The 70,782-nt window shown below is 39.6% G+C and overlaps 2 protein-coding genes across 4 annotated transcripts; both read right to left on the bottom strand.

Annotated features, from left to right (window-relative positions):
• TMEM161B (transmembrane protein 161B) lies at window positions 10,668-60,200 on the bottom strand. Its single transcript, XM_021380144.1, has 12 exons — window positions 60,046-60,200; window positions 52,809-52,912; window positions 48,976-49,056; window positions 45,216-45,313; window positions 43,625-43,781; window positions 34,804-34,955; window positions 34,209-34,269; window positions 32,344-32,484; window positions 28,281-28,394; window positions 26,441-26,615; window positions 24,280-24,376; window positions 10,668-23,435 (listed from the first exon to the last, which is right to left on the bottom strand). Exons 1-12 carry the CDS (start codon window positions 60,046-60,048, stop codon window positions 23,158-23,160), a joined length of 1,461 nt encoding a protein of 486 aa, XP_021235819.1. The 5' UTR covers window positions 60,049-60,200; the 3' UTR covers window positions 10,668-23,157.
• LOC110389539 lies at window positions 60,531-64,566 on the bottom strand. 3 transcript variants are annotated; one of them, XM_021380145.1, is made up of 3 exons: window positions 64,086-64,566; window positions 62,054-63,643; window positions 60,531-61,876 (listed from the first exon to the last, which is right to left on the bottom strand). In XM_021380145.1, the coding sequence occupies exon 3, from the start codon at window positions 61,794-61,796 to the stop codon at window positions 60,753-60,755; it is 1,044 nt and encodes a 347-aa protein (XP_021235820.1). In that variant the 5' UTR covers window positions 61,797-61,876; window positions 62,054-63,643; window positions 64,086-64,566; the 3' UTR covers window positions 60,531-60,752. The 3 variants fall into 3 exon arrangements, with proteins under 3 accessions (XP_021235820.1, XP_021235821.1, XP_021235822.1); XM_021380146.1 differs by having other exon boundaries at window positions 60,531-62,375; window positions 62,965-63,643; XM_021380147.1 differs by having other exon boundaries at window positions 62,965-63,643.

Raw genomic sequence — 70,782 nt, 5'->3', positions numbered from 1 at the left:
ACCTCTTCTGAGCCACCCAGCAATGGCAAAAAAAAAAAAAAAAAAAAAAAAAAAAAAAAAAAAAAAAAAGCAAAAGAAATCTGAAAATGAAAAATCTGCTTCTGAAGCTGAGGATGGGGAGCAAACCTCTGTCGTTTCCCATAGGCCCTGACTTCAGCAATCACAGAATAAAGAGTACTGAGGAAAGTGGTGACGTATATGAAATATGCCTCTGTGGATCTCACTGTTATTTCCCTGTACTTGGAGAAATACTCTTTTTTGATACCAGAACTGGAACCAGCTTGGAAATTACCTGGGCCCCCACACTCATCCTGCTGGATCAGGATGCAACCAGAGTTTGTTCATTTAAAAGACAGTACAAAGGGGCATATTTTTAACAGCTACTGAAGTTGTTTTAGTGCTGGAAAGATCAACATGTCGACATTGATATCCACATACTTGAGCTTATATTAGAGACAAAAATTATATTTTTTTAAGTTATTCCATTGGGATGCCTGTTCAACAATGCAAACCAGAGATGTATTTAAATAAATTAGTCAAACATTGAAATTAAAAGCCAGCCTACTTCTTTGGCAGCTACCCTTTTCAAATGGCACAGAGAACTTTACAAAAGCTGACAGAGCCTCTGCACTTAATTCCCAATGGCAATGATATTTCTACAGCTCAGCCAGCAGTCAGGTACTGCTGAGTCAACCTACTTCTGGGACTTTCTTTGCCTGTTAATGCTGCACATAAGCCTTGAGATGTCATTATTTTGTTGCTGTGGCAATGCAGAAAAAAAAAAAAAAAAAAGGCTTGCAGGCTTGCTGCAGCTTAGAAGTAAAGGCTTAAAAATCCTTGGCATCATATTTACTTTCTTTAAACCCAAACCTGAAATGCCAGTTCACCCTTTCATGCTGTGATACTGTTTATCCCTCATTCAGGTACTCCCTCTGTTATTTGAGGACTCAAGGACACCGAATTTCATAAAACTTTGAAATCTAATTCTATTTATTTATTTTCTATTTCTGCAGGGCTGTCAAGCTTGCCATACTAAGGCTTACACCATCACAGATTCTTAAAACCGTGAAAGATCTGCTGTGTACGTACTATACAGAAATGTTCTACCATTGCTGTCAGTTTGTCTCATGCTCCTCAGAGAAGTGGTAAGTGTACAAAGTCCAGAGGGAATGTCTCCAAATGGACCTTGTGGCCTTTCAAAAGCATTAACATGGGGGAATGTTATTGCCCAGTGGAAATACATGGGCAAAGTGGGAAAAAATAAGTGAAGAAAACTGCAAGTGAAAGGAAATATTTGGCACACAGGAGATAACGAATACAAACCAAGCATGAATAAGTTTAGAAGATAAATTTGAAAATAATCACAGACATTGTCTTCTCAAAGGGCTGTCCTATGAGAGTTGTGAAGGGAACAAGAAAAAGCCTAGCTGACCTGGTAGTTGAGGTATTCATGGAATCACCTCACCTTACATGTGGTTCAATTCCAGGGCAACGACCTTAGCAATTCAACTGGTATTCTCCACTCCCATCCTTCTGTTTTTCCCTGAGGATAATTGTACACTGCTGACTTGAAAATAGAATGTCCAGTGCTAAATAATGCCAAAGTTCTGACAAAAAGAAAAAATCCAGAATCAAGAGAATCGCTGTAATAATCATGCACCAAAAACATTCCCATCAGCCCAAGGAAATAACTTCATGCAGTCATTTCTGTTTGAGAAAAAGGCAGTGTATCCCTAACCTAAATCCATCAAAATGCAGTGAGATGAGATACTTTGAGATATCTAACCCAATTCAGCAAATTTTCCTAGCACCAAGTATGCCTGAACCTCTTCTGGTAGGTGTTGATATCTTTTTTAAAAAGCCAGTGACATCATCTCCACAATTCCTACAGTAAGTACACATTATGTGAAAATTACATTATTGTTAAAATGACCTATTATCTCTCTCAACCCATGACATGACCTTTTAAAAACGATAGCTCACTTAGAAATTGAAGATAATTTCTTCTCTCTGATAGTTTCTCACTCAGAATCTTTTTTCCCTTAATTTCTCCAAGCTTAATGATAAATTTTGCATAAAAGTTGCAAAAAATGTCAGAGTAAGCACACTTTTCAAAAGCACTGAAAGATAGCTCAACTCTCACTTTCTCCTTTGAGCTCAAGACTGGTTTTTATGCAATGCTCAAAAAAAGCTTGGTAAGATATGGTCATCTCTGTGTTCATGTAGCCATTGAAAGTGGAGTCTCTACTCAAACATGCATATTTCACTGCTATAAAGCTGGGCAAGGTTGGGCTCCATCAGAAGAGGGGTGGCTAGCAGGGGGAGGAAGGTGATTGTCCCTCTCTACTCTGCCCTCATGAGTGCATCCAGGTCTGGGGCCCCCAGCACAAGAAGGACAGAGAACTGCTGAAGAGGGTCCAGAGGAGGGCCACAAAGATGATCAGAGGGCTGGAACACCTCCCCTATAAAGACAGGCTGAGGGAGCTGGGCTTGTTCGGCCTGGAGAATAGAAGGCTCAGGTGGGGTGACCTCATTGCAGCCTTCCAGTGCCTGAAGGGAGCCTCCAAACAGGAGGGGAGTCAACTCTTTACAAGGGTAGATAATGTCCGGACAAGGGGAAATGGTTTTAAGTTGAAGGAGGGAAGATTTAGGTTGGATATCAGGGGGAAGTTCTTTACTATGAGAGCGGTGAGGTGCTGGAGCAGGCTGCCCAGAGAGGCTGTGGATGCCCCGTCCCTGGAGGTGTTCAAGGCCAGGTTGGATGGGGCTCTGGGCAGCCTGGTGTAGTATTAGATGTGGAGGTTGGCAGCCCTGCCTGCGGCAGAGGGGTTGGACTTGATGATCCTTGGGGTCCCTTCCAACCCAAGCCATTCTATGATGATTCTATGATGGTGATTCTAAGGTTGGTGAAACCAAGGTGGAATAACCTGGTCACTGTTCTCTGCTTCCTTGAGAAAAAAACTTGCCAATTGCTTTCAAAGGAAATCCTTATCTGACTCCAGAGAGAGTAAGCAGAGTCAGTTTGGGCATGACTTGCTACCTCACTGAAACATGCTCATTTTTTTAAGCATTTCAGGGATTTGGGCTGAATTTTCGTGAAAAGGCCCTTTTTATTGCTCCCTTTTGACATTCTACATGGTCCACATACACTTCAGTGTATTGCAGTATGGCAGTAGGGAAGTCAAACAGGAAGGGAGGCAACCCACCTGTGGTGTGCGGAGCAGAGCCCACGGGTTCTGTAGAGCAGGTGAAAGGTGATACTTACTTCAGTTGCCTGCTCTTTCATTCTTTTCCATGAGGTTTTGTTTTGTTTGCTATAGTTAATGTTAAATATTGCTACTATTTATTATCATTTTTACTAGAACCTAACAACCATATGGGGGAAAATCTTTTAAAGTCTGTTCTATAAAGAAGAAGACAACAGAAAACAACAAAACCACAGTAATTTTTTTATTCTTTTTTTGAATACTTATTCATTGTTTAAATTAAACTTGTCTTCTTCTATTATTTCATTAATTGTGTCTTTGAATGAAATTTAGAAAAGTATTAATATATTAGTTACTTTTGCCATTAAAATATGTTCCTTTACCAACCTCAAAGAAATTCAGAGAAAGTCTGATAAAATGTCTACCTTTCTTCAACTCTGCACAAATCACACATGCAGTTAGGAAATATACATTCCCACAGAGAAAACAGACCTGAGAATGTAGCCACAAAGGAAGGCTTCTCCAATGGCGATGTCCCAAACCTCTGCTGCAGGTCTGTAGGATACTGTTGAACCAAAATGACATGGACAGCGAGGATATCTCCTACCACAAATCAAGTAAAACATGGAGATGATTGCTGAAAGTCCTCTGGCAATTCGGGATGATTTCAGGAAAATTCCAACAATAAGAATGGGTTCATCTGGCCCAAAATCCACCTTGCTCACTGTCCCTAGCAGCCCAAGGTGAGTGGCAATGCAGCTTCTCTCATTGCATGCCCTACAAATTATTTCACTAGGAAACTAATTTTATTAAAACAAAATTACAATTATTGAGGACCAAATCCTTTCTATTTCATTTCCAGATGCTTTGCCATCCTTAGTTGTGCCATATTGAGAACATTTATCCATAAAGTGCTCTTTTTTAGTTATTACTATTTACAATGATAAACAAACTTCTGTTTCCCAAATCCACACCTTCATAAAAGCCAACAAGTTCAAAGCCCTCCCACAGGCTATTCAGGAGGAAAAAAAAAAAAAAAAGAAATTCTGTAGGATGCTCTTGTTCAGTTACTGAATATATACTATTATCTTTTTTTTTTTTTTTTTTTTCCCCAAAGGACTCTTCTCTTTTATGCAGCAGCGTTTACTAATGGTAAACCACTATAAGCTGGCTTATGTACTCTTCTATTTATTTTATTTCTGAAGTAGTTGTTTTGTTCAGGGCTCACATAGAGCTTAAGGATCTAATTTCTCAAAAAGAGTGCAATAGGCTGAAATTATACAATTTAGAACATCCTCCAAACTTCCACTGTAGTAAGTCAGACCTTGTTTGAAATGATTTGGCTAAAAATGTGATTACAGGCACAGAAATATAAGGGTATTAATTATCAGCTTCATCAAAAACACTTTAGTCTGATGAAAAGCATCTTCAGTTTATTAATTGAGCAGACTTAAATTACGTTTAATTAAAGTTATTTCTATTAAGCCTAGTTAATTATGCTTAACGTAAAGCATGTGAGCAATCCCATTACCTTCACCTGTGCATAGTCTGCAGGAGCTTACTGGCATAAGGGCGGCACTGCTGCATGTCCAGCTACCTAGTTTGTTCGTTGGCTAGTTAATTAATTAGTTAGCAAGTTGGTTAATTTGTTAGCTTACCCACCAGTGTGCAGTCTTTAAAACCAGGCTGGACAGAAGTCACTCACACTTTATGTCTTCAAGACTCTTCTTCCTTAAAATTTCTTTGATCACCAGGCAGGGAGACATGTATCATAGCACATCCTGAGCTAGAAGGGGCTGTAACGACCATCGAGTCCAACTCCTGGCTCCACACAGGAACACTAGAAATCCCAACTCTATATGCAAGTGCTGTCCAAATGTGCCTTGAACTCCATCAGCTCCGGGCAATGATCAATGCCCTGGGCAGCTGTTCCATGCCCACTGCCCTCTTGGTACAGAACCTTTCCCTAACTCAGCTCAGCGCTGCCCTCCGCTCCCTGTGAGGAGCTGCAGCCACCATGAGGCCTCCCATCAGCTCCTCTGCTCTGTGCTGAGCACAGCCAGGTGCCTCAGCTGCTCCTCACATGTCTTTCCCTTCACCATCTTTGTAGCTCTGAATGTACATCACCAGAGCATTGCTACCACCAAGCACGTGAGTGTCGCTGAGTAGCTCAGTCCGGAATTAAGCATTCTGTCAGTCGCATCCTGCTGCTGGGGCCACCACTCAGCAGCTTCCAAAAGAGATTTCTTCTGTAGGAAGAAAACTGGCAACAGACTCACTTGGACAAAATGGAGGGAGATATGGGAGAAGACAGCAGGTCTCTACACTAGGGATGAATACATCCTCTGGCTGCACCTGTTCTCTTTCACTTACATGTACAGCCCTACATGTGTGGGAGGGGGTGGCAATCCCAGAGAAGGGGCAATAACAAGCCACAGCCTATCTGGGTAAGGCAGTCAGACACCAGTGACCACAGCAGGCACAAGTCTTGGTGGAGACATTACTGAGAAGAAAGACACTTCCCAAATGATAATGATTCTGCTAATTTCTGAGATAGAAAGTTACAGCTAGAAAGTAGTAGGGGATACGTGTTGTGATGTGGAGCCACCCAGAACAACCTAAAGGAGGCAGACAGTGAAAAATAGTTTTGACACAAGAGAGGAATAGAGAGACCTGATAGCAGCCTTTCAGTATCTAAAGAGAGGCTATAAGAAGGAAGGGGACCGACTCTTTAGCAGGGTCTGTTGTGACAGAACAAGGGAAAATGGTTCCAAACTAAAAGAGGAGAGATTTAGACTGGATTTAAGGAAGAAGTTTTTGCTGTAAGAGTGGTGACGCACTGGAACACCTTGCCCAGAGAGGTGATGAATGCCCCATCCTTGGAGACACTCAAGGCCAGAACGGATGGGGCTGAGAGCAACCTGATCTAGCTGTAGGTGTCCCTGTTCATTGCAGGGGAGTTGGCCCATACGTGTCCCTTCCAACTCAAATGATTATCTTATGCTATGAAGAACGACAGAAGGAAGGCCCAGGAGGCGCAATACATACAGCCCATAAGCTCTTGTTTGTTGGAGCAGCCCTAAAGAAGAGGGCTGGCACTGGCTTGTTGCAAGGCAGCCTCTGAGTCAGCCTGGAACAGCCAGAGCAGGACTCTTTGCCATTCATTCTAGACAAGAAGATCTCATTGACTTCAAGTCACTTTTCTCTCCTCTTTTCTTCAGGTCCTGCAGCCCCCCCCCAGCGGGATCACATAGATGCCAAGTGCTGAGAATGCAGCCAGGAAAGAAGTGAAAAAGAGTACACATCCCCAGAGAGACAAATAGGAAACTCCTTTGCACTGGGATTCAGACTAGCTGTCCTCAGTCAGAAGACAAAATGCAATTTATGCCCAATCACAACCAAGCAGACACTGGATTTCAGAGGTCAAAAGCAGTATGTGAGAGGTACTTCACAGGTCATTCCAAGTGTAGTACTGAAAAAAGATCAAGCTTTTCAGAAAGCATAGTGTAAATTTGTACTGAAGAGGAAATGCAGTATTGGTGGAATATGTGATTATTCCTCATTATTTTAAGGTAGAACCTCTATATCGTAAAATGACCGCTTTCCTGCCCTCCTGCCTGACTGGGATGAGTAATTGCAATTGCCAACCATATTAAACTTATGCTGCTGTGCAAAATAAGAAGGAAAGAAATAACAACTAGGGAAAGCTGTGATTTATATTCAAAATAACCAAATCATGCCATCATATAAGGAGACAGTTTAGAATGCCTAAGATCACTTTGAATAACAAACTAATTTCATGTCTATAAGAGTTAGTAAGAAAGTGACAACTTAACAGAGACTTTTTTTTGTAAGTACGCTAGGATGCTTTTTTTCCAACAGCAAACCTCTTTTCTGATGTTAGTTTTGCAAACTGTACAGTCTATAAGCATGCGATGATGCAGTGCACCCTCCTTCCACAGCAAAGTGGGCTCCCTTAATGCCGTACCCGTGCTGTGACAGTGCTGCAAGGATCCCTCCCCATACATTCAGGGCTACGCAAGCACCTCCTGATAAGCAGAGATATTGGCGCAAGCATAGCATCACACAGGCGGCAGCATCAACACACGGAGAGGGGGGGGGGAAACATCAGGGAAGATCACAGGGAATCTTATGTGTTGTGCATACAGTGCTGCTGAAAGCCCCACAGAACTCATGGCAGTGCTGCTCAAGTCGCTAACAAATTGAAGCACTTCACAAAATGTGTAGTTCTGCAACAATTTTGACTCTCTGTGAAATGGTCATGCTCCAAACGATAAAGTCTTTCTTAACCACTGCAGATGAATAAAAGGAGCATCATCAAAATGACAGCAATCAACTCCTTCAGGCTCAGGTATGAGATTGTTCTGTATTTTTCTCTTGTCCATTGTGTTATTCACCAGGAGCAAAAAATAAGTAATAAGAAGAAGGTCACAAGGACCCAAGGGTAAATAAAATTATTCTTCTACATTCCTTTACAATCAGAATTCAGAAGACTGTTTGAATTAAAATAACTTCACAGTTTCCTTTTGCAAGGCTGACTAAGATATTATATTTAACTATCCAAACCCTGAACACAAATAAATCCCAGAAGGGCTCAACGGTCTCCAGAGATCTCTCCCACAACAGTGAAAGTGTTTGCTGGTTAGAAGGGGGGGGGAAGACACACACTTTGAAGCATGCTGTGTTGGGTACTGAAAGTAACATAGAAAGTGTGTTAAATTTAGTATTTTTACAATAACTCATACCACACAGCAGAGAGCAGTATTGAATTGTCTAGGTCAGATGTTTATAACCATCAGTTGTGTGAGTAATGGGCGTCTCAATTTAGCTGTTAAACCAAAAGAATATCAGTGAATAGGGGGGAAAACTCATTCTAACTCAAGAGAATTTGAAAATAATTTCAACTTAAATTAAAAAAAAAATTACAAAAATCCAAAACAATAATTTAAAAAAGAATGGGAATTAGATAATTCAAATTCTGCAGTGAAAAAGAAGGAAAAGATAAAAAAAAAAAAGCACCATTTTTTTCCACAAATACTAGTGTAACTGACAAATATTTTTGTCCCTTTAACAGTGTGCTATTTTGGCTTTTCCTTGGATCAGAACACATTTCCTCTCATGCTGCTCACTGCTGCAGCTAGCAGGTATGTGCACTTCTGTGTATGCTGCTATTGCAAGAAAATCCTTTTGCCCTTGTCCATGACCTGAAGAGAGATGACCCTTTGAAGCTGGTTATAGCACAGCAGCATGATGTGGGATATAAGCACCCTTACGCTTAAAAGACACAAAACAACAGAGATGTCTGCAAGGAGAAGAACCAAATTCTGAACAGGATTACTATTGCAGCAGTGCCATGCTCATCAGTGCGGGATGTGCTCACTCTTGGTTTGCAGCATGAGCTTAAAGCCGGTATTTTACTCATTTGGGGACTGTATTTTGTATCAAATGACACAATAAATATATCACTCAATCAAAAAGGCTTCAATTAAAGTATCTTTACTTTTTAAAATTAACCAAAATCCATTCCTTTTCATTCAGGAGGAACTAAAAAAGCATTGATGCTCACGAATTTCCCATGTCTATAGTGCATAGAACTTACATTGGTATTTATCACTGAAATACAGGTGAAAAGGAGGATGGTGTCAGGGCAAGCTATGAGTACTAACTCACTCAAAGGACAAGAAAAGCCATGGGAAGGAGCAAGACCAGAACAGGAATCCTGCAAGGGCTTGCCTAAGAGAAAAACAAAGGCACAACTGAGCAAGTATTTGTCAGGCGTTCCCTTTCCGCCTTAGCAGCCCACGTGCCAGCAGCAGCTATCTGTCAGCATTCAGCTTACACCCTTCCCTTGCATTTGATTTCCCACTGGAGGGCACAGTCTGAAGAGATGCTGTAGGATCTCAAGTAACTTTAACACAGATTTTAAAGGAGTTGGAATGTTTGTACTGAAGTATTCCGCTGCCTTGGTTTATTTGTGCTTGCTCTCACATGACACCAGGGAACTTCCCCTAAATCAGGCATGCCATGGAACAGTGGGGGAAACTACTAGGGGAGAAAGTCTATGAAAAGCCACATGGAGGACAGGGTGGTAAGTCCTGCATGGCTGGGCACGGGAAACATGCTGCCCCAATTCAAGCGACAGAGCAAGCCTTGCTTGTGTTCCCAGCAGTTTTTTGGTAAATATAACTTATGTTCTGCCAGTATGTGGGTAGCCAGACTGTTGGGGTTAAATCTCTCAGTGGGTGCCTGTGTTGTAGCCTTGTTCTAAAGCCTCATTTCACAGAACCACAGAATGGCTGAAGTTGGCAGAGACCTCTGGATCCACACAGTCCCTCCCCTGCTCCAGCAGGGACACCCAGAGCAAGCAGGGTGCCCATACCCACGTCCAGGTGGCTTCTGGAGATCTCCAAGGGGGTGAACCCACAGCCTCTGGGTCCCTGTGCCAGCGCTCCATCATCCGCACAGCACAGAAATGCTGCCCCATGGTCAGGCGGATCCCCCTGTTTTCCAGGTTGTGCCCAGTGTCTCTTGTCCTGGCATTGGGCACCACTGAAGAAAACCTGGATCCATCCTTTGTGCACCCTTCATTCCGGGATTTATGGACACTGATGAGATCTCAAGCCTCAGCCCAGCTCTCAGCCTCTCCTCAAGAAGAGCTGCTCCAGGGCCTGCAGCATCTTGGTCATCCAGTGTTGGACTCTCTCCAGTACATCCAAGCTTCCCTTCCACTGAGAAGCCCAGAACAGGACACAGGACTCCAGGTGTAGCCTCACCAGTGCTGAGCAGAGGGCAAGTACCCCCTGCCTTGCCCTGCAGGCAGTACTTTATGTAATGGCAGACCAGATACTGTCAACATCCTTAGCAGCAAGGGCAAATGCTGGCTCATGTTCAACTTACCGTGTCCATCAACATCCCAAGGCCTGCCCTGCAGAGCTGCTCCCAGGGGGCTGCCCCCAGCAGCCCTGGTGCCTGGGGTTGCTCCTCTGCAGGGGCAAGACTCCACACTTGGCCTTTTTAATTGGATGAGATTGCATTTTCCTCCATCCTTCCTTGCTTTCTGCTGTAGGGGATTACTTCACTACTTAACACTACTGTGTTAAGAAGCACATTCATTCCTTCATCTCTCATCTTGGAGATGAAATGGTGAAAATACATGCATACATACAGGCAAGCATATTACACTGGCCATCTAGGAAACTCCTCAGAGGCAAGAGGCCACCTACAGACACAGAATTAAAGCAGAGTATGAATACTTCTAATTTTTCATTATTTTTCCAGAGGACACCCTTTCTTATCATGTGGTGCTGCCATATGGCCTTTTTATTTGGATACAGAATGTCAAAACCATCAGTAAATAAAGATGTTTGGTCTCTACCAGTTGCACTGTCTTCTGCAACAGAACATGCTTTGAAACACACAAGCACTGGCAGACAAAATCTCTTTCAATGTTTTGACAATTTTATTTTTTATTAAGTATACAAAATGTTTTTATGTGAAAGGCTTACTGCAGTCATTTTCTCAGACATAATACTCCTCTCACAGCAAAGAGCTTGCAAAAAAAAAAAAATACACTTTTACGCAGTTCAATCGAAAGTGGAAGTAAAAACAGAACTAGAGAGCAAATAAAATTTGAAGAAAGATTATTTTATATAAGCAGTACATGGCTGGTCAGTTCAAATCTTTTTTTCTCAGTCTTTTTGGAGGGATCTTAACATAACCTAATGTTTTAAAGAGCAGAAACGCTACTAAGTCAGTTAAGCAAACATGTGGCTTTCAGGACGGCTGTTCTGACCTGCGCTGTCAGGACAACGTAGGAGACTTTGGGCATATTGGTTCCTACTCAGCCTTCCACAAAAGGCTGCTTCCTTCCCTGGCACAGGTCTGCAATGCAGAGAAAAATACCTACAGCGCTTTCTGTTGTCAACAAGTTCGGAGCACACAGATTATTATTACTATTAATCAAAACCTCATTAAAAAAATATATCACACTGAAGGCAACTATTGGCCCTGCAATAGGATGACTTCTTTCAGAACAGTTTTGTTTTGTGTCAATAAAATCAGGAGTGCTGGGGGCTGCAGACTGCAGGGTTTTACAGAAGGCAGCAGCGTGACTTCACACGTTCTGTGCAGGGGCAGCCTGGGACGAAAGCAGAGCTAAGGACATCCAAGGGACGAGGGAAGTCAGAAGGAGAGATGAATAGCTGTCTGCTGCTTCAATGGGAAATTAAGCGAGCTGCCAGGCTGTGCCTTAACCTTTCTGTTTACTAAGGCCTGTGAGGAAATGTGGCATGAAATTTTCTAAGCAAACCAGAATAGATGGATTAAGAGTACAAAGCAGGTACACACCAGTGCGAAAGAGCATTTTGCTGTTAAGGCAGGAGTATGGAGCAGTATGGTGTCTATATGTAAAAAACATAGCTGTATACATATACAAATACATATGCACTGGTCATATATATATATGTATGTGTGTGCATGTTCCTATAAGGACAAAATGCTTCAGCAATCTCATTACTGTTAGTATATTTGAACAGAAAACACAACCTACATCTAATGGACCCAAGTTACTGTTACTCTGAATTTAAGGTAACTAACAGACTGGGAGAAAGGGTCTGAAATTAGAAGTAGTAACCACTAAATAAATGAGCCAAAGTGCCAAGTACACTCGAGGAGAAAAGAGAAATACATAAATACAAAACCAGGAAATACTTGTCTTGCAACAGTTCAGGAGAAAAACATCTCGGAACTATCCAGTACCAAATGGCAGCTGGTATTGAGAAGGTTTTTTTCCGGAAAAGCCTGTATCATAAATGTGGAACCTTGGAACGAAAAGTTCAAGCAAAGGCTCCCAGTGCTGTAAGAGAAGCATTCTGCTCTACTCTTGGCATGCAGGGAGATTCAGCACCTTTTAGAAAAAGAATCCCCAAGATAGTTTTCTACTCAAAGACATTCATTATTCTACTAGAAAGACCGCGTGTAATATACACATGGCAACATGTAGTCCAGATTACAGATGTGGTGAAGAAATGCATATCCCCTCTCAGCCGTGTGGCATCCAGCTATAGCAATGCCAATGCAAAAGCCCCCAAATCCCAATCTTTAGTGGAAAACTAACACAGTCATCTGTCCTCTGGTTCCTTTACCTTCCATTGATAACCCCTACATGACGAGCAATAACTTGCTTACCTAAAGCAGCTTATAGAGAGGATGTCTGAAGAAACCCCGTGGAGAACTGACCACTTCAGGTTGTGATGTAATTAGTGACTGTTACAACTGCATTGTTTACTGCTCTAATTTACCTAGCACCAGGCTCCAGTTTCTAGTTCCTGTCCTGTCTTGGCTCTAAAAAGAAAGAGCCCTCCCCCATGCAGCTTTTATTCTGCCTTCAAGTATTTTACCCTCTGAATTCTCTTGACACTGCAGAGGGTTCTCACTTTTCCCACTGATCATTTTTCTTGTCCTGAAGTCCTCAGCAGCATTTGTAGGCTTTTCACAGGCAGAACAAAATACTCATTTTCTCTTGTATCCTTCTGACTGAGCTGATAGCAGGAAGATGGTAAGGGTATAACAGTACAGGCTTAGATGAGGAAGAGAAATGGGTTTCAGGACCAAAACTCGCAGTTAACTCCTTCTACCAACATAACCCAAATGAATGGGAAGCAACAGGGCCCCTGTACTCCTAAAAAAGCAGCTACACCCATCTCCAACCAACAACCTGTTTTCTTCTAATTTATGAAAAACGGAGGACTAGCATGCTACACATCCATAAAAACATAAATCACACTAGTTCTGCACTCACTGAAAAAGTGTGCTCAAGTTTGACAGGTGGGAAGAAATGCTAGGCATGGGTTACTTATCTATCCAGAGTCACCGAAAGAAGTCTGTGAGATTCATAATTCAGAAAGAAGGATGTTTTGTTTTCCTTTCAACTTTCAAGAGCAACAGAATTGACCTGTGGCCCCATATGCCATCAACAAAGTAGCCTTGCTCCCAGACCCATTAAGGCTGCACCACCGGGAAAGCAAAATGCTGATCCTCAGCAAACGGTGTTCCAGAGACATCTTCGAGCACTCAGGTCTTACAAGCAGCAAGAAATATTGCAGAGCTCACCCACTTCCAGAGCTAGGATGATGCACTACTTCCTACTTACATGAAATAGCCCATACATGAGGTTTGGGAGAGGAAGGGGCCCTTTCATTCCCTAGGAAGGTGAGTCGGTAACACCACAGAAACACCGTTTTGGCCACCATTCTTCCAGGTAGCTCCAGTTGTTGGAGCTCTTCAAGCATCACCCTTTGCTTGTGCAGAACATTCCTCCACAAAGGCCGTCTCCCTGCCTCTGCCGAGTTCCTGTTGCAGTTCTCCAGACAACAGTCTGACAATAATTGTAACTTCTTTGCAAATTCTTCATAATCTGACTCAGAGCAGAAGCATCCTCCCTCACTGCTTCCCTAGTCCTGCCCAAAGCAGGTGCCACCAGACAGGAACTATGTGCTTGCTGTCCTGTCTGGAGCATGCTTCCACACAATACTGCTAATACTGCTAAAAGTAAGTTTTAGGAAGCTGGGCAGTCCCTCAGATGTTCCACTGAGCAGTGGACAATGCATTGTTTGCGTTTTACAGCAGAAGACAGCTCTGCTTGCCTTCCTCACTGAAGTCCTTCTGGATGAGTTGGGCTTTGGGCAATGTGAACCTTGTGGGTTCAGAATCAGGGCTTCATTAAACTCTTGAAAGCACAGGTTCACTTCTGCTGCAGGAACACGCTGCAGAGAGTCCTACAGCAGCCTTCTGCTGCAGAGCAGGCAAGCAGCTGGAAGAGTAGAGCAGACACCACTCTTGTTCTCTTCAAGGATAGATGGCTGGATCTTCCAGACAGCTGCTTGATTGTCTGAGCTGCACGGCACTAGAGAACTTATCCTGGTCATGGTGCACACACAGGTAAGACGCTGTGGAGTTAACAGCCTAAATTACCCATTTTGGCTCCAGCTGAAGACATTCTGAAGGTTAAACACAACTAACTTCATAAGGCGCAGACACCTAGCCTAGAGTAAACCTTGAGGACCACCTACACTGCATTGGTGCTCACTGATTAACTTCAAGCAGCATATGAGAATCAATGGATTATGTGAATGGGAATTACAGTCCATAAAAACCTTTAAGTGTTTATACATGCCAGACAAAACATCCATTCTACTGCAGTTTTAGGGACTGAAACTGATGCTTCAGGCTGTATGGAGAAACCAAATGGCTAAGAGTGCTGTTCTTAGTTTCTGCAAATCAAACCAAACCAAGCATACACACAAATCCCACCACAGCTCATTACCTTCCTCCTAGCCATGATCTTATCTCACGCTGCTCTCTGCAATGTCGTGATCTTTTCCAGGAGGAGGTCTTATAGCTCAGATACCTTGTGTATTTTTAAATGCATACTCCCCACTTCCAATCCAATTCCAATTTTTCCAATTGCCATCTTTTTCAAAGCTTCTGGTAATATATATATATGACAATATATATATATATATATTACAGAACTGCAAATAATACATATAGCTTTGGGAAGCTTTCACGGTCAGTCTGTGCAATGCATTTTGATGCTTGCAGAGTATAACAAAATGTCCTTGCTCAAAAACTGTCCTTGGGACTGTGGGGCATTTCTCTGTAGCAACACTTTCTATTATAATTGAAGTGCTTTTTTTTGGTACAGCTTTGCTTGTAGATTACAGGAGATTGCTTTCTCAAGGATGTTTTGCTGAAAAACTACTTGAGCAGCTTGGCATCATTCATTTAACGTGTAGCAATGTGTGCATGAATGGAACAAAAATTCATGCATAATCAATATTCCAAAAATATTTTTAAAAACCCAGAAAGGTTACAAAACATCACTTCAAACCTACTGCTTCTTGATGCTATTATGATGACACAATTAGAAAAGACCATAGTGTTTGTAGCAAATCTAAGTGGTTCTTGACGGGTAAATAGCTATTTGCATGATTAAGACAGTCTGCATTTTTGATGGTGGGTGTGGATGGGGGAAAATTATTCTGCTGCATCCCGAGCAGTGAGGAGGGAAACAATATACTCAAGTATTTCTAAATAAGATAATTTAGGCTAGTATAGAAACAGAGAAGTTTGGCTACCATATGTTTCTTGGCAAGTCTAGAGATACTGTACATTTAAAGAAGTGGGATGTATTATACAAAATAGGAAAAAACCCACGCTGATAGACAATAAACATTTATTGATCTTTGGCTTTAGAAATTGTCCTATTTTGGATATGGGAAATACTATATAAAATAATGTAAGCTTTTTTAAGCCTAGAGTACGTATTGAAAAACAATTTATCCTTCTACAGTGCACAAATGCAAAAACATGCAGAGTACATGTAGGGATACTAAATATTGCATTAGCATAACTGTAGTAGACATTAAATGTCTCACATGGATCAGTGCTTTACAAAGGCAAGTTGATGGGGCACTCAATACACAGCAGATATCACAGTTGTTTTTTTTTTTATTTGCTGTGGTATTACCACTAGTACCTAACAAACACAAATTTAACTTTAATAACGTGTGCATTATAAAAACAAATATAAATTATAGCGTTTCACCAGAATTACTAGAGGAATAATAAAGCATAATCTTGCTTCAACTCACGGCATTTATTGATGTTAAGGGTTTTATGTTTCTAGATGACAAACCAACTTTTACTATTTTTACAAATAAAATGCTGCCTGGTATATGCTAACACTTACAAACAAGACAAAACCAGCTTCTTAATGCTCTACAGTAAAATAACAAGCAACAATCTCTTACACACAGTGTAAGGAAATGTTCAGCGTGCTAACTGGAGCAAGTGTTCCCCAACAGTGTACTACATACAGCGCAGGTTACTAAAGCCACTTCTCAGAGCTAAAAGCTCAAAATGGTTTTATAAGGCTTCCTTGGAGGAAGGCTTCCTTTGGTAAATTTAAACCTATAACAACACTTCAGCCTACAAGCACTTTACATTTAGAGACAACTAACTCAAGGGCAGGCTTCTCAGTTTTTCCTCCCCACCTCCCCAGTCAGACCAGATGATTACCACTGTCAGTGCTCACCATTTTCAGAGGCAAGGAAGTAGCTGACAACTAGGGGTGAGTTCGCTATTCAATTACCCAAAAAGCATTCTAAAAATTGGCCCATATAACTGGAGACTTTTCTTTGCTCAGTCCCAGACAGTCATATTACAATCCAGCTCTTTTTATAGCCCAAATCCATACAGGTGTGGTGAACTTCAGCGCAGTCTTTCTAATCTCAAGCAGAGCTACTTACCCTGGTCAAAACTAGCTGCAGAAGTAGGGCATAAGCAGTATCAAGGCTGCTGCTAGAAAACTTTGCTAAAGTCAACTGTTTCCAAGTTGTGCCAGTTCTTTCCTTGAATCACAAAAAAGGAAGAAAACCAAATGCATATATGGTAGTGGGGTGTCACATTACCGATCAGGTACTAGGCAAAGGTGTTAAAATATCACTAAAGTAATAAAAATGGAAAAGATTTCTTCAAAATCTTATTTGCCTCCAGTGTATAATAACCTGTAAATACACAGACATTCCATATACCAAAAGCTGTATGGAAAGAATTTTTTTTATCATATCCCCTTTTTAGGACTAGCAGTCCATGCATTTTCTTTCCAAACACTGACCTGTTATTTAGCAAAATGACCACAAAGGTACACGCAAGAAGTTTAATACATGTCTTCTACAGACCACCCATGTTTAGGCACTTTAGTCTACGGTGCACAAAAAGAATACGACATTTCTGTAGATTGTTTATTATTTGCAGTAATTGCACCTAAGCATTATCCCCACTGACTTAAAAAAAGAATATAAAGTGCCAACAATCCCCCAAATACAACATCTCCTCAGCTTTTCCAACTTGCATTGCACTCTCCTATGTCCTGATGAACTCCAAAAGCACAGAGTAAATGAGAATTTGTTTTTAAAACAGCAGGCGATGCAACACTGGTCAGGAGAGGTCTATATAATGCAACATCCATTTGATAACACCTTCACTATGAAGCATACTAATTGTAATACTATGCAATGCTCCAACTATAAAATCATAGTTCAGAAGTAATTTAGCAGTAATAGGAAACTAAAATTTACATTAAAAATGTAAGTCTTTTCCATTTGGCAAATACTGAAACTGTGGATGGTGAGTCCCTCTATTCTCAGATTTGTTCAGTATCATACAGTGTTACGTGCTTTTCTCTTAAAAAGACAGAAAAAGAATCTTTAAGACAGAACAGCATCACAATTTATGCATGAACCCAGCAAGAGACATTGAAATTAGATATTTACAACTTGGAGGGTGTTTCCTGTGTAATTTGTAACAAGTCTACCTTATAGGAATTTTTAGGCTTAAATTGTTTAATGGTATGCTTACATTAGTATTTAGTCACATAAATGGAACAGTTGTAACATTACACGAAGTGCCCTAGCATTGCTTATACAGACTGTTTCCCCACGTGGATTATTCCTAGGAAACTATATGTACTAACAACACATAAGAAAGATAACAATGGGACAAGAGAATGATTGAAGACATCAAAAACAAAAAACTCTCTGTTGGCACATAATGACATAGGTATGAAATGCAGTTTCAAAGTAAAATTTTTTGTGTATTTTTTCTGGTTTTTAATCTAAAATATAATAAATATCCATTCTTGAAAATTAGGGCATAGAAGGGAAGCAAAGTTCCCTTCGTGAACAGATAGAGAGGAAAAGAGAGAAAAAGTTGACTTTACGAAGATATTTTAAGCCAAGCATTAAAAAAATACTTAGCGCATCATTAAAATAAAAACGACTAAGGAGCCCGTAGAAAGCTACTTCTACAATCTACTTTTTTGTTTGCCTGTGCTTTTGTGTCTGCTTGTTTTAATAGCAGAGTCATAAGGATAAGATGCTGTTGAATACTGCAAATCTGAACTTCCTCCTTTAGTCTTGATTGATGTTTCGATGGCAAGTGAAAAAAGTTTGATATTTACAGGTGGCTTACACAAATCAATATAAAACTGCATACTTGCTAGCACTCCACTCTGGAAATCAAGTTTTAAAAAATGTCGAGTGTAGAAGTATTTGACTTCTAGTTGCAGGCACTGATATTAATAAAAAATTAAAATATGGTTGATGGTAACAGGATTAAAAATAATTTCCATTAAAAATGCCACTAAAATCAAAGTTATAAAAATACATATACACTGGCATGAAGTGCCCAGTGTAGCATTACTCTCCTGGCAGTACACAGTGAGAGACTTGAAAAAGTTAATAAGTGCAGCATATACAGATTTCAGTAAAAGCAGCCTTGGAATAACATCTTGGCCTCATGATCTCTCTCACACAGAGCAGAAAACCTTTCAGACTAGCATTGGGAATAAAGGTTAGATATACCATCAATTCAGGACACGCACTGCCAGCGCCATAAAGCACAGCAGTCCTTTCTGAATAAAAAGCTGCACAAAAATCACTCCACAGTACAGACAGCATGCCCTGCATCAGCTTGCTTAATTGGATCAGGCATTTGGTATGTGTTGCCTAGATGCTCTTTAGAACAACTACCAGACTACTCTTAACTTATCATCTAGGGTTTAGGACTTGGAATGCAGATGCTGAAAGTAACAGTCTTACTCATAATGGTAAGCATTTACCTCCAGTATACAATTTATGATACAAGGGACCTGCTACTGACTTCCTCTATTAGAATTTGCTTAGCTTCAATACAAAGTCTTCTCCAAGCCAATGCCCTATTTCGTGTGGCCTTGTTTTCATTCAAGATTGCCCATTTGCATTGTGAACTTAATTCTTCAATCAGAATATCCTAGTTACTTGTTAGGGACAACATTAACTATAGGGTGAATTTCCATGGCACAGATTGTGCCATATGCCAAAACAATGTGTAACATGTCAAAACTACTCAAAATCTTGCTGGAAAAAAAAACCAAAAACAAGACAATGTCCATAACAATCCATTAAGAATAAAAACACACAAGACATTTTACCTTGTAAAGCCTTCAAAAAGACTTATATGTTTTCACACTAGATACTTTTTAATTTTCTATTCAATCCAAGACCTCTATTAGAATTTAGCTGTACTTCAATACAGCATAATAAAAATAATTTTAATTGCTCCTTTGAAGTTAGTTGAAAACTCCGTACTAACTACCTATCTATACATTAAAGTTATGCTACCTACTTGCATAGCTGATGTATCTTGATGGCATTTTTTGTGGTGAGTATGAGTTTACAATTCAGGTAAGTACACATCTCTATTCACTTGTCTTCTAGTATTTGTGATTAGCAGAAGTTGAAGAAAAATTGCCATAGAAATAAGCTTTCTAAAGCATATCCTTCTGTACAAGGATCTTCTTTTGTACTGATTTAATACTTATTTCTCATGTTTGCTTCTCATGCAAGAGAAGACAGGAAGAGAAAAAAACTGCCACAGTTCTTTCAACACCTGGAAAATCCTAGCGCCTCAAAGTATCACAGAAGGACAAGCGCTGCCTGAGAATACTGCCTGCAAAGTGGAAGAGCAGGCTTGTTACAGTCACACCTCCTTTTCCTATTCAACTTCTCTAGCCCAAATGTTACATTTGGACTTTACTGAATCTTGCTGGAAGACTTGGATTTAGTACTATCCTAACTTTGTCTACAGGGACAATCGCAACAGAAAAACAGTTTTTAAGCTACTAGTAAGTCTGTTCCTATTTCAGCTGGACTTTGGCGTTATTAAAGCTATTTAAAGGAACTAATCCTGCAATGATCAATTAATTTAAACCCATAACAGAACAAAAATCAGAATACAAATATTAACTAATGTAGCCAGGTCTGTTCTTTGTAGGTAATGTAAGGAAAATGCTGTGGACAGAAGAAAAAAAAAAGTCAGACCAACAAGTCACATTACCAGAGTGATAAAGGTAGGTCTGAACTTCAAAGGCATCTTTCCTTCTAAACTCTCAAAAATGTAGTAGATAGTGAAGAAAAAAGCAAGAATCCTGAAGAAAAACTACTAGCCATTCAGTCTTCTTTTACCTCTTTTTCCATTTCTGTAAGCTGCTTTTTCCCCAATAAATCTCTATGGGGATGGTGGTGTAGGGGGGAAGCATTTGCCAGCTGCGGTTTTAAAAGAACTTCCTGAACACTTGAGCAGATACTACCTAGTTTACATAATATACATGGAAATCAGGACTATCAAGGCTGCTATTTTATTTTAAAAGTCACTTTTGAGCATATCAGGTAGTTATAAAATGCGTTGCTCCCAACTACAGCAATATACTTCCTCCCATTTCACTGTCACCTAAAAGTTCAAAGATGTTTATTGCTATGTTATAATTTTTAGTAAGCCTCATGTAAGGATTAAATGAAACCAAAGAAAACTGCCTCCTAATCAGATCAAACTGATGACCAGAGGGTCATCCTTCCCATTCCGTGGAACAACAAAACAGCAACATCCAGAAGTACTGATCTTAATGCTAGCATCATCCAGTGCATACTCCACTGTGAACAGTGTGAAATCTGAAACATAAGACAGTGTGATTCCTCAGCAAAAGCTATGTGAAGCTGAGCTACACACAATCCTTTGCCCAATTCAGTATTAAATACAGTTCATTTCTACCTATGAGCTTTCAAGAATATGCATCTACACCAAAGGAAACTGTTACTTAGCATTATTTTGAAGTCTTCTCCGGTATCTGTAAGTTTATTCCTATCCTTCAATTCCAACAATCTCATACAGTGAGTTTTTTGGGTCAAGTTCATAATCAGAATCAATTTGCACTTCATTGTTTTAGTATTTTCGTGACTGAAACATTAAAGTTGGATAGCTACCTACGACTTTAAAGCTTGCATTATTCTTATACTAATGAAATAGCTTGAACTAACAGAAACTGGATCCAGTATTACTGGACCTGTTATAATTTCTCATTCTATTCATCTGAAATACATATCCTAAGAATATTTCAAGACCTGAACCTATGAAGTAAAATAGGCCAATTTACACAGATGAGTCTTTGTCCTTGTTAGTCATGAAAAGCTGGTGTGAAAAAAGAAAGCTTGCAGCACCAGTAGCACTGAAATATTACACTGCATTGAAACCAGTCAAATCATGCAAGGTGTTCTCAAGACATCCCAAACACATGCAGTAGGTACTAGCTGGTGAACATAGATCTTTTCCTAGTATTAGCAAATGCTTAAAAGGTATTTGACACAGAAAGACAGTTTATCACCACTGTAAATTCTGAATTTTCTGCATTCACTGACAGTTTGCTTTCCCACACGGTAAGTTTGCAACACATTTAATATTTGTTAAGCTCTTTCATTTATAAATGCTTATTATATGCTAAAGTTGTACACAAAGTCAAGAGAAAAAAAAAAGACCAGTAACATAAAAACAGCCAGTATTAGTCAAAAAAGCACTGAACTCTGCACAGTGTATTATTAACTTTTTTAAAAAAAAAAAAGAAAGCTACTGCATATGAATCGTCACTCCTGTTATCCCATTACACAAAACATCCAAAACTTCATCATTCACTGTTTCACAATGGCTTGATATGTAGGCTCTGTCCCTCCAGTTAAGCAAAACTTGTGAAGTTAAAGCTTGCTCCTCCTTACAATAACTGTTTTACTACACAGAAAATTTATTCCTGAAGCCAAGAGATACTAGTTGTTACTGCGTGGCCAAGTTAACACAAATTAGATTAGACTGGTTAAAGGAAATGATCTGACAGAGCAGAAATTTCAAGACTAAGAGATGAAGCAGATCTCTTCTTGCAGAACAGCATAAGTTCTTTAGTATAGCTAAGTACCTTTTAGAGGCACCAAAAACAAATAGCCCTTTCAACTGAACTTTCAAAAAAATTTAATTTTCACTTCAAATGGGATCTTGAAATTACTAGATACACATATATCCCTCTCCCATGGCCCTGTAATATACATTCAGTAATTTAAAATAAAGATTCCATATTTTATAACTTCATATATATTATATATTTTATATATAATATATATATGTACATCACAGATACATACACTCTCAGTCAGCAGGATTAAACTGTATTGTTTTGAAATGTTTGATTGGCATCACTAGTCTATTATTTTGTGAATTCAATGGAATTTATCTATTATCTAAAAGGAAAAATTTTAAAAGATCCGAATGGAATCTGTGGATCAGTATTAGCACCAATACAGATGGCCATTACTTCAAAATGACTTAGGGACTGAAATTATATATATATATATATATATATATATTTTATAACTCCCCTTTCACTGTGCAAGCATTCCTGCATAATATTTAGGCAGCAATACCTGCCAGGTCCATACATTTATCTTATGTTAAATTGAAATTTTATACAACTTTCCTTACTGTAATATACAGCATTGCTTTTGTCCTGTTGGACTATTTCATTTTTCATGGTGAAAAGTGATCAAAAACTATCCAACAGAACTTTTTTTAATCCCCTTTTTCTGTCCATTGTATGGCTCAGTTTCAGTATTTTACTTAACAGGTAGCCACCATCAGCATGACCAGAACCTACTCACACAGTTCAGTTACTGACTGCTGATTCTCCAAGTGTTGAAGGTGACTTCCCCTTTATGGAAACCAAGATACTCTGCAGTTGTAACATTTCAACATGTGCACCAATGCCTGCCACATGATAATATCAGTCTCACCTCTATAATTGAATTAGTTACCTACTACTTGGGTAACAAAACTAACAAACCCAGTTGTGATTTTAAACATTTTAAGAATATTCACCCTGAGAACACAGAGGAAGAGTTTAAAAAATGTGATATGTTTTCTCTTCATAAATATCTTTCTTCTTTTTTCCTTCACCTCCTCTTGGGTACCTGGGTTTGTATCTAGAATTTGACTTCATACTAATCAGTTGATCTGTTCATGCCACAGTCAGGTACTGGTGATAGAAAAGCCCAAAAAGGCTTGTAGAAAAGAGGCAAGCAGCAACCCACCAGGTAAGGAACGACAGGAGTCCCCGAAACAGGAGAGGAGTGAAAATATTCTTTAGGCTTCCCAAAGCCATTGTTATTTGTACTACGGTTACTTTCATCTTTTCATCAGCAGGTAGAGATTCAGAATAAGCTGAATTGGGAAGCAAACTGTTTTCTACTGGAGTGTTGGAATTCAGTTCTGGGTAGATGCCCCAAGAATAATTACCTGTTGAAATAAAGAAGTAACAGATTTTTGTAGAATTAAGTTCTCTTCACTCTATACACTGCATTTTTTTATATTTTTTAAACACACACACACAAATATTTCTAACTTAGTAAATACTACCTATTTTCAACCACATGGCTTCCTGATCATACTAGTAAGCTATTAGGGTAGGATTCATCCTACTTTTTGACATCCTAACATCTACACATGAAACAGTTGCCTTGGGAGACTTATCAGTACTTGGTATGATTAATCTCACTAAATATAGATATCTGCTTCAGGATGGGATGAATCACAACCTAATGAAGCCTCTCTCTGATGACAAAATGCTGACATTTTGCAAAAAGAATGCCATGACTGCATGGCAGGCTGTGAAAGACATTCCTCATTAGGAAGAGAAAAAACAGTGATGTTAAGTCTCCTGTATATGAAATTAGCCTTCTATCTCAATCTATTTTCAAAAACCCACTGAAAATTGAAGAACTGGGGAAAAAAAAAAACAATAACCCTTTAACAGATAAAGATTATATCAACAGTGTTTTATACAGCTCACTTATAATACTTGAAAAACACGAATACTTAAATGGAAATAAAAAGCTTCATTTGTTGTATTACACAATTTCACAGAAATAAAGCAAACAAATTAGCATATCACTGACAGATGTCAAACACAGCAAGAGTAGAAGATGGCTTACAAGCTATATATAATTATGTTTTAAATGGGAGGAAACAACAACATATTTCTGTATTACAAGTACTCATAAATTCTAATTCTCTACAGCAAGTTGAAAACGTAAAAGTCTTGTACAGAACGGAATGTGTTTGTCCGTCAAATTTTGCCTACCTAGTGTTTTCAAAAGCAGAGTTGTGTGAAGGAGCATTACCAATGGTGCAACATATTGCAGTGCAATTACGCAAAGGTAATAGAATACTCGAGCCACCTGGGAAAATAGAAGAAAGTCATTGATGAGTTCAGAGCAAACGTTCATGAACAAGCAATTGATTAAAAACAACACACATGCACAAATGCAATTTTGAAAGTTTTCTAACACGTTTCAGTGTATGACCCACTGTCTTCAAAATAACTAATGAAGAAAAACCCTAGCTGATAAACTTATCTAGGCACTTAAAATTCTGAGAGGAAGCAGTGAATGGAAATAATTAAGAGCATCTGTTCTGTTACAAAAAACTGAAACAATTTTGCTTATGAACATTGCATATTATTGTTCAAAGATTCCTATTTCAATACACCAACAAAAAAATAATTTTGATTGTAAGTCCCCAGTTATTTACAAAGTAAATTCCACTACACAAAATAGTCAAAATCCCAAGCTTCAGCAAAAGTAAACAAAAATTTCATTAAAAAGCAGCACGTCAATGTAAAATATCAGTTTTAAAAACAATGACAAGAGGATTTTTCATTAGCAGATAATCAATAACAAAGCATTTAAAAGGTCTTTATTTCATATATACATTATTACTTTCTGAAACCTACTCAGATTTATCACTCTCTCCCCCCCAGTCTGTTCCATCTTTCTCAAGATTTTTACATTATGTATTTTATATAAGCTTTTGACCTAAAAGACAATATCAGATAAAGAGAGGAAAAAGTCATAAAATCAATAGAAAGCAAACAATGAATTAAAGCTAACCGGATTTTAGAAAAGAACAGACTACAGGGTGGTGAAAAGATGAAGGTAGACATGACATTTTTTGGAAATACCCTTAAACATCTCAAAGGGCTTTGAGATGAGCAAGCATCAAAAATTAACATGAGAAGCAAGTGTAGTGAAACACTCAAAGATAAAGTATAGAAAATATTGTAAGACAAATGATGAAATAAGATAAAAATAGTGACTGAGAAAGTGATAGTTATTGCTACAAGACAGATAGGAAAGATTTTACTGCCAAGAGTTCCAGAAGAAGAGAAAGCTAATGAGGTAATCAAGTAAGACAGAACTGTACTTAGTGGCCATGGGTTTCTTAAAGAGAAGACATGTAGGTACTGGATAAACAGACTTAGGAAATAGAAGACATTTTTGTTTTAGAGATAGGATGAAAGCCTTCAAAACTAAAATTATACATTCACAACAATCTTCTGTCATAACCAATTGTTGCTACCTGCATTTCCTAACATTTACTCTGAAGCCAAATGCTAGTCATTATAACTAAAAATGTGAAATAACTACAACACAGTCCTCTAGTAACAGTAAGATACCCGGTGGCAACAATGACAGGATTGTTAGTGATAGTGACAATTCTAAGAGAGGAGTCCTCGTCCTATGTCAAATTTCAACATTCCTCCCAGAATACACCCCAGATCAGCAAGATCATCAGCCAGCACTATCATGCAACACTAGAAATATAAGTTTAATTTGCAGGTAAAATGCAACAGTGTTCTACAGCAAGCTTACAAATTTCTATCTTCTCAGTTTATTATTTTTCATCCAAAAAAAAAAATCCAATCTTTCCTATCATTTTTGACAGTAACAAGATGGGTAATTTTGTTGCTAGGCTGGTGCATTTCAGAGTGGTCTTATAGAACTAAATATATCTTATCCCAAAATGTAACTAACCTATCTTAAATTTTGCCTCAATTTATAAATCACATTTCTGATTAGGTAACTGTACTTTGCCCTACTTTCTAAACTCAAATTCTCCCCACTCCTCCCACACTACAACAGTGAATTGCCACAGACCCTATGCACTCCACAGCTTATATCCAGGCAACAGAAACAAGAGAAGCACATTGTCTGCCATGGTGTTTTTAAAGTACACAAAGGGATGTCTTCCAACAACGAATGAACTGGTAAAGTATTTGCATAATATGCTTGACATCTCTGCATATTTTGGTTTACAGAATTTCTCAGTAAGTGCTATTTCTGTAGAAGGAAGCTTCATTCAGATTTCAGCCCTGGTGCCACAGAAGACACAACAAACTGGAAAAAAAGCAGACTAAAAAGAGCAAGCACTCCAAGTGTGTAACCTTAGTCCCACTTACTTACCATTTTTTGTAAATCTACTGTGCTTATTCTGCCAGCTTCCTTTTTCATCTGATCCACACTTTTCTGTGCTAAATTCAGATAGGCCTGCAAATGACTGCGCATCATTGCCAATCGCAAAGCACACAACAGGATTATAATCCACAACCTCATAGTGTCAAATGTATCTTCTGACATTCTGTAGATTAAAAAATAAAAAGTAATGCTTTTTTCTAAAGGTCAACTACAGATTGCATCTTCTATAAAGAAATCTTCAGGCATATGGTCAGAAATACTTAATGCACAATCCACAGTTACAAAGTTAATGTGCAAATATTCATTTCCCTCCATTTCTCCTTGTACTATTACTTTTTAGCAGCCCTAATGCAGCATTAAATTCCAATTAGTATCTGTGTGTAAACAATAACAGCTCTTGAATGACTAAATTTGAGTAATGTACCCAGAACATCAAAAACTTTCAGGTAACTCCAGGTTTTGAGATACACACAGTTCTAGATAGCAAATGTGAACCTCAGATGCCTTAGACTCCTTGTTACAGCACGACCGACTCTTATTTTAAGATAAACTCAAAAGTAAAATGGAAGCAAAAAAAAAATCTGTACTTCCAAATTTTATGTAACAGCTTAATGGTTACAAAATTGTCTTGAAAGCATTTTTCAGATCTACCAGGGCTGCTCTGAAATTAATGTCTCCTATTTTACTACACTGACTCATAATGTCACAGGCAGATATTGGTGGTGTGGCAGTAGAGGCTGAACCTCCCCACCAATTCTCCATTACATTTTGTTGCCATGAGACAGACAGCAGCAGAAGGGCAGTCTGACTAAAAGGCACCTGACACAGAAGTGCATATGAAGCAAAGGTTTGTCACTGAATTCCTCCATGCAGAATTAAACTGACCCACTGACATTAATTGACACTTGCTGCATGTTTATGGAGATGAAACAGTGGAGGCAGCACAGTGAGATAGCAGGTAGTGTGCTCCAGCAGTGGCGACAGCGATGTGAAAGACTAGCCATGTTCCAGTCATGCAGATTTTTATGAGCACGGCATGCAGGCTCTTGTTCATCAGCAGTGAAAATGTATAACTGATGGTTGTAACTATGCTGAAAAAGAGTGTTTTGAAGCTGAGTATTTGCTCTGTTAAACAGTGTTATTGTTATCTTTTTATTTGTTGTAGTTTCCATGGAAATAAATAGGAGGCATTACTTTCAGAGTGACCTACCTATGAAGCGATAAAACTGACGGCCAAACATAACAGTTATAAACCTATTCAATTACTATTATTTTGAATTTCCTAGACTAAAAGCAATAATAACAACCATCTATGCTACTGAAAACAGTATTGTATAAGATAGCGTCACTACTGAAAATTCTTCCATTTTTATGCTTCTAAGTATTTTATCTATTAATGAAGCAAAATTAATAGTGAAGCTAGGCACTACATCTATGCACAGATTTTAAAACAATTCTCATAGTACTAAGAGCCTTAGGGCAGTTCTCATATCTGTGCATCTCATTTGTCTTCAATGCAACCACTGATTTCTTAAACCAATATGTGAGCTGTAAGGTTTTCAAAAGTGGGGTGGTACTCCAGACCTACAAAAAGCAATTCATTAGTCTGCCAAAGAGATGCCAGAACATAGTGGCTCTTCTGGAACCACCACCTCAGTGTTGTGATTCACTGTCCCTCTGAGACAAGTGAGCTCTAAAAGGCATACTTCTTATGACAGAGGCTATAAAATTTTTAGTCTTTCACATCACTAAACTTTCAAAGGGCACTACTTAAACTGACAGGTATACACTCAATAAACCCAGAAAGAATTTTTAAAGGGAATCTTACAAAGGTATGCTCTCCTTGCCCAAAGGTGGGTTCATAATGTAGTCTTTAGTGATTGGTTTTACCCATAGAAGAACCATAAATAAAGGTGCCAAGAAGTTTATGTGTAGCAGTGTTCTGAAAGAAGAAAAAAGGGAGGGGGAGGGAAGTTGTTAAATGCAAACAATTACCACACTGTTGAAATTGGCAATGCAGATTCAAAAAGATAAGTCCAAGTTTTAATACAGTTGAGATGAAGGTAAATAATGAGACTGCTTCTCTATTTTTAAAACTATGACTGACATTTAAACAAAACAGTAATATTGCATACTGTGAAACCATACTGAGTGTGGTTTTAAAAGTGCTCTTTGAAATAATTCTTTTTCCAGTTATTTTAACAATCTAATCAAAGGAATTACATGCATTATATCACACCATAGAAAAGACAGTTGTTAAAAATTTCCATAATGTAGCATAACACCAAACTGCAGTAGCTTTTACAGTTTTAATCTAGGCAGTCATTATCTTAGATGGACATGTCATTATTTTAAGATTTTTTTGTTTTATGAAAAAGGTACTCAGATTAATTTCCATTATCTATACAAATCAGGGGAAACAGTTCTTAGAGGTCAGTTTAATGAAGACTTTTCTTAAAAACTTAGATTAAGTGAAACTTGGTACTTACTAATTAAAGATACTAACAAAAAAAATAGAACAGCTACATTGTTTAAAAAGCACAGTACAAAACTACACTGTCTACATGGTTAATTTAAAAGGAACTCTGTGTATAAAACAGTAGATTTAAAAAAGGAAATATTTTTCTGAAGTTTTCCCTGAAATTAACATCTTTTTTTGTTCCTCCCTTGGAATAGTCTGAAGCCCATATCCCAATCAGTTTACAGTTCTCAAATAAAATGAGAACAGTTGGCGCTTCATTCTGTAATCTGATATTTTTCACTAGTACAACGCTTCTCTAACAGAATTGGCTTGTCTATAGTGCCATCAACAAAGACAGTTCTTCCAAACTATTAAAAAAAAATGAGGTAATCAAAAGTTATTCTGAAATATTCTGAAATAGACTTGATGATCTCTAGAGGTCCCTTCCAACCCCTACAATTCTGTGATTCTGTGAAATACTGATTTCAAACAATCAAGCTTGCTAAACTCATTCTAAACTCAGTAAAACGTCTGAATGTTTCAGAAGATGTTATAGTATCATTTAAAGCATTGGTTTCAGACGAAGAAATAATCACTGTAAGTTATCCAGTATTGCCAGGGAGCACAACAGCACCAAAGAGCAGTCCAGATCATCTCAGTAACTTGTGAAAACGTTTCACCTGAGCTTCTAGTTAAAGACATCCTACTGAGTTAATGGACTGGAATGTACCAAATGGCGGCAAGATTCCCCTTCTGTTTATTTGAGTAGAAGGAAAAAGGCTGAAGGATTCTTGTAGCAGATTCTGGAAAATGAGTGACTGTGTAGGAAAATGGTACAAATTAAGACAACTCCAAAATACATGCAAGGAAGGACATTGCTCACAATTAAAATCAAACTAACAAAATTAAAAGTGACATTATTTTTCTTTTATTTCCCTCTAAATTTTTTTCCCTATATAAACCACACTATTCAAGTGGTAGTTGCTCTACTCACGAGCGATGTCACTGTTTTCTGTAAGTGTCCCATTTTATAACTATAGTTTGTCTCCTCCGGTCTCTTTTACAAAGTATAACCTTATATTTGCCTGCAAAGAAAGGCATTGTTTTCCCAAACCAAAATTAGAGAGCTCTGCATCAGTCATAGTCATTCTCATTTACTACTCCCTTTAGTCACTGCCAAGAAACTGCAAACAGTAAGGAATGATTTGCTCACTGACAAGAATACATCACAAAGGGCAAATACTGATCTCTTTAGGCCCACTTAAAACTATCAGCGATGACTCTGTTTTTAAGTTCATTACCTGCTTACACTGATGACTGATCAAGATTTAATCCATTCAACAGTATGAGATTTTTGTTTGTTTTATATTTTTTGGCTTGAATAGCCAAAATATTAGTAGACTTATGAAAAAATTTGCTTGGTGCTGCATGTTATCTTCAACAATCACATCTAATATCCTGTAAACACCAAGTTTGGCAAGATTTTTCACAGCCTCATACCAGTGATTATCAACTGACATTTTTGATCTAATTAATCAAGTCCTCTTTCAGAAATTTTATATTACTGCAGAGAATCTCACATCCACAGATCAAGGAATATGCTTGAAAATTATAACATAGTTTTAGAAAAGGCACAAGAATTTTTAAAATATTTATACACTAAAATGAAAAAATGAGCACTTTATTTGCTTGAAAATAACAGATTAAGAGTTAGCCACAACCTACATATAGACAGAAAATCAACAGCGGATAAAACAGGCGCCAAGAGCCTGCAGCTCTAACTGCATGCATTCAACTACAAAGAGCTCAAATCTAATACAAAGTACTTAGTTATAAATTTACAAAGAGTGAAGGACTCAATTTAAACACAGACTAATTTTTAAGTTGAGCACTTTTCAGAAAAAAAACATTTCAGTTTATGCCTAAATAATTATTATTTCCAAAAACATAATCATAGAATGGTTTGGGTTGGAAAGGACCTTTAAGACCATTGAGTTCCAACCCCCCTGCTATAGACAAGGACACCTCCCTCTAGACCAGGTTGCTCAAAGCCCCATCCAGCCTGGCCTTGAATGCCTCCAGGGAGGGGGCATCCACAACCTCACTGGGCAACCTGTTCTAGTGTCTCACAACCCTCACAGTAAAGAACTTCCTCCTTCTATCTAGTCTAAATCTACCCTCTTCCAATTTAAAACCACTTCCCCTCATCCTGTCGCTACAAGCCCTGATAAAAAGTCCCTCCCCAGCTTTCCTGTAGGCCCCCTTTAGGTACTGGAAGGCCGCTATAAGGTCTCCTCAGAGCCTTCTCTTCTACAGGCTGAAGAGCCCCAGCTCTCTCAGCCTACCCTTGTAGGAGAGGTGCTCCAGCCCTCTGATCATCTTCATGGCCCTCCTCTGGACCTGCTCCAACAGCTCCATGTCCTTCTTGTACTGGGGGCTCCAGAACTCGACACAGTGGGATCTCACCAGAGCAGATAAGAAGGGCACAGTCACCTCCCTTGACCTGCTGGTCACATCATGTTTCTCTCAGCAAAGTGGCCAGACTGAAAAAATCACAATGGCCCATGCTGTAACATCTACGTATTAGATATCAAAGGTCAAGACCTACGAAAGGCATTTGGTGCTCTTCACTCAACAAGAGAATGTTGAAAAGAAACAGTTAAATCTTAACAAAACATTTTACTGCTCAAGAGCAGCTGCAAAATAAAATATTCCTTTAAACTCGTATTAACACCTGACATTTTTTAAATATTCTGGGTCATCGTAATGTAAGAAGCACAGAAATACTGGGAAATGACATATTATTACATGCTATTCTAATTCCTAAATCTTATTAATAAAAGTTCTCATTGAATTTTAGATTCACTTGAATAGATTCACTTTTTAGATTTCACATTTTTTCCATTTTACTGCCTTTCTGAGGCTATTTCTTCCTTCCATTTTTTTTTGTTTAGTTGTATTTTTTGTGTTGACTTTTTTTATTGTTGTTGCTGCTGTTTGTGTTTCCCTCTGGATCTTGCCCTAAATTTGTCAGCAACAGGATGATGCTCACCTATTGGGCTGCTGAGGAAAATAAAAAAGTCTATGGCTGCATATCTTCTTCTAGTTAACTGAACTTCCCAAGAAACATGACTGGGGAAAGAAAGCATTATATAGAAACATTCCTTGTGAAGCTCTCACAGGAGGAAACGAAAGGGAAGAAATGCTCCTATAACTGGGACTCTAGTCACAAGGCAAAGAATGAAAGACTGTCAGAGCATAGGTTGACCAGAAAAAGGCAGGTGGCAAGTCTGCTTGAGATACAAAAAGCAGGCAGCAGCAGAAGTCTTAGTCACTACCTTCATGTTCGAATAGTTCATTTTGTTTATTTCCACACATCAAAGATTTAAGACTGAGTAGCATATACCTATGTGCATATATTTTCTCTTACTGTGTTATTTTTTCTGTTGCTAAATTCAGAGCATCCAGATGCATTTGAGCCAGTCGCAAGCCAGGGAATGTCAAAAAAGCACCAATAAGTGAACACAAAACAGCCAGGAACAATTTGAAGGTTAGTTTAGACACAGGACCCCTAAAAGAAAAGAAAGGAAATAAGCATTTTCTTGAGGAGGAAGTGAATGGGCAGGGTATCAGTGATTACTTTCAATTCAACAGTATCTAATATTTAATCAAAAAGCAAAAAAAATTGTACAGTTTTACTCTGGAATACCAGCATCATTACAACCCATCCAGGAACCAAAACAAAAAAAAGTCACCTGTTTGTTTAATAAAATGAACAGAAAACCTTCCTATTAAAAAAACTTCTAACTAAAATCTTCCTATAAGACGTTAAATTTGTTAGTACAGTAAAACAAAAAAGAATAACTTTATATTGCAATTAACAACTAATTATATCATATAAAAGCTACCAGAATGAAGCCAATGGTTATTTTTTTTAAGAGAACAGATATAGCACAATTTTAAGTTGTTAAAAACAAAATTAATGTTTTTTAAATTATATACTAGCTGCAGTCTACTTTTATCCATTAAGAAGCTTTGTCAAACTTACTACTTCAGTTTTCCCACAGATTTATCAAAAACATACACGTATCCAATTAGTTCTGTCTCTTCCAATTAGCCAATATTGTTTTTTTAATTTACTAAGCATTACATCACAATTACTGAAAAAAAGTATCAAGGATTCAATGAATTACAGAATTAATAAACACTGAATTACACACTTACATACACACACAAAAAAAATCAAATGACATAACAGATTAAAGAGGAACAAAACCAATTCTAGTTATCCATGTAAGCTTCAGACTTGTAAGCACACAACCTCAAACTACCAAAAGACACCATCGTCAACTCAATCACTCCTACAAACAGGGAACATACTGCAAAAGTTTAAAAATAAAGGAACGTTAACTGGAAAATTAATAAAGAAGTTAGTAAATTTGCAATAGCTTAGGTAAAACAGAGTGAAGAAAGGTTAAGAAATACATGGGATTCAGTTAAGGGTTTCTCCAATATTCCTACCTAAAAATGATATATTTCCTAAGTAGGAATATTTGAAAGATCTGTTCCACAGAAATAAAGAAATTCCATAGTTCTGGCATGATAGTTGAGAACTTCCAAGTCAGAAACTGAAAGCTTATACCTCACAGTAAGGATACACCCATAATACATGTGGCAGCACATGTGTAAGGAGAGAGTTGTACTAAAAGTCCATTTTACAATACACAAAGGCTATCTATGAAATGATTGTATACACAAGTAACATCACAAGCAATGGCACGCTCCTGTTGCAGCCCATACAAAACTTGAGATATCCTGTAGCAAGCAGATGCATTTGCGAAAGAGGAAAATACTACAGAACTTGGAAGATGTGACCAAAAGACAAAATTTACACCTAAAGCCACCTTCATCACAAGCTCCATCTGAAGTGTCTTAAAGCTTTTTTGCACGCTCTTCCACTTACATACCACAGGAACAGCAAAAAGATACTTTTCTGTTTTAAACAGTCCCTTCAGTGTTGCAAAGATTGCTTAAGAACTACCATGAAAAATATATTTATACTTTTGAATTTACTTTTTTAAGGGAACTACAGCCAAATTACCAGGGTAGAAACTATGACTAAATTAAAGAGAAGACAAAGATACTTCTAAGTATTGATGGATTATACTCATTAATACACCTCTTCACATTTTTGGAGGGATTGTAAGCACGTACAACAGCACAATATGCTAGACAAATGCTGGCTAAGAAAATAAATGCAAACATAATGTAGAACAATGTATTTCCAGGACTTACTGGGATTCCAAACCCTGCTTTTCAAGAAACTGCATAGCACTTTCTGAGAAATTTGAGAATCCTGTGAAGACACATACATTATATGTATTTTATCGCAGTAAAAACGATCCTCTTCTTCCCCCCAAGTAAAATGCAACATAACAGTACATCTTTTGAAAAGTATTCATATGCTAGGATAATTCTTTCACACGCTAATTACTACCCCACAATGCAATAAAACTTGGATATTAACAGTCTTCGAAAGTACCTCTTTGATACTTGAATATTTCATGAACATTAATGGAATTAACATTGACTCTTACAGACCGAGAACCTATTCTTTTTTTTTTCCTTTTTCAGTAGAGGAGCTTCACTTCACAATGCAAGGCTAAACAGATTAAAAATAAAACTGGAAGGCAAATGTAAACAAAAAAACAAGGCATTTTACATTTTTAAAACAAAGCAGGGAAAATAGACAGAATGTCCTACAGAAAAAGTGTATCAAATAATAGTTAAAATTAACAGAGATATTGTCAAAAATATCTAAAAGATCTGAAATAAATCTTTCTGGTCATGAGATAAATAAGACTGTTACAAACACTAAAGAAGGAGTTACCTGATTCCAGTCCAAACTCTAGATAGTTTTCTGTCACAATCAAAATTGCCATTGCTTTCACAAAGAAGAAAAAGCCAAATGTGACACAGACTGATCTTTCACCTCCTTCCTCTACTTTGAAGTAATGAGTGGTCAACGAAAACAGTACCTTACTACACAAGAAAAAGGTCAAGGAAAATTAAATTTGAAAAATAACAGTATTTAAGAATTACAAAGCTGTATTTTGATCGTCTACACTAAGGCTGTTTTATGATGTGCCAATTCCAGGTTAAAGGATAGCATAAAGAAATGATAAAAAAAATGTGTAGCTAGGAAAACACTTCTCTGAAATACAGTTTTGATTTAGGCTTACTTACTGTCAATTGCAGCAATATTCCCTATCAATCCAATAGAATTAAAGCTCAATTTGTACATATAAGTTATATAACAAGTTATGTCAGGCCAAAATTAGGACAATTTTTATCTTCAGTGCAAAACATCAACCTAAATGAAGAATATTCCAAACTACGTAATGTAAAATTTAATACATTTCAAATTCAAAATTCAAAATCTTACTTATAAGTTCAGCAACTATGATTGCAGGGAAAATGTTTTTAACCAGAAGCTATACATGTTCTTCCAGGACACACAATCCTAAGAAGTAAAGAGAAACAGCAAGGGACTGAAAACTCCAACAAGCACTTCTATAAATAATGGGATAAAATTTCTCTCTGTTCTAAAATGAGAGAACTTCTGCTCACAAGAAGTACAGACCTGTCTAAAAAGAAGCTGTGAGAAGTGTCATGGGATTGCTGCTTAAATTATTTGATGACTTACTACGCAGAAAGCACACAAAAAGATTGAAGTTGTGTTTCTCAACTTTCACATGCACATATTCAAGATTTCTCAGCTATCAAAGATAATATGCAAAAATCACAGCATATTTAATACTATCTATACAACAAAAATCTAAGCCATTCTCATTTTGGAAAGAAAAAAAAATCCTCTCTCATCTACTATGATACATTAAATCTTTTAATGTAACCCTCATGTCATAAATATGAAAATCTGAGAGGTCGCAGAATGGTAGGCGTTGGAAGGAACCTCTGGAGCTATCTATTCCAAACCTCTGCTAAAGCAGACTCCCTACAGCAGGTTACACAAGAAAAGGTCCAGATAGGTCTTGAATACCTCCAGAGAAGGAGACTTCACAACCTCTCTGGGCAACCTGCTCCAGGGCTCTTTCACCCTCAAAGATCACATGCCCTGTTATGAAATAAAATGCTTATTGAAGAATTAATGCTTTTCTAAATACATTTAATGCATTTCTAAAAATAACCACCTCAAATTGAACAATAGATAAGTACAGTTTTTATAATATATTTCAACTTTTATAAGCTGCAGCTCATTATATTTGACCTTGTTCTCCAAAAAAATGTTTGGTATTAACCTGTTCATATTTAAATAAATGCTTGGAGAGTACTCCAGGTATTACCTACTTAGAAAAACAAAAAGAAAAGAAAGATTGAAATCTGTCTTCTATCATTTTTTTCCACTATGCAGTAATAATCATTTGTACTAGCATGTCTTCACATACTGCAAGTATTTTAACAAGTAGATTCCAAGGCAATACATTTTAGAGTATCTATTCAAAACATTTGAACAGTTCTCAGTTAATATCTCATGGAACTGTGATTATGCAATATCACACTTCATTAAGCAGCACATATTTAACACATGCACTGTTATATTTCATATATTACATATTTCAGCAATATGAAACAATGAAATACAGCAAAGCACTCGCATATACACATTAAGGCAGCCTAAGTGCAGCATCCAACAATTCCGAAGAGTAATCAAGCTTCCTTCATACTTTACTGGTATGGTATCTGATATTTAAGTCTAAAGGAGGGCTTACTTCATCCTAGAAAGAAATGTATAATGGCTCATATAGACTGTGTTCTGCAAAGCTCTGCTTCTCTACACTATGTCAGAATGATTTTTAAACAGAAGTGAGACCAAAATAATTCAAACCCTCATAAACACTTTTTCAAAATGCAATTTCATCCAGAAGTAAAAGATACTTCATTTAATAATTAATTAACGGCTAGGGATACCTAGCACAAATTGGAAGTAATTAATTTCAAATCTCAAAAGTTAACCAAAGTACTTCATCACAGTTTGCGATCAACATTACTAACCTATAAACAAATTTTAAACCTCCTAAATACTTCATGTTTTCAGCTATGGATTGTGCCCTAGGTATGGGTCCCTCATCTAGAAAAAGCCGCTGAGAAAAAAAGCACAGTGATAATAAATTTCAGTTATACTACAGATTCAATTCTCTATACATAAAATTAAGAAGTACGCAAATTTTATGTGACTAAAATCCTCCGTTAGTGGTGGTTATTCAGTTGGCATAGGGACAGAGAAAATCTAGGCATTACAGAAAGGAAATCGGAGTTCTCTTCATGACTTCCTTTCAATGCTCAACCTACGTTTCAGAAGCTACAGGAAATATAGAGCTGTTAACATACTCTACACCCCTCCTCTCCCCATCTTTAAATTATTTCATTTTGGTCACAAAAGGCAAAACATTTGTAGATTGCACATATTTTTTACAAAAATAATTTTAACTGTTATGTTAACAATTTTATAATTCTTGAATTACAAAGTCCATCAGTGCTTATGCATACAGTTGAAGAGAAAAAAATCCACCTCCTGTTCCTACTAAAATATATAAATTTTTGGATTCACAACAGAAAATCAAATAAACTCTTATACATTATACCTAACTGCATGTAGGTCAAATACAGTTTTTACTAGAAAAAAAATACATAGTTTAAGGCTTCCACAAGTTATTTCAAGGCTTGGTAACTTCCCTATGCAAACCTTGAGTCATGTTAAGAAAAGACTGTTGCTTTCCTTTGATATGCCACTGATGAATCCACCAGAAGAAGCCAGTCAGGTTTCCTAATCTACAGATGAAATCAGGTTACTTACATGTTTTCAGATGACAGATGTTTCCGAACTGAGAAATATCTTACTTTTCCTATATTACGTTAATTCTCCTGAGCACCTTGCCTTTTCAAGGGAAAGGGCTGCATACAGCATCTTATGTCTTACAACAAGCAAAGAATTAAATAATCTGATATCTTCAGTTGTTCTTGATTAATTTGATCACACCAGATAATATGTCTTAAGAAAAGAAAAACTCAACATCTTCATTTTTCAAGATCTTTTGTTGTTCCTATTCAGGTACCAGAAACTGTTCAGTGTGTGCAGGAAATTACCACAAAAATGATCAATGAGTACAGTACTCTGCAGCCTTTCAAAAGTATGAAATACAAGGCAGATGGTATAGCAGGCTTTTTTTCTAAATACCACCTCAAATAAACATGTATATGGGTCTTCTTTAAACTATCTAATCATTTAAAGCATTATTTTTCTGTTCTGCTGAAAAAAAATTAAAATAGTTCCCTATCCCAAGACAGGGGAACCAGCCAGGAAACCAAGAATATTGTTCACAGTACAGTAAAAAACAAGGGAAACACATGCAGACACACCTCCACTAGCCTTACTGTAGGTAAACTGAGCATAAGCTGCCACTCAAGCATTTCTCTAGTCTAGCAGAAGAATTTGGCATACTTCACTAAGGTCTCTGCTAATGGAGCTGCACAAAAAAACTCTGCAAATGAAACATTTACAGCTAGCTAGTTCAGTTATCATCCATGTAATGGCGGTACTCTCTACCTTTGGAACTCTGATACTGAACTAATGTACCACTCATTTTAGACTGAATTACTTTTAAAACACAAGTATACGGACCAGGGTCCTGTCTGATTTTTTTCTGAACATCTACTTTACCAACAGTAAAAAAAATCTACTAGTTACTACACTGAATCTAAACATCCATTTCTAGAACTCAACTGAAAAAGATTTCAAATCATCACTTCCATTTTTGACGTCAGCCAAGTACTTGGTAGAACCCATCAGAGAATCACAGAATAGAATCATAGAATGGTTTGGGTTGAAAGGGACCTTTAAGATCATCTAGTTTCAACCCCCCTGCTGCAGGCAGGAACATCTTCCTCTAGACCAGGTTGCTCAAAGCCCCATCCAGCCCGACCTTGAATGCTTCCAGGGAGGGGAGGGGACATCATCTCCTAACACAACCATAAAATAGAGAAAAACATCACCAAAAGACAAATTTCTTCTAGAATTACATAGGTTGCTTTAAAGTAATGTCTTCTATTTATTTCCATGGAAATTACAACAGTATCAAGACAATCTGTATGAAGAAGTGATAGAGGACTGCTCTATCAAAAAGGACTTCCAGATACTGGTGGATGGCAAGCTGGACATAAACTAGCACTGTGCCCTCACAGCCCATAAAAACAACGTATCCTAGGTTGCTTAAAAAAAAAAGTGTGGCCAGCAGGCCAAGGGAGGTGATCCTGCCCTTCTACTCAGCACTAGTGAGACCTCACCTGGAGTACTACACCCAGATGTGGAGTCCTCAGTACAGGAGAGACGTGGAGCTGTTGGAGTGCATCCAGAGGAGGGCAACAAAAATGATCCAAGGGATGGAACACCTCTCCTGTGAGGACAGAATGAGTGAGCTTGGGCTTTTCTGTCTGGGGAAGAGAAAGCTCTGAAGAGATCTGAGAGCGGCCTTTCAATATCTAAAGGGGAAGTTATAAGAAGTAAGGGTACAGAACCTTTAGGAGGGTTTGCTGTAATAGGACATGGGGAAATGGATTCAAAATAAAAGAGGGGAGATTTAGATTGGATATAAGAAAATTTTTTTTATGATAATAATAGTAAAAGCGCTGGAATTGTCAGAGAGACGGTGGATGGCCTATCCCAGAAGACATTTGAGGTCAGTCTGGACTGGGCTCTTAGCAACTTGATCTAGCTGTAGATAGCCTCATTCATTGCAGGGGAGATGGACTAGATGACCTTTAAAAGTCTCTTCCAATTCAAATGATTCTAGGATCCTATGAAAAGAGCACAATAGCACTACATGATAGAGCACATTCTCAGCTACAAAACACTATTTTTCAACAAAGTCATCACCACTAGTTATGTATTTTCGCCAGCATGCTGTGCTCATAACAATCTGCACCAGAGGAAGTGACCACTGTCACTGTCACCACTGCTGAAATGCACCATCCAGCCCTCACTGTGCTCACATTCACTGTTTTGTCTCCATAAGCATTCAGAAAGCATCAATTAACGTCAGTGGGTGCAGTTTGTTCTGCAGGAAGTAATTCACTGACACACCTTTACTTCATAAGCACTTCCAGGTCAGACATCATTTGTCACACAGCAACAACGTTTAAAGGGATACTGTTAGGAATGTTCAGCCTCTACCATCATACCACCACCATCTGCCTCTGACATCATGGACCAACACAATGGGAGGCATTACATTCAGAGCAGCCCACGTAATTAATGACATCCTTTTGCACCCATGTTCTCAACTGAAAGCAGTCAGCCAAATTTTTCCAACACTTAAATCATGATGAATCATTTCAGGCCCAGACATACTGAGTTACTAAATAGTTTTATAGATTTTAAAAGAGTTTCAGCAGCACTGAGGCCTGATATCACAACATAAGAACATAGAAGTTTTCTTCTTTTCACTCAGGTAGGTTCCAGTGATCACAGAGATTGTTTCATCAATACCATAGTGTATCACTCTCTGCACTAACTCCCTTCAACCAAACAGCTGTAATGCTAAGAATAAGTTACACTAATATGTTTATGTAAATGTTAGCTCTAATATAACAATTTTAGAAAGTGCTACTCAGTACTGCAGACTGTGACTGTATCACCACTAACCTCAGACTGGGCAATGGTCACAACACTTCATCCCATCAGTCCAGGAACCATACAATCAAATAAAGTCAAGCGCTGTTCAATAGTAGGGAGCAGTGACTTCATCATGATTTCTACAAAATCATCTATCCTGCAGAGAAGCCTCCCTTAAAAGTGAAGTCTGTTTAATACTTTATGAAAATAACAAACAAGCAAACAAAAAAACAAAAACCCAGTAAATACAAGTTGTACAAAGTGGCACAAGACTAGTCCTAACGAGTACATTTCCTTTGTACAATTAATGAATGATCTACTACCAGATTACAAATTACACATTCCATTGTATTACCTCTAAAACTATCCAAAAGATAGAATTTTTTCTGAACAAATCAAAACCCTTAGAATTTAGGCTCTGCTTTTTGACAACACATTCAGGACAAAAGGGCATTCCTGCATATAAGTTTCTTGTTTCCCACAATTTGTTTCTGAAGGTTTGGTCCTACATACAAGGCCATTCTCCTCCTGGCTTTTCAAGATTCGCTTGTTTTCAGATGTATCCTGTGAATCTTAAATTTTACTATATTTTCACTTTTTCTAACTCCTACAAGCTATTAGAAATCCTTAACAATTATCTCCAAAGTATATTATTACAAAGAACTCATAAGAATATTGGTTCTTTAGCTAATACATAGCCAGGTGTAAACATACTAAAACAGGAAGTTAACTATTAAGTTTACTAAATAAAATTTAGCTTCTAGCTTACGATTGTTTGCATTTAATACTATCCTATCTGATCTTACAATTCAAAAAGTCAAAGTACTTTTTACATATCATGCCAATATGCACCAAACTTAGTATAAAACAAGTACAAAAGGTTCTCTCGCACTGAAAAATTATTTGCTTCCACCAATGGACAAGAATCACCTGTCCATCTCCACAGCAGAACTTACATTTAAAATGTGACATATAATTATGGGATTTGATAATGTATTTGAAGACGTTTAGGGTGTGAAATGTGCTTCATGCCAGTGTTTTGAGAAACCACAAATTAATTGCTCTTTGTCTTATAAATTCTAACACACAAAAATTTCCTCTGCCATTCTTCCATTTCTGTCATGTAGGAAGGCTGGTGAGAAAATATAGCTAGTGTACTTCTAACATACAGGGAACACTCACTCTGTTATAACCTCCTTCAGGTCCAAATGGGAAATTAGACCTCAAATGCTTGAGGCAGAACAGGACAAAAGTGAAAATGGTGGTTTAGGTTCGATTTATTTAAAAATGGGAGGTCAGAAAAAAGTAATCAGAAAAAGACCTTAATAATTCATTGTATGTTCATACTATTGAGACAGAAAGCTTGCGCTGCCATGTAACTTAATACTTTTAAATTTCTACAATTGGTTTTGTTCTGAATTGATGACTAAATGAAAGCAGTGATTAGGACTGCCTTGAAACACCACCCCAAGAATGAAACATTGCAGTCTTCTTTCCTTTAAAATCTATGCTAATATATAATTACAACTTCATACCACTGAAAGTTAAAACCACAGTAATATTATTTAAGTTGGCTATGCCCAAGGTCTAAAAGAGGAAGCAAATAGAGCATTGCCACCAATAAACTTAACAGCGTATGAAGCTTTGGTTTTTTTCCCAAAAATTCATTAACCTCATTCTCTTTCTCATTATGGGAGTCAAAAGTGTTCATTTTCATCAGTTATTTCCCAAGCAGTGGCTGTTTCTCTCTGCCAAGATTCTGGACCTTGCCTAACCAAATAATTAAAAAAAAAAAAAAAAGCGTGTCTAATTACATAGCTATAACATCATTAAAAGGTATACAAGAGCCAGACACTGATTTTCCTGTCACTGTGCAGCAGATCAGAAAACAACCTTTTGGTCTGTGGATCTGACAAATACAAGTCAATGGAAAAAAATCCTGGTCTGGAAACAAGTTACTGCCAGCCATTTCTTTCCATAATTTAATCAGCTCCATCACCTAACAGCTTCATACTCATGACCAGGAAAATTATGCATTTCACTTACACTTCAGGCTAGTCAGAAAAGGAATTTGTCCTTACTGTAAAAGCACAGAGGAGTAAATTTTGAATATGTAAGTGTTATATCTAACTTAGCACTTGATCTGTTTGTCAGTTGTTGAGGCAGCAAAGGAGTTGCACAGACTTATTTTCCAACTCTTTTCTCCATAACCTGCACTCCATAAGGACCTTATTCTATTCTTTCGCTTCATCATCTCTCCTATCTTTAAAAGGAAACTTTCTTCTTCAAAGTCTATGGCTGATCTGCGGAAATTAATAGTTAATTATGGTGAAACCATCCACTGTCTTCTCTACCAAACACAAACAGAACAGCTTCTCCTTTTTATTATTCAGTACTACTTGTTTCCTAAAATACTGTTTCTTTCATTTCCAGAAGGGAATGTTGCTTTTCACAGAATACTGAAAACACGGTACCATTTCAGCTCCTACAACTGCCTACACATTTTATTCTGCACTGAATCTAAAAAAAAAAAAATATGAAGTTTTGAATTCTAAAGTTATAAATTAGTGCATGCAACTTTGCAACAAATGATGATTTACATTATTGTATTACTTAGTTCATTACTGTATTAGAAAGTATGAGGCTCAACATAACAAAAAAAGTAGGCAGTAAATTGCACACGTCTTCAAAAATTACAAACAATCTGTATGGACATCAATGTTTGAGTGCCAGGCTGGGCAAAAATTAGTTCAGAACAGCTACACACTAGATTAATTCTATGTTCACATAGCTGTATTTTTTCTATAAATGGTTTGGTAAGAACGTTTATAAGCTATTTATATCAGCATGTACGAAGAAGCATGTTACAAGACATACATTAGATGAAAATGATGCTAACTTATACAGTTCTTTTTCCAAATGGTAAATATTTATGTATTCTGTAAAACAACAATAGAGAGCTTCCTATGAATTGCAGAATGATGGAACTGGTAGAATGATGTAAGAAAGCAGAAAAGGATACACTGCAAAAGCCAAGACAAGTAGACACCACACTACGCTGATATTCATTTCTTGTGAGGGCTTCATAATGCTGTAATACGCTTCAGTCACCACATACACAACTGTAGCTGCAACAGTGAAATCCACCAACCACTGATATTCAGGAAAGTAATGCAATGCTGAAAAATACAAGTTTGCAAACGTTATAGCTGTGATATTTTTAAGGCAATTATTGTCATATACAGAATACAATGACACTTAAAAATTGTTTTCAAGTAACTGATCTAGATATAACCAGATTATTGAAGTTAAGAGCATCAACAACAAAAATGCCACATTTTTTTTCTATTCAGCAACCTCTCCTTTTAACTTGAACTTCTCTCTTCACTTCTGTGAAGATTCTGGATTGGTTCTAAGCAATTTTATAAGGCTACAAGATTTTATTTATCATCTCAGCTTTTACACATTAACCTCATTAATTCAAAGATCAAAACTAGTTTACATCTCAATATATGACTCTTCCCTTTAGTTACAATTCTAGGTAAGCGTTCAAGATTAAAAGGTTCCTGGCTATCACTTAATATATATATATTTTTATATATTTTTATATAAATATATATATTCCCTTAAAAAAAATTCTAAGCCATTCACAGTTTGCTCAACATTGTTAACATCTTCTACACAGTAATAAATCATTGACTCCACCCTAAAAATTCTCGTAACCATGCTCACAGGCTGGATATTTACAAAGAGGGAGCTCCCACAGCTGCTGGGAAGTGTGAAGAATAATTCATGATAATGAAGCCCAGCCTGTCCCTCCCAAACACCTTACCTAGATCAAGAGGGTTAAAAAGCCACAAAACACTATGCAGCATTTGTCTGCTGACTATGAGATACCTCATAACAAACACAGGATACTGGTTAAATACAGGTATTTTCAAGTCCTATACTTACTTTGAAATAATAATTTTGTTAGATTTAACATGCTTGTATACATAGCTCTTTAAAAACAGTTAAATCCTAAGTTGCATTCATATCCATAAACACTCAGGAAGACACGTATACACGTAAGTATACTTACTCTTATGTATACAGCACATGCATATAAAAATGTAAATAAGGAAATATATAGCATACATGCATAGAAAAGTCTTAAGGGTACATATGTAAAGGAAATCAATTATGATTAAGGAATCAAAAAGTTATGATTTTAAAAAATGAGCAACTTTCAAAACATTTAACATTGCTTATTTCCACGCTGTCATTTTTGGTATCTAAGCATTTTAAGTCAGTTTCATCTGTGCAGGTCTACGTTTCAACGCAGTACATTCCCTATTTCAGGCCAGCAGAAAGCGTATGCTTCAACATCTGTCAGTTGTCATTTTCTTGTACAAAGCTACGATCTCTGTTTCAGATACACCACGATGTGATCCTTTCCATGTTGTTTTATAATGCTTTATATGCCTGCTGCAACAATTTTTGCAATCTCATCTAATGCTCTATATATCAGTTGTCAGTAAAAAAGATATTCCAGCATTTATTGCAAATAAACACTATAAAGAAAATACGAGGATATATTTGATATACTACATCATCAGCATCCTTATTCTTACCGATAGTGTCCCTTTCAGTCACAGACTTTGTTTCCAGATGCAGATCGATATCTTTTGGAATGGTTAAAGGTTTGTTTTCAATGTGACCATTATATTTTCTATAACAAAAAGCACATACTTAGATAAATAAAATAAACATAGGTTCCACAAAATCAACTTTTTCTTTGTACATATAAGAGCATTTCAAATTAAAGAAGAGTGCGGACTACTTTTCCCTTACATGCAAACACTTTTACCTAGCTAGCTAAAAGCAATAATTCAGCTATAAAGAGCTGAAAAACAACAAGACATGTCAGTAATTACTGGGTTTATCTTGTAAGGTTCTAATATAGTATGATGGTTACACACATTGGTCTAAGTAGCTTCTATATGCTATATCCTAGGCACACATTAAGACAGGAGCTGGTGGGCACTGTTTACTCCCACTGTTCAGACAGACAGGAATCTGTACAGTGGTCTAATAAGTAACCCCAGTCTCAATAGTTCAGTTATATAAGTACCACTACAGAGAAGAATAAATATATCCATCCTGCAAAACAAATACGTTGAAGAAACTTGAAGCTAAAGTGAGGCTTTCCAAATGAAGTCTACGCAAGGTTCCAAACCCACTCCCCCAAAAAGTCAGATTTCCCAAAATAGCATTAGGCTTTTTTGTCCCAACAGTGTTTATCAAGTTTGTTGCCTAAGCTAGACTATCCTAGATCCTTGAAAGATGTATCCTACCAGCCATCAAGAAAAGAGAACTGTAAGGCAGTTTTCTAATTTAAAAGGATGTCTGCAGAAATGGTATTGACCTATTTCAATTCATATCCAGCTTATGAAAAAAGTAAAAACAATTATCATCGTATTAATAGCAATCCTAGAGATGCAGTAGACCTTGAAAAGAAATAATCCATCATGCTCTTTTGGAGGAAACAGACAAAGCTATGCATACTCTGATGCTGAGACAGGGTTCAAAAACCAGGTTCTAAGTTTAAGCCATTCCTGCAGAGCACAACAGATACACAGAGACCTCAAGAAGAGCTGCACAGAGATTTATTTGCTCCTGTCATGTGTGTACAGGTAGAAAATTTCTTATATGAAGGTAAAGAGTAATGCAAACAAAGGCAAACAAAGGCGGATCCTCACATTGCTAAACCCCTCTTGGCTTCCAGTGTTAAGCAACTTGGGGATAATCTAAGCCAGGTATTACATCTTCTGAAATTCTTTTTTTTCCTGACATTAATTTATTCAATCTCTTTCTGAAACACTCTGAAATTTGTTGACTTGTACAGTGTCTTGGGGCAACTAGTTTCACAGTGTGCATCCCCCATTAAAAAGTCCTGATACCTACCCTACTAACTTCATTCAGCATCTCCTTGTACAACAAGGTACTAACTTTACTCCTCCCTATCCACGCCCTGTGCCCACTGCATACATACCTGCATCCTTGCATGGAAACCTTACCTATAGCCATCAACATTCCCCCTTTCTAGTTCCACTGAATTATCTTCAAATACAGTATAAGCAAAAATGTAATATATAATATGAAGCTTCATTATTCTTCTCAAATTGGTAGTTACAACTAACAGTTTTGAAAATTGTTGTGTTTTTTTTTTTCCACAGGAAAGAGATAAAGACCAGAAAGGCTATTTAGAGCAACAAGAATATTTTTTTCTGAAGCTTTAAAACTATATTAACACCATCATCTTCAAAACAAGTCATATTACAAACTTAAAACCCGTAGAGAGCTACAATAAAACAGTATACTTTGCCAGATTTCAGAACAGCACCTCTGAAATTAGAAAAGTAGAGGTGGATTTTCCAGAGAAAGAAGAGCTATTGGGACATAAGCATTAAAAGAAATTCATTCAATTATGAAAATGTTTTTAAAGAGTAAGGTCCTCATGGTTAATATGTGAGCTGAGAATACGATCAGAAGCAGTCAATGAATACTATTTTTTCATGTGCTACTAGCTCTTACTATCACCCAAAGCACAAGAATCTTAATGGACAAATTGAAAAATGCGGACAAAAATCTGAAGCACCACTCAAAAGCATGTTCAGGACTAAATGAGAACTTGTCAATAACACCTTACTAGAAACAACTGTCTACAACTATTATAACCATATTTTCTTGGTTACATATTAAAGTAGTATGATAAGTATATCAATCAGATAATAATTGAATGACATGAACAAAATTTGACCTCACAGACACAAAAACACTGCATCACATTTGAAGCATTAAATGCAGTATTTTAATAGTTGAAAAGTGATTTAATGTATATGTGTGCCTTGTGATACAATTTCCTACTACTTTTCACAGTAAATTTTCCAAAGATCACAAAGTTAAAGCCTACATATCATTACAGATTAACGTGCCATGTTTCTACTCAGCAGTGAGCATGCAATTGCTCTGGTGAAAGTGAAAAAGCATGCTTTGGAAAGCAGAAGATTGTCAACACTAAGAAAAGACATTAGAAAAGTAAAATTATTCTGTAGTGTGATTTTTGTATAAGACTCCTATTCATGGACTTAAACATTTAGTTATGCAATTCAAGTTATTTTACATATAGATATCACTGATTAGATGAACAGTTACAAACTGTTATGCTATTCACAATTGTTTTCCTTCAACTTGTTAAAAGAAGAACATTGTTGGATAATTAATATCCAAATTTAAGAGTATTGTGACAAACATGTAAAATGAAAGATGTTAAGGGAACAACTTAGCTCTTTACTCCAAACACAGCAAATAAGTTTCTGGAGTAGCTTAAAAACTTTGAAAAAATAAATGCATGAAGAATAGACTATATGTGAACTTTGTGGATTAATACAGGAGTTAGGAATTGTATGACAGCATTTCATATCGGAGTAAAAACAAAAAAGGACTAAAGGAAAAAAGAAAGCCAGAGTGTATTTTGCTGTCTATTTTAAACACAGCCAATTCGGATTTTTTAATTATTTTTTTTTTTAATCACCACAGTAAGCTCCACCACCTCATCATCAGTCTTGGCTCTTGGTGCACTTGTACTTTTGCTAAGTCTGTTGGAGACTTTCATGACTGAATGTGAGAATCTTGTTCCCAGCTGAAGTTGATGGACAGCTATCCCATCACTTCCTGTTGTCTTTCTGCTAGGTTAAACAAGCCAAGCTGTTCCAGACTCCGCTTGTAAGACAGGCTGTTTCCTGGATGATCTAGTAGCCGTTCTGTTCACCTATTCAAGTCTGAATTTATTTTTCTTGAACATGAGTGAACAGAACTTTTCACAGTAATGAGAATAAAGTTCTACACCAGTGCTTTGTGCAAGAGGATTAATACTTCCACTGCAAATAATTCACCTCATAAATTCTAGGGGCACATTTACCTTTTTCACAGCTGTCTAAGAGAGTAACAGTTCAGAATAACAATCCTGTGTTCAACAAGTACACTCAGATCTTGCCTAAAAATGAGGAGCTTCAATCCTACAGATTTGCTTTCCTCACACTCCATGAAACAAGTAGATGGATTAAAAAATCCCTGCAACCAAATTAGCAACTTCACAAACCACATTTAAGGACTGGGAATCATTCACTCATGCACAATTTGGGAATGATCAATTCTCTAGTAAAACAAAAGAACACAGTTCAGTATCGAGCTGTGACGACACAAGCATTACAGTCATGTGCAGCAAGCAGTTTTAGAGTCACAGAAAAAGATAGAAGTTGGCCAAAGTTGTTATACAGATCGTACCAAAAGAAGAAAAGGAGGAGAAAGAACCTTAAAACAAGCACTTACCTATCTTTTTTGCTCTTCCCTCTTTGTTTCCCTGCAAGAATCCGTAGTTCTTCTTCAGTAGGATGCTGATACCATCGTAAACTAAGGGAAAAAAAATTGCAAGTAAAACAAAGTCAGCACTAGCAATGTAAAATGATTTAGAAAAACCTTAACTATATATCAGCACATCTATATGTATATTAAAATAGCAGTCATTTGCAACACCTGAACAAAATACCCTGTTTGGACTGAACAACAACAGCTAATCTTCAGTTCTCTTCAGCACAAGTTACTTACTAGATACCAATAGAAAGTTTTACTGCTATCCCTTAACAACAAGCCCTTCACTTCTCAAAACAAGGAATTATTACCTGTTTTTTCTCTTAAACAGACAAGATCATAACATCTGTATTCCTGCTCTAAGCCACATCACCCCAGTGATATCTTCAACTCTTATTAGGAAAAAGACAGCAACTTATAAAAGCACAGATATGTAAACATTAAAATATGTAACTGCTGTCTAGAAAAATAGTTGCATATTTTCCTATCTCAGTTATGGATTTCACATGAGAGTTATTTAAAAAACAAAAATCACCAATTTACATGTATACTGTACAATTTTCCACTTTCACACATCAATGCACCACCCATTTGCTCATTTATTTAAAGGGCAAGTGGTGGCAAGGAAGTTCTGAAGTGAGAAAAAAGACAGTTCAGTCTCAGTAATTTTATTCAGATTTCTAAGCAAGAACTTTAGTAGCTCAAGCGTGGTCTTTTCTACACAGCAAAAGTGAGCTGCCCATCATATTTTGGATAGCTGCTTTCTTCTGCTAAAATGTTAAGGAAGAGAAGTAAACTATAAACAGAAACATACTTGGAAGATTTATCTGTATTAATGTACAAGTTTTTTTCTGGAGAAGCTCATTAATTTATGATAAAGTTTAATACAAGGTAATAATCAAGAGAGAGCAATGGTATCCATAATTATCATTATTACTCAAGTTAGGAAAATCTCATTAAGTAGGACCACCCAAATCTACATCGGTGAATCTGAGATGCTGCAGAGAAAATTTTGTTTCTGTTTAGTATGCTAACACAAATCAAGAACGCTTATGCCACAACTTGACCTTAATTACACTACAAAAATCTGTAGCAAGTGATTCAAAATTACAAGTAACAGTATACAAAATGTTTTTTTTTTAGTTAATAAAGCTTACAGGTCTTCAATTTAAAATCTGAAAAGCTAAAAAAAAATGTGAACACATTTTCATTAAGTTAGAGGTTGAAAAAAAAAAAGCTTAAGTTTGCATTTGCTTTAGCATGTTTAAAACTGAGATTCCAGAACTGATTACTCTGTAGTGTTGATAGATCCTAGTCTGAAGACCTGCACAAACATGCCCCAGTTAATGTGAATGATTGCCTTTAATGACTGCAGAACAGAACATCAGTTTTCTCCTGAAGTGGCTTGGAAATTGGACAAAAGAGGCTGAGCAACTTAAGAGCAATATTTTGGTAGAGACAGACTTACTAGTTAAAAATGCAAAGGCCTAGGTAGGTACTTGGGCTGCCAATTCATTGACTTCAGTAAAGATCAATGTTCATATTCTGTTCAAGTCCTGAAAAGGTTTGTACTCCTTTTCAAATATAAGTAAATTGTGTTTCAGCAGTTAAAGATACCTGTCCACTCTAGAAATGAAAATAACAGCTTACATTTGTCTATTCTAACAACTATTTTAAATTTTGAAATGTCTGTATTTCCTTTTAATGGACTTTGTACACATATGGGCATCCTGAAACCAGCTGGTCACTTAAAGGTTCTGTGTTTTCTCATAATGTATTTTTCTTAACTCCCCTTTAGCAAGGACTATCTCTTGAAGATATTTCAGATTACTTCTTTAAAAAAGCCTCCCAATTCTTCTGAAGAAAAACATTTATGCCAAATAACTAAAACTCACTTTGGTGATCACAGTCTAGTTGAAAATAATATATTGACAGGAAAGGACAAAGAGGTGGTAACTTTTCCGAGGAAAGCCAGACTTATGTGTGTGTATAAAACACTCTCCACTACCCTGCTTACAGAGGTCCATCTAAGAAAATACTTTGCAAATGGACAACGCTTAGGAAAATAGGTTTACATATGCTTGACAGATAAACTATAAAAAAAAGTTTTCTTTCTGACATTAAAATTCAGGTTCTTGTTTCATTAAAGCTCCTGACTCGATTTCATTTCTGAAACACAGAAGTCTTCAGAGCTCTTTACAAAATTCTGGTATTCAGGATGTTATTCATAATGGCTGAAATTACAACACACACAAATAGTTACCTTATAAATAGAATGCTGAAAAGCAACAATGAGATTTTCAAGGTTACTAACATGAAAGGCAATGAGACACCCACTGACCTCAGTGGGAGCAGAATTCCAAAGTGCTAGTGCAGATATCCTGCTCTATGTACTTATCAGTCTGTACACGTGCAAAGATTAAAAAGAAGAAAGGGTGACCAAAAATATATTTGAACAGCAAACCTTTCACTGGCACAACATTTGCCTTACAATATGAATGTAGAAACTGAAAATGCCATAAGAATGAAGGACATAGGCATAATACTAATCAATTCTTAAAAAAAAAATAATTGAATTCTGAAATGAACATTAAAACAAAAGTTTTAAATACAATGTAAAAAGTAGAAGATATCATTTATATCATTATAATTGATACAACACTATGACAGTAACACACTATAAACAATGAAGATATGAAGCTTCATATTCATTAAAAATTTTCAGGAGCTCACTTACAATATAATATTCCTTTTAGATTAAAAAAGAGATTGTCAATACCCTGCAAGTGTGGTCAACAATGAAACTTCTCAAAATAATTAAGAGTATGATTCCTGCTTCTATCATCTGCCTATTGATTAACTCTGTTTTCTATTCCCTCAGCACTGTCACTTTGATACTTAAAAACACGTTTACTTAAATGTGCTTTAAATGTCACATTGGTGACATTTTTCATTGGCAATCATTTGAGAAACGAAAAGGGAAAAACTAAAAAGAAAAGGTAATTCCAAGATATTGAGGGGAAAAAAAGCAGTGGAAAATTATACAAGACCAGTTAAGACTACTGTGGAATATATTATAATTCAAGGAAAGTCCTTCAGAAATCAAGGAGCAGAGATTTAGTGTTCTCCAAATTGTAACAATTTCAGAGGACAGCATACTAACTCCTTCATTCAAAGTGTTTTTCTTCCCAGAAGAAAAAACAAAGTATCTGTTTCTTTTAATATTTAAGATACTGATTCATATTCAAAACAGCTACTGTTTTTAGTTATTATGGATAGTGCCACACAGGGAATGCTCCCCTTGCAACGCATTATGTCTGTTTGATCTATTGTTATGAAGAAGTACTATACTGAAATTTATAGTAATCCTATGAAGTTTTAAAAAACACAATTTTAATAAATACCTAAGCACTCTATGCAAGGTTAATCAGTACAACTGTCATGAATACTGAGGTACTGCAGAGAAAGAAGTCCTTCAGTTCTCAGCACTATTTACCTTAGCTTTTCAATATTAAATTACATAGCTTGTACCTTTAGTAAGGTAAGAGCTGGAAAACAGCTACCTTTATGACTGATACAATTAACAGCAACAAGTCTATTCTCTTACAGCAGCACTGCCTTTATACCTTGAACCTGCAAGTCAGGTGTCACCATGCTGTGTAAAGTTCAAGAATAGCAAGCAGATTAATTACCTTCCAAGAATAACTAAATTAGTAATGTCCTACTGTTTTTGCTGTGATGCATAATTGCTTTACCACATTCACACACCATGTATCAACAGTTTCTTGTCTTACCTGCCACTACAGAGAAGCCAACGAGCAAGAGAATAGTGAGGTATGATCTTCTGTATGACACTAGCCATTACCATGGTAACCACCAACTGTACACCTATCACACCCTGTAGAGGAATAAGTTAACAAGTCAATATCTGCTTTTAAAATGTGCTGAAGTACCTTTTGTTTGTTCTCACATTTTAAAAACACCTTCATGTAACAGGAATAATATTTTTTGATTTTTTAATCTAGAAGGTAAAAACCCCATGCTGTGTCAGTGTTCAGGAAATCCCCTGGAACCTGCAATAACCAACGACAGCCTTTGTTGAAAGAAAAGGCATCACAAGGCCAGCAACATTAGCTGTCCTGCCACCTCCCAACAGAGTGCCTTAGCTCAACAGATTTGGATGCCACATGTTGATATGACACTCCACAGGATGCTCCACTGTACAACCACATCACTGATCACAATCTTGCTGTTTGTGGTCTCTTCTGTTCCAACATGATTTAACACCTGACACCCTACAAATCCACCGGAGTTAACAACTTACGACATCCACCTCTTGAAATTTCAGCCTCCTATTAATACAGACCATTAGCTCCTTATTGCACTAATGGCCTAGATGGTGAAGGGAAGGTGCACAACAATCAGTGTAACTTAAATACTGTATTGAATTCTTACCTTTTCTCCCTACAACAACTTTTTTGTTGTTTAAATACATCAGAAATTGTGCTGTCAATTCTGCTTTTACAAAAAAATACAGTCCAATCAAATGTAATAGGTGATGTCCAGTACCATCCTTAATGAAACACAATTGAAAAAGATCAAGAAAGCATAAACTACTGTTTTCCATTTGTAATCACTTAAAATGAATGTTACCAAACATCTCATAATGAGGTTTCAATTATCACTTAGAAGAACTTGTTACTTCTTTATAACTTGAAATAACATGTTTGCGTTTTCTTCAGCTGTTCAGACTTGGAACTTATAAACATGAGGGAGAACAATTTTTTACACTCTCTGATAGCACATGGACAAGGGGGAATGATTTTAAACTAAAAGAGGGGAGATTTAGGTTAGATATCAGGAGAATTTTTTTTTCTTCAGAGGGCAGTGAGCCCCTGGCCCAGCTGCCCAGAGAAGCTGTGGGTGCCCCATTCCTGGAGGCGCTCAGGGTCAGGTTGGGTGGAGCCCTGGGCAGCCTGAGCTGGGGGATGGCAGTGCTGCCCACTGCAAGGGACTGGAACTGGGTGGACTTTAAGGTCCCTTCCAACCCAAGCCATTCTGTGATCAAAGTTTCTCCAGTACTCTTGCACAACCACTTCTGCCTTCTTGAAATTTCAACTGCTTCCTTAAACTGCTGCCATCAATTCTTTCACATACCACAGAAGAACTCACTTTTGCTAAAGCTTCCTTTCAGCATGAGCAGGAATCACTGCAGTGATTTTTTTTTGCAACGAGCCAATAATAGCACAAATTGTGATATGTCCATTAATAACACACTATGTGAAAAGCATAACATTTTGCTAACACTTACCTGTACATATTTATGCACTACTTATTTATATATATATTAATGCACTCTGGAAAAAAATATACACCATCCCAAGCTATCTTACAGAATTGTTTTTCCCCACAGAAAACCACAAAACAGAGGGATTGTTCCAATTCAGGTTCTGTCTAAATCAAATCTCCCACATGCTTTTAAGTCTTCCCATTACCACTAATATTAGTTTAGCCACTCATTTCAAGAATACAAATGCAGATTAGGTACTGGTTCCAACTAATATCTTCTGCTTTACCTGACATACTCTAAATTAGTGGACATGGTTCAGAATTAAAAAATCTAACCCTACTTAATAGAATATGATTTGTTTAAAGGGAAAGACATTAAAGGACAAAGCTCTTTTACAAGACAAAATCTTCTGCAAGAAACAATGAGCACAAACTGGAACACAGGATGTTCTATCCAAAGACTGGGAAGCTGCTTTTGTGCTGTGCAAGTGACAGACTAAACAAACATTAGAGACAGAAGTCAGTACCTTACAGATCAGAGAGACACTTCTGTCAATCTGTGTATAGCTGAAAATCCCTCAGCGTCAAGGTAAGAAAAGACTGTGAAAGACAGTTAAATCAGTTTCTGCGCAAAACAGAGGCTGGCTAGCAACCCTATGGTCAATGCTGAGAGCAAGAAAGAACAACCAGACAGTGACTACAATGCCTAATAAGTTGCAGACTTGTGTTTCCATTACAGAGGAAGATCTTTAGTCAGAGGTCTTCCAATACCTTGATCGCTCTGCCAAGTTCCATGACCTTGAAGTACTTATGGCATTACTGCTTCTGTTTGTGCTACACAAAACATATTTTATAAGAAAACTTCGAATAAAACATAGTAAAAAATTCCTAAGTAGTCTCCAACAGAAGTGTTCGCGGTTACATTAAAGGATAAGACAGCCACACTCTTAAAATCTTTAAAAATGACAGGCCCAAAAGGCAGTATGTTAAGTTTCAACAAAGTACAACCTAGAATTTGGCCTTCACAGTCTATACCTCTAGCGCAATGTAATTAGAGACACTGCTGCCGACAATCAGGAGAACAAAAAGTATGAATAATTACGATAAAGCTTCAATACTCTTATCTACAAATGATGTGTGCTTATAACACAAACACTGCTACCTCATAATATTAACAGAAAATAAGAACATTGTTAAAAGTACTTTTTCCTAGAGTGTATTTTTATATTTACAGAACATGCAAAGCAAGAATAACCAAGGTTAATAGCTTTATAAAAGATATGACTTCAGTCTCCACATTTTGACCTTGCCCAAGGTTATTTCCCCACTCTGACTGTACCATGTCAGATTTTTTCCCTTGCTCTATCGCATACATACATGCTACTAATACTCAATACCTAGGTTTACTCAGGGCTTCAAAACTACTTTGTCTAAAACAACCGCCAGCTCCACCATTGCAGGATGAGGGCCACAGTTTGAAGCCAGCAGTTGCATGCACTGGGATTACTTGGAATAGCACACCAACCAAACAACTACATGCCTGAGAGATCAGATAGGAGAACACAGCTTCACGTCCAGAAACACAGCACCAGCTACTTGCTTTCTGAAGTGACAATTCTTGTAAAAACAAGAGTTTTACACAGGTGCACGGGAGTATTCTGCACGCACTAATGTTCATCAACCCCTCTCAAAAGTAGCACACAAGATGTGAAAAAGCTTTTACACTAGTAGGAATCAGCAAGATCTCTAGGAAGATAAAGTAAATAACTCCTATTGCACCAAATTCCAAAACTGCAGTAGTATTTGACAAGTCTAGCAGTTAAATAGATACAGTATTTGAAATGTCATTTAACCAATGACATGTTATACCTCTTATTATTAGATCAGACTTTCCCACAGGCTGCATTTCTCCATGTGCATTTATGTGCACACTCAAGCTGAAACTTCCAGAAGTACAGTAGTGCTCTGCTGAAACGCCAATTCAATTCAAGGTTGTTTGTTAAGTAGTATAAAATATTGTACCAGGTGGACATAGAAAGTGATTTCTCCATACAAAGCCTTAAAATGCATGCCTCCTGTGAAAAAAGACTTTTCACAAAATACTTAGAATTATATTTGACCACCTCAGATTACCAGCTGTGTCAAAATCTTACTATTTCTAAGTTTCAAATTCTGGAAAGATACCTACATAAAAAGACCTCTTCACAATTTGTTTTTTTTTTTTTTGCAATGACCAAGTTTCCTTATGTTTGTAACTCAGCAGAAAAAGAACAAACGATGCATCATGTGGCATGAAGAATACACAAGGAATTCAAGACTACCACTAACTGCTCATGTCCATGTGCCACTTCTGCCTTGGCCAGGGCCCTTCCTCATGTTCAAAGAAGAATCATGAACTGGTGGACAGGAGTCAGTAGCAGCATGACTCCCTTTGAATTGAGGTGGGTTGGTTAAAAATCAAACTACAGTCTTGTCAGCCAACATTATTTTAGCCTCCATGAAACAAGAAAGAAGAGTACTCCCTAACCACCACGATTACAGAACTAGGGATCACTAGGAAAATCAAACTATTGTCGTAGAAGTCTCATGACTGGAACCAAACCACTTTTAAAGTCACAGAATTATCATTACTACTGAAGTAATCAATAGAGAATGTCCCTCGGGCAGAAAATCAGTACATACTCAATGTAGCACTAAATTACAAGTAAAACTAGTTCAGAGAATGGATCTACAACAATGGAGAAAAAGAAGGTACATGATCATGTTAAAAGATTTTTAAAATCTACCATACCCATACCTACCTAACTGACTCAGTAACTGTGGAAGCTCTTACCCTCCTAACCATTAACTTCTCTTATAGAAGGCTTTGCCATTGCAAGAATCATTCCAGGTACAAGAAGTGGAAAACATCTAGTGCCTCTGCAGTACAGCCTAAACACTATGGCAGTATTAATATGCCTGTGCAGAACTGTGAGCATAATGAGCATGACTGCTAGAAAGATCAGCCCTGATAGTCACACCTAAGAGTTGTACATCCAGTCAGTTGTTGCTGACATCTAACAGTTGTTGTTAGTGAGCCTACTGATGCAAAGGAAACTGTTTAGATTTAATTCTGCCACTGAGTCAGAACTGGAGAATGCAGCTTCCACACAGTCTACAGGTAGCCTACCAAAGATCGTACTTTCATGTGACTTATAATCCTTGCTTGTGATTCCATAACATTTGTCCATACAGAAAGCAACTTGCAAGGAAAAGCAGAAATGATTTCTCAAGCCTAACAGGATGCACTTAATGGATTGCACCCTAGAGTGCTGAGGGAGTTGGCAGACATCGTTGCCCAGCCACACTCCATCATCCTTCAACAGTCCTGGCAAACCAGGAATGTCCCGGTGGACTGGAGACTGGCAAATGTGACGCCTATCTTCAGAAAGGGCCAGAAAGATGATCCTGGTAGCTACACACCTATCAGTCTCACCTCGGTGCCAGGGAAGGTTATGGAACGGATAATCTCAAGAGCCATCACATATCAATTAAAGGTCAACCAGGGGATCAGGCCCAGTCAGCATGGCTTCATGAATGGTAGATCCTGCTTGACAAACTTGATATTGTTCTATGACAAGGTGACCCACTTAGTGGTTGGAGGTAAGGCTGTCGATGTGGTCTACCTGGACTTCAGTAAAGCCTTTGACACTGTCCTTTGGTTTGGATGGGCATACACTCTGCTGGGTGAAACACTGGCTGGATGGCCAGGCCCGAAGAGTTGTGGAGAACAGAGTTAAATCCAGTTGGCAGCCAGTCACGAGTCATGTCCCCCAGGGCTCAGAACTGGGGCCACTCCTATTTAACACCTTTATCAATGATCTTGATGAGGGGACTGAGTGCACCCTCAGTAAATCCACAGACGATACCAAGTTGAGAGGAAGTTTTGATCTGCCAGAGCGTAGTAAGGCACTACAGAGGGACCTGGATAGACTGGATTGATGAGCCAACATAAACTGCACAAGTTTCAAGAGGGTCAAGTGTTAGGTCCTGCACTTTGGCCACAACAACCCTAGGCAACGCTACAGGCTTGGGGAGGAGTGGCTGGAATGCTGCCTAACGGAAAGGGACCTTGGTGTGCTGATGGACAGTCAGCTGAACATGAGCCAGCAGTGTGCCCAGGTGGCCAAGAAGGCCAATGGCATCCTGGCTTGGATCAGGAATGATGTCGTGAGCAGGACTAGGGAAGTCATCCTGCCCCTGTACTCAGCATTGGTGAGGCCCAACCTTAAGTACTGTGTTCAGTTTTGGGCACCTCAATACAGAAAGGACACTGAGGTGCTGGAGCAGGTCCAAAGAAGGGCAACAATGCTTGTGAAGGGCTTGGAGAATACGCCCTATGAGGAGCAACTAAAGGAACTGAGGCTGTTTAGTCTGGGGAAGAGGAGGCTGAGGGGAGAACTCATTGCTCTCTGCAAATACCTGAAAGGTGATTGCAGCAAGAGCGGGGCTGCTCTCTTCTCACTGGTGACAGGACAAGGGGAAATGGCCTCAAGTTGCACCAGGGGAGGTTTAGGTTGGATATCAGGAAAAACTTCTTTCCAGAAAGGGTTGTTAAGCAGTGGAACAGGCTCCCCAGGGAGGTGGTTGAGTCACCATCCCTGAATGTGTTTAAAAACCGTTTGGATGTGGTGCTCAGGGACATGATTTAGCAGTGGTTGTTAGGGTAGTATGGTTAGGTTGAGGTTAGACTTGATGATCTTGAAGGTCTTCATAGCAATTCTATGATTCCGTGATCCCAACAGTACTTAAATAAGGGCCTACACTGAAAGGAAAAGTTGTATCTGCTTACAACTTTCCAAACTAGCTCCAAATTGAGTGGTGAGATAATGGAATCCTACAAATTACAGGAACATTTCAGGAACTTTAGAATCAATATTCTACCCTCAAATGAGAAGGAGGGAAGAGGAGGGAAAAGAAAGAGAAGGAGGAAGAGGCACAATGGGGACAAAGACAACAGTTCCTTTCAGGTTCCAAGATGTACATAATCAAGCAACAGACAATTAGAACCAGCTCATTAAATACTTCAGTGTAAGAGGAGTTAAGTATGTGATTTTTACCCCAAGCACAACTTCAAAGTGCACACACTAAGCAAGATTATAAGCACCTGGACAAATCCTGTCACCGTAGCTAAAATGACATACTGACATTTATACCAATATAGAATATGTACTAATGGGATGTATAAAGAATATTTTTATACCAAAAATTATACATCACTGTGGTGTCCAACCATACATACAATAAGTATCTTGAAAGTAGACTCACTCAATTCAGGTATTTTACATTGTAATTAAGACCGAAAAATAGGGTCCACCCCATCTTTATAGCACAGAGATGCAATCATGGAACACTCATGGCTCCGCAATTGAATCTACAGACATCCATGCTGCTTCTATTACTACCGCTACACCAGCCAGGCTTCGCTCTTTTGCTGCTGTCCGTAGAAGCTCATTTCCCGTGTATTATTCCACTCGCTATGGCTTAAGAGATGCAACCTGAAGCAGGACTTTTCCATAACCCCAGCGTTCCAGCATGCTGCCCCACACACACTGCAGCTCCGTCCAACCCCGGGAAACTGAAAATAAAGGAGCGTTAACACGGACTGAAAGGCTCAATAAAAATCTGCAGGTAAATCCCAGGTAACTGCAACACCCTCCCGCCCGCCCTCCCTCCGGCTCCGCGACCCGCAGCCCCGCTCACCATGCTGCTCCAGCCGGCGCCGCCCGCCGCTCCAGCCGCCCGCCCTGACTCCGCTCGCAGCGCATAAATCCGCCGCCCGGCCCCGCTTAGCCCGGCCCGGCCCCGCTCCGCTCCGCCGCGGCGGCCCAGCGCCCGCCAGGCCCCGCGCCGGCTGACGACCGCCGAGGTCACGCAACGGCCCCGCCGGCTCCAGGCCCCGACCGAGCTGCCCAAAGAAACGCCTGAGTGAAACTGCTTAACGGGGAGCAAAGCCCGAGCCACAGGGATGGCTCGACGCTTAGTGTTCAGCTGCTGCCGAACACAAAGCTGGAAAAGACGGGCTGACAAAACGGCCGGAACGCAAGGCCGCCCACCTAGCGAATACCGGCCCGGCAGGCACACCGAAGACACCCAACGCCGCGCAGGACACAAGCACAACCCCACCGGCACGGACAGGGACAAGCCGAGGAGTGCGCGTGTACAGCCTTCGCGCATGCGCCGTACCCGCTACCCAGCGCGAGGGGAGCCGAAAGGCAGCACAGGGGCGCACGCGCGAGGCACGGAACACAGCGGTGAATGGGGCGGGGGAGGTGCGAGGACGCCCCGCCCCGTGAACGCCGCTGCGTGAAGGCGGAGGCCCGAATAGGGAAGCGTCTGGAAGGACGGAGATTAGGAACAACACGTGCTTCTGCGTTTGCATCTTTTATTGGAAATGAGTGTAAGCCCCGCTAGAGGCGCCGGGGGGGCCGCCTCTTGCAGGGCAGAGGAGCGCGCTGGGCGCTGCCGGCCCTCCTCTTTGTGGGGCGCCGGGGCCCCCCAGCCGAGCGCTTCCTGCCCCGGCCGCGAGCGGAGGGGCCGCGGCTGCGGCCCTGCTCAGAGGGACCGGCTGCCTCGGGACCCGGCTCGCCAGCACCCCCGCCGAGGGCCCCGCTGGACGTGCCGGGGAGCTCCTCCACGTTGGGACCCGCGGAGCTGCCGGAGGCGACGGTCCCCGGCGGGGAGGTGGCGGGAGCGGACTGGGCCGCGAGGCTGCCCTCCAGCTCCTGGGCAGCGCTGGGGTCTTCGGGGCCGTCCTCCTGCTCCAGGGAGGCACTGGGGTCTTCAGGGCCGTCCTCCTGCTCCAGGGAGGCGCTGGGGTCTTCGAGGCCCAGCAGCCTCCGGGCCTCCTGGCTGCACCGGCTCTCGATGGTTCCGATGAGAGCGTCGATGAGCGGTGCGGTGGTAGGCCCCAGGGCGTGCTCTGCGCACTGCACCAGGAGGTCCCTGTCTGGCCCCACCTGGCACAGGAATGCCAGGATCATGCTCTTCAGCCAGTTGATCTTCCACCAGCCAAGCTCCTGGTTGCGGCATAACTCCTGCTGCAGCCAGGGCAGCACTGGGTCGAGGATGTCACGTCTCACCCTGAAAAGTGCTGCCCAGTCATCTGGCAGGAGGCCGCCCACTCTCTCCGGCTCCGCGGCCACCGGCTCAGGGGACGGTGGTGCAGAGGGTGGAGCAGATGCCGCAGTGCTGCTGGGGCCGGTGGCGGGGCCAAAGCCAGCGGGCACTGGCACTGCGGGCGGGGAGACGATGCACTCCACGTATTGGTTTTCTCCCCGCACAGAGACCCGGGTGGTCTTCATGGCCATCCGGCACAGTGGGCAGCTGTCTCTCAGCCTCGCCCACCGGTGGATGCAGCCGAGGCAGAACACGTGATTGCACGGAATCGCGTATGCGATGTCCCGTCGCACATCACGGCAGATGGAGCATGTCCATGCCTCTTCTGCGGCCATGGTTTCGCTGCAGCGGGCTGGGAGAACTGAGGATGACGAGTTGTTCTCCTTCACCGGAGCTGCAGCGGTGGTGTCGCGCACTGCAAGAGGAAGAGAGGTCACAGTCACTTGCTGTCCCAGGGTGCCAAAGTCCTCAGCAGTCCCTCAGCAGGAAGCCCTCCGAAGTCCATGACTGGGCCGTCTCGTGCTCCCTGCTGGCACAGGGCCAGGCTCCCCACGGCTGCCCTGAGGGACTCATGTGTCCCCGCACCACTCACCTCCGCTGCTGCGGATGTGCTCTGCGGGGGCCCGGCTGCCTGCTCTAGGCAGGGCCGGGGAAACAGGAGCGATGCTGTGGGATCGGGCACTGAGATGCTGCTAGCAGCCCCAGGCACGACCCAGCACAGTACAGCCAAAACCTTGCTCGACCTCCAAGCCTCGCAGAGCTGCTCAGCAGGGTCCAGGGACGAGCCAGACTGAGCCAAGCCCTGCTGGCACCCCAGTATGAGCAGTGAGGACTTCTGTGTCATAATCCATCACCCAGTGATGACACAGCCTATTGTGGAGTGACATCGTAGACTCATCTCGGTTGGAAAAGACCTAAGACCATAAAGCCCCAACGTTAACCTAGCACTGCCAAGGCTACCACTAAACCACGTCCCCAAGGACCACATCTACATGTCCTTCAAATTCCTTCAGGGATGGGGACTCGGCTACTTCCCTGGGGGCAGACTGTTCCAATGCTTCACAAGCCTCTTAGTAAAGAAACCTTTCCTAACACCCAACCCAAACCTCTCCCGGTGCAACTTGATGCCATCTCATCTTGTCCTGTACTTGTTTTGTGGGAGAGCAGGCCGATCCTCACCTCCGTACTACCTCCTCTGAGGCAACTGTAGAGAGCGGTAGGGTCTCCCCTGACTCCCCTTTTCCCTAGGCTAAGTAACTCCCATTCCCTCTGACACTCCTCACAAGACTTGTTCTCCAGACCCTTCCCCAGCTGGCATGGAGGTCTCCTGGGGGAGGTCTGCCCTTGCCTCGCAGTCATCTGGGCTTCCAGGCATGACACAGGCCGCTGAGCAAAAGGCAGTTTCAGGGTTTGTCTACTGAGGCTCAGGATGAGGTTCAATACCAAGTTGTGAATGTAACTCCCTGTAACCCCAGGGGACCCATGCATCCCCACGCCACTCACCTCCGCTGCTGCGGGTGTGCTCCGTAGGGCCCCAGCTGCCTGCTCTAGGCAGGGCCAGGGAAACAGAAGCGATGCTGTGGGATCAGGCACTGAGATGCTGCTAGCAGCCCCAGGCACGACCCGGCAAAGCACAGCCAAAACCTTGCTCGACGTCCAAGCCTCGCAGAGCTGCTCAGCAGGGTCCAGGAACGAGCCAGACTGAGCCAGGCTCTGCCAGCACCCCGGTATGAGCAGTGCGAGCTAAGCAGTCACAATCCGTCGCCCGGTGATGCCACAGCCTGTTGCTCAGGGACGTCACCATGGGCTGTCCGCCCCCACAGCACCCACCCATGTTTCAGATTTTACCTCCTTCTCCTGTTCGTAATTCGCTGTACCTTCCCCTTCATTCCCGTCCACCCTTTATGCTCTACATTTGACATTAGTGCACAGGCCTTTCCTCTTCTCTGATTAAAACACCTCTAATTGCCCATGTATTTCCTCTGTGTCTTCAATAGTAAACTGTAGATTTTCATTAGTGCGTTATGTAGAAATTGGGTTTTGCATTCTCCTCTTCTTGCTTCAGGAATGCCTTTTCAAACTTTCCCTTATTCCTCTTCTGTCAGCATTATCCCGGTGCTTTTTGGAAACATCTTCCATTATCAGTTTGGGAATATCTTTCTTTCTGAGTGTTGCATCCCACCTGTGGGGAGGGGAGTGTGAGCGAGATTCGGGAATTCCTTTGGGATGACTTGAGGTGTAATAACACTCACGGTCCATACATAAACATCAGCTTTAATGGGAAATTTATATAGAATCATAGAATCATAGAATTAGCTAGGTTGGAAAAGATCTACAAGATCATCCAGTCCAACCATCCACCTGCCACCAGTAAGCCCACTAAACCATGTCTCTCAACACTATATCCAAACGTTTCTTGAACACCTCCAGGGACGGTGACTCAGCCACCTCCCTGGGCAGCCCATTCCAGCGCCTGACCACTCTTTCAGAAAAGTAGTATTTCCTAACGTCCAGCCTTAATCTCCCCTGGCACAGCTTGAGGCCATTCCCCCTCGTCCTGTTACTAGTTACAAGAGAGAAGAGGCCAACCCCCAGCTCACTACAACCTCCCTTCAGGTACTTACAGAGAGCGATAAGATCACCTGTGAGCCTCCTCTTCTCCAGACTGAACAATCCCAGTTCCCTCAGCCGCTCCTCATGAGGCCTGTGCTCCAGACCCCTCACCAGCTTTGTCACCCTCCTCTGAGTGGTGTATAAACCCTCTTTTGTATGGAGGACGATGGTTGAAATATAAATATGGGGAGACCTGGCAGGTGGATTATATCACACTCTTGGAAACCTTCCATGACATGCATCATGTGCTTACAACAATGGCAACCAGGGAACGAGTGGAAACATCTCCCTTGCTACATGCCACGGACTGAAACACTCTCTTGGGCCTTGGAAAGCTCGTCTTGTGGTGACATGACACCCCAGAAGGAAATGAGTCAGACACCTGGTCCGAAGAACATGTCATTATCATAGAATCATAGAATCACAGAACCATAGATAGGCCTAGGTAGGAAGGGGACTTAAAGATCATCTAGTTCCTACTCCCCAGCTATGTACAGGATTACCACCCACCAGAACAGGCTTCTCAGGGCCCCATCCAACCTGGCCAGGCAGGCAGCCTGCTCCAGTGCCTAACTACTCTCTGAGTAAAGAATTTCTTCTTAACATCTAACCTAAATTTCCCCTTTTAGTTTAAAGCCATTCCCTCTTGTTCTGTCACTATTAGACTGCGTAAAAAGTTGCTTGCCTTCTTTCATATAAGCTCCCTTCAAGAGCTGGAAGACTACAACAAGGTCTTCCTGGCATCTTCTCTTCTCCAGACTGAATAAGCCCAAATCCTTCAACCTTTCTTCACAGGAGAGGTGCTCCAGCCCTCTGATCATTTTCTTGGCCCTCCTCTGGACCCACTCCAGCAGCTCCACATCCTTCTTGTGCAAGGGGCCCCATGCTGGGGGCACTGAGTGTGTGTGTAACATCCCCTCTCATGCACCAGGCTCTGGGAAAATTGAACAGTACAGTGGACTGTTAAAGACTACACTGAGAGCAATGGGTGCTGGAACATTCAAATGTTGGAACATACAATTAGCAAAAGCCACGTAATTTGTCAACACTGAGGGATCAGCAAATCAAGATGATCCTGCTTAGTCAAAACCTCCGTGTACTATGGAAGGAGATAATGTCCCTGTAGTGCAGTTGAAAAACATGCTGGGCAAGGCAGAAAAATGAATTCTGATGGAACCAGAACTGACATCAGCTTACAAAAATCCAGCACCATGCAGTATCCCTTCTTCCCTGATGGGCTGTTATAACAGAGGGAACCCAAAGTCATAGGCTAAATTAACTCACTGAAAGTTTAGAGGGATGGTCCACAGACTAAGGGAATTATATTTGTATATATATATCAAAAGGCATGATGTGTGATGATAATTGGGATGTATGGGAAAGTGTGAAACCCAACCATGATGTAGATAGTATAGAATAAGAGGTGAATATTGTCCTGGTTTCAACTGGCATACAGTTAACTTTCTTTTTAGTAGTTGATATGGTACTTTTGTTTTGGATTAAGGAAGAGGATAATACTGAATACACATGGATGTATTAGCTGTTGCAGAGCAGTCCTTATATGTAATCAAAGACTTTTTTGCTTCTTGAGCTGCTCTGCCATCAAAGGGGCTGGAGGGGGCGCAAGAAGCTGGGAAGGGATAGAACCGGGACAGCTGACTCAAACTGGCCCGAGGGATATTCCATACCGAATGGAATGGAATACGCATAGCAATAAAAACTGGAGGGAGTTGACTGGGGGAAGGGACAGCTGCTCAGATACTGGCTGAGCATCATTCAGCAGGTGATGAGCAATTGCAATGCATATCACTTGTTCTCTATATTCTTATATTATTATTATTATTCCTTCCTTTTCTGTCCTGTTGAGCTGTCTGTTTCTCAAGCCACTGGTTTTACCTTTTTTTTTTCTTTTTTTTTCCCTGGGTTCTCTCCTCCAGCCTATAGCATTGTATGGAGTTGCTGAGAACCAAGCACATATATATCCCAGCACTTAGCCTCTCAATGCTTTGGCATCAGAGCTAGCAGCAGATGATGAATGTATCTGCAATACAAGTGATGTCCAGTAGGCACTGGACCACTGAATATCTTACAGGTCAGAAAGACAATTTTCAATTCAATCCTCTGCTTCACAAGTAAGCAGCCCAGGAGCAAAGTAACTCTGGCATGTTTGGATGTTTGGGAACCAGTTAACAGCCTGGCAGGAGGATTCTTCAAAAGCCCTGGGAAAGTGCTATAGACTTCCACTCAGAGCGCGTGGTCCCCAGGCATCCAGAAACATACTCCAAGCATTTGCAAGTATTATTGTGTGCCTTCAGCTGAGCCCCTTGTAAATCAACCAACTAAAGTAAATCAAAACTCCAAGAATATTCTTATCATTTATGAATCAGGTTATATAAACAATGTTTGTAACACTCAGGAGGAGTCCTCTATCCCTTGTTTATAATCTGAGTACATGTCCCCATGTTCTTCACAAGAATGATGACATGTAGAGTTCTAAACCATGTAAGATGCCTCAGGATGAATAGGATGAATGTGGCTGGGGATCAGGCAATGACTTTCCCTTATTCTAGGCCCATGCTCTCAAAGGGGAGAGTAAGGTCAGGAGACAGGTTTTTCTCCATCCTGGTTCCTCTGCTAGAAGAGGAGATCAAGGTCAGTGATTCATTTTCTCCTTCCCTCTGCTGTCTGGGTAGGAGACAGGGCTGGTTCAGAGAACGATATGTGAAACAGCAAGGGCTGCATGCATGTAAAACCAGACAGCCCTCTGTGCTTTTCTGTCTGCCTTGGCTACCCTTGCATGAGAACACCCACGCAAAACAGATATGTATTTCTCTCTTCAGAAAAATGTCTTGAAGACCAGGAGCAGGAAACATTTTATGCCATGGGCCTTGAAGAAGTCAACAATCATCACAGCTGAAAGAACCATTGCCATCTAATGAGTTGGAGTTAATAAAACAAAGTGCTAAAACAACACGTGAGTTATGGAGATCTTCTCTCACTTATCATCATAGAATCATAAAATGGCCTGGGTTGAAAAGGACCTCAAAGATCATCGAGTCTCAACCCCCCTGCCAAGCGCAAGGTCGCCAACCACTAGACCAGGCTGCCCAGAGCCACATCCAGTCTGGCCTTGAACGCCTCCAGAGACAGGGCGTCCACAACATCCCTGGGCAACCTGTTCCAGTGCATCACCACCCTCTGAGTGAAAAACTTCCTTCTAACATCTAACCTAAATCTCCCCTGCCTCAGCTTAAAACCATTCCCCCTTGTCCTATCACTATCTACCCTCACAAACAATCAATCCCCCTCCTGTTTATACACTCCCTTCAAGTATTGGAAGGCCACAATGAGGTCTCCCTGGAGCCTTCTCTTCTCCAAACTAAACAAGCCCAGTTCCCTCAACCTTTCCTCATAGGAGAGGTGCTCCAGCCCTCTGATCATCTTGGTCGCCCTCCTCTGTACTCTTTCCAAGAGCTCCACGTCCTTCTTGTGCTGGGGGCCCCAGGCCTGGACACAGTACTCCAGATGGGGCCTCACAAGAGCCGAGTAGAGGGGGACAACCACCTCCCTCTCCCTGCTGACCACTCCTCTTTTAATGCAGCCCAGAACATAGTTGGCCTTCCAGGCTGCCAGCGCACACTGCTGGCTCATGTCCAGCTTCTCGTCCACCAGGACCCCCAAGTCCCTCTTTGCAGGGCTGCTTTCAAGTACTTCTTCCCCCAGGTTGTATAAATACCTGGGATTGCCCTGGCCCAAGTGCAGCACCTTGCACTTGGCCTTGTTGAACCTCATTAGGTTCTCATGGCCCACTTGTCCAGCTTGTCCAGGTTCCTCTGGATGGCTTCCCTTCCTTCCAGTGTATCAACTGCACCGCTCAGCTTGGTGTCATCTGCAAACTTGCTGAGGGTGCACTTGATTCCATCGTCTATGTCACTGATAAAGACATTGAAGAGCACCGGTCCCAGGACTGAGCCTTGGGGGACACCACTCATGACCGGCCTCCACCCTGACACAGAACCATTTATCACAACCCTTTGGCTGTGACCAGCCAACCAGTTCTTAACCCACCAAACAGTCCATCCTTCAAATCCATACCTCTCCAATTTAGAGAGAAGGATGTGATGAGGGACCCTGTCAAAGGCTTTGGAGAAGTCCAGGTAGATGACATCCATCGCCCTCCTCCCATCCACCGATGCCATCACTTCATCGTAGAAGGCCACCAGATTGGTCAGGCAAGGTCTACCCTTGGTGAAGCCATGCTGGCTGTCTGGGATCACCTCCTTGTCACGTATGTGCCTTAACATGTCTTCTAGGAGGATCTGCTCCATGATCTTCCCAGGCACAGAGGTGAGGCTCACCGGCCTGTAGTTCTCTGGGTCATCCTTTCTCCCTTTCTTAAAAATGAGAGTAATGTTTCCCTTTCTCCAGTCACTGAGGACTTCACCGGACAGCCATAATTTTTCAAATATGATGGAGAGTGGCTCAGCAACCACCTCTCTCAGAATCCTAGGATGGATATCACCTGGCCCCATGGACTTCCACACATTCAGTTTCATGAGGAGGTCTCGAACTTGTTCCACTGTTACAGTGGGACAGATATCCACTATGGGAGATATCCACTGTCCCATAGTTACTCATTATTTGTTGTTTATACTCAATAGTATAGCCTTATGTTATTCCATTAGTGTTAGCTGGAAATGATGCTCTGGGATCACAGAATAAAAGCTGTAGAGTAGTTCTGTTACTTCCACTTCTTTATCTCTGTATTTTTTTCATCTCTCTCTCAGTCCATCAGAATATTGTTTTTAGGAGTAATTTATCATCCCATTTGAAATAAAGGAAACCTTGAAGACATCTTTATATTGTCTGATTATGAAGAAATACAGATGTTAGCATGAAGAGCCATACGAATCTCTAAAGTAAATACATTTATTTCATTGCATCTACACTACAGATGAATCTGTCTAAAATCTCTAAGAGTCTAAAATAAATGTAGTGGAGATATAAAACATCACATCTGTTGAGTGCTTTCAACTGTGCTTTGTTGTGATTCCAAAGTAGCCACAAGGTACAAACATGGAGAACACTGCTATCCTCCTGCAATAAGATGTGTCACAGAGGCAGAGTTAGAGTTAGTTCTGCAGTATGCAAAAATGAGGCCAATGAATTTTATAACCTAGCTCCAGGTAAATTATGCTAAAACAGTCAGTGTTTTGGTGTTAAATGGGAATATGCCGCTGAATACCAGGACCTTTTTGTTTTGGGACACGTTTGAAAATTCTTAGTGTTTTCAATCAAGCTCTTTTAGTTCTCTGAGATTAAAAGGGAATTATAATTTTTTTTCAAAAAAAAAAAGATTTACAAAAATAAATGGCATACTTTCTGGTATAGAGGTACCACATCTGAAACAACTCTTCTAACATCCTGCAGTATTGTGGAGCACAGGGAAACTCAGGTGTATCGGAAGAAATATGTTTATCTTTCTTAAATGCTTGAGCCTGTTGTCCTATGGAATTAAACCGCTGATAATTGTTCAATACCTGTGAGCAAGTGTGACAATGTCTTACTGTCTTTTCACCTCCACACTATACAGCTTCTTGGCCAGCTTCCAACCAAAACCATTTGAAAGATAAAGTTCCTACAATGTACATGAAAATATAAAGCCAGTGGAAAGAGGAGACCCTCATTACTGCCACAAGGCAGAGTATCACTACAATGTGAACTCACCCCTATTAAAATCCATGTGGAGGAGCGCACTAAAGACAAGTGAAGCGTCATCTCATCCTCATATCTTATTCAAACATGAACAAATCCAAGTTCAAGACACAAATACAAAAGAGGACAGGCTTCATTAGCTGTGTTGCCCAAAGGCTGTGACTATTTTTGTCAAATGAGAAATAAGATGAGTCAGTGAGACTTCAAAATCTGCTGGAGGCAGAAGCCTCTCAGGAGTAAGACTTTTCTTCCTGTGTCTGGATTTCCAGGCGTATACATGCATCTTCACCCTCTCTCGGTGAAAATCTGTTGAAAAACAATAGGTTAATAGTAATTCTCTAACCAAACTGCACATGACAGCTCAACAATGAAGGATTCTAATAGGGCTTTTCTGGAGAAAGTCTTTGCTGGCTAGGATGAGAAAAACTAAAGACAATGCTTAAATTGTCACATGGCTTCCAAAATGCTTCTTCATTCACTGCACGTTTCAGGTTTTTTTCCCCTTGTGTGAGTATTTTATGATCATTTCAATGTGTTTTGGTTTGGTTGTCAATGAAAAAATAAAAATAAAAAGCCACCAAGAAGGAAGTTCCCTACAAAAATGTGTGAACTTGGCTTGGCTTCTTAACAAGGGGTATTCATCAAGGGGCATTAGTTTAGAAGTGGTTTGCAAATAGCGACATGCAAGTACTAGCAAGCCTGGAAGACCAGCAGAAAGTATTTTATTCATGATAGTGAGCAAACATAATTGTGAACACACAGGTGTTTACACATGCTTACTATGATATACCCATTCTGAAATATTGTAGAAGATGAGGAATGTAAACTCTGCCTGCAGAAGCACACCAGTGGCATTCAGAGTTATGTCAATATTAAACTGGGAGGAAAGAGTGACTGCACTCTTCCCTCCCTCCCTTAATCTGCTCCCAAATCATACAGGGCAGTACTTTGAGCCCTGCAGACCCATTTTCCATGTAAGATTCCCACAGGTAA

Source organism: Numida meleagris, chromosome Z (genome assembly GCF_002078875.1).
Source record: "Numida meleagris isolate 19003 breed g44 Domestic line chromosome Z, NumMel1.0, whole genome shotgun sequence".
NCBI classification, from domain to species: domain Eukaryota; kingdom Metazoa; phylum Chordata; class Aves; order Galliformes; family Numididae; genus Numida; species Numida meleagris.
This window is presented reverse-complemented; position numbering and strand designations above follow the sequence as displayed.

What these genes read in the sequence shown, in the direction of transcription:
- LOC110389539 (XM_021380145.1), bottom strand. Translation starts at nt 61,796, where the DNA reads ATGGCCGCAGAAGAGGCATGGACATGCTCCATCTGCCGTGATGTGCGA.
- TMEM161B (XM_021380144.1), bottom strand. An exon ending in AGAGTTTGGACTGGAATCAG is followed by an intron (nt 34,270 to 34,803) that starts GTAACTCCTTCT and finishes GTGTCTTCACAG; the next exon opens with GATTCTCAAATTTCTCAGAA. An exon ending in GGCAAGGAGAGCATACCTTT is followed by an intron (nt 26,616 to 28,280) that starts GTAAGATTCCCT and finishes TTTAATCTACAG; the next exon opens with AATGTCAGAAGATACATTTG.